The following is a 71,552-nucleotide window of genomic DNA, read 5'->3' as shown; positions in this document are numbered from 1 at the left end:
CTCTCTTTTAATTAATTCCTCCTTTTAAGAATTCCCAACTATCTCGCCAAATCTGCCTCCGATGACAATTCAGATGACAATGCAGTGTGAAGCTGGCCGCTGCTGCATAGAACAGTAGAAGCCTGAGTGGTTTCCAAGGCAGCTACCTAATTTGGCGGCAGCCCCAGAAGGGGCTCCAAGGAAAGTCCACCAGGAGAAAACAAAGGAAAACCTAGTCAACAGGGCAGTGACTCTGGCCACCTGTAGCTCTGGTCTATGCCTGTGGCTACAAAGTTACAGACAAACAGCTTTTTTGTGAATTCATACCCCAAAAGTTGGACACCATATGTAGCATGAATTCTAATTGGTTTTAATAATAAAAACCTGGAGTCAGCTTCAGAGACAAAAGCTGAAAGATCAGAGCAGCAGAGCAGCTAGTCACTAGTTCTGACCTCAACAAAATCCGCAGGTCAAAGGGGTGACCCTGTCCCTACGAAACCTCAGACCTCCTCTAAGCTCCTGTCTCCATCTGCCTTATATTTTTCTCTCTGCCCAGCCATATCACTCCTGTCTCCACCTCCCTAGTGCTGGGATTAAAGGTGTGTGATCCCAAGTGCTAGGATCACCTGTGTGAGCTCTGTTTCTCTTGTAGACAGAGTTGATGTCATGTAGCCCAGTGTGGTCTTGAGCTCACAGAGATCCGTCTGCCTCTGTCTCCTGAGTGCTGGGATTAAAGGTGTGTGCCACCACTATGGCTAACTAGTGACTTAGCTCTGCACTCTGATCTTCAGACAAGCTCTATTTGTTATAGCATAAACAAGATATCACTACACTAGAATTATCTGAAAATAAATATAAACATAACAAAATCTATGGACCACAATTAGGCAATCCTAAGGGAAAATTTGTAACAGTAAGTGCCTGCATCAAAATACTGATGAGATTGCATATTAATAACTTAATGATGTACAACCCTCACATGGTCTCCCTAAGGCACTTTTCTGCACACACAACTGCATGGCAGCATCCACACACACCTACTGCATTGACCTGGATGGGATGTGGCAGGTGATGCACCGCATTAACTTTTCCTGTGCTTGGCTGCTTCTCATTAACTACCTCACTACACAGAGATCGGGGGGATAGGGCTCTCTGAACAAACCAGGATGATTCTTTCAACCTGCTGCCGGGCAACATGGAATAGCACGTGTCCCTGAGACCTGTAAGCAGTAAAGTTTGCCCTAGGGTAACTGTGTAAACTAGGATATGCATCTGTCCTAGTCTGTGGCTTGGCATGTACGTGATGGAGAAGCTGTCAACGCTCATCTCAGTGAGGATAAGATCCTGTTGTCTAACATATTTATAGTCTCCAATAACATCTAGGGTGCTCATTGTGGTACTTGGGTAAATGATGCCACCACAGAATAATGGCATGACTGTGATTCTTGACATCAAACCCACTAACAGAACAAGGCCACCAAGACCACATGGGTGGTTTCCAACTGGAGTCCTTAGGACTGTGAAAACATGGCCGCTCCTTCTCCAAGTTTAAATACAGCTAACAGACTAGAGTGCAGCTCTGTAGCAAATAATCATGGTTTACCCTAAAACACCCATCACCAGGACTGACCCATATGCTATCTCCAGCTCTCTGATTGGGGTTCTGTTGAGCCTCTTGGTCCACACTGCTAATGCAGTTCCTGCCTCAGCAGTGTGTCTTCCTGGCCTCTGACTACGGTGTGTTCTATGTTGGCGATGCTTGGGAACAGAGGAAAGGCTTCTGCTCTACCTCTTGACTCCCACCCTCCTTCTCCCCTCGTGCCTCTACAGCTTCCAGACACTGAAGATCAGACAGATCACCACCAACCCCAGGAGCCCAAGATACTGCCTCATGTAACACACAGTGGAGCAGACCCAGTCCTCCTAGGAACACCAGGTGGTTGTCCATGTCAGACAGACTCTGACCAAGTACCTGTTCTTTAGCCACTCCAAAGAGAAGCCCTGGAGCCATAGGAGCAACTGCTGCCTAAAGATCAGAACCATAGCTAGGCGGGTGCTGCTCCAAGGATGGAAGGAGGGAGCTGTCACCTGGACCAGGTGCGCAGGCCCAAAGGTTCTCCCGCTACTGTGCATGTCTGTGTGACCTCCCATCCTCCAGGATCTGCGTCTGTATGTCCATCTGAATGTGTGTCACCGTGCACTCAAAGATGGAGGGGAAAGCACTAGTCGAGATTCTGGCCCTTAGAAGGCAGATTGTGATGAGACGTCTTCCAGACTCCTGGTAGTTAATCGTTCATTCTGGGCTGGAGCACTAATAATAAAAACTGAGAGACAGAAATTGGGGTTCAACCTGAAAACCAGAAAAGCAAAACAGTCAAGCCACTAGAGAAGTCTTACCTCTACCAAGGCTGGGAGGCCACAAACTAAACAGCCTAAGCCTCTCTCTTCTCCCATTTTATATTTCCTCTAGTGCTGGGGTTAAAGGTTTAGGCCATCACCACCTGCATTTGTTTCTGCATTGATATGCATAGCCCAGGCTGGCCTTGAACTCACAGAGATCTGTTTGCCTCTGTCTCCCAAATCCTGGGATTAAAGGAGTGTGTCACCATTCCCTGCTTTAGCTTTGCCTCTGGTCTTCAGGCAAGATTTATTTATTAAAATATAAATAATATACCACTATACTGGGCAGAGGCAACTTTCACATCCTTGACCCACAATATGTTTCCTGAAAGATGCTAGCTGGCAATCCCATTACCAGAGCCATTTGGCTTCTTCTCTTCCAAGAAGATACTCACTGGCATTGACAAATATTAGGAATTCAACAGCAAGGGCATCTCCAATCAAGACAATCCCAGGGATGCTTCCATATCCTTCTTTGACTGATCACTATGGCCAGGAAACACACAAAAGAAGAGCTGATGCTCCCAGCAGCCCATCAGCTCACCACGTGAGGAGCAGGCGTAACACACATCTTCCACTATTGTCAAGCGATGCTCATTCCTCTACGGACTCAATAATAAAGTGCTGGGGGTGGACAGTGAATAGGAAGTGAACTGAGTTAAATTCAGGTCTAAGACAGACAGGCTCTTTTTTAAAATATTTTTTATTATTATTATTAAAAATTTCCGCCTCCTCCCACCTCCCATTTCCCTCCCCCTCCCTCCACTTCCCTCCCCCTCCCTTTCCAGTCCAAGGAGCAGTCAGGGTTCCCTGCCCTGTGGGAAGTCCAAGGTCCTCCCCCCTCCATCCAGGTCCAGGAAGGTGCGCATCTAAACAGACTAGGCTCCCTCAAAGCCGGTACATGCAGTAGGATCAAAACCCAGTGCCATTGTTCTTGGCTTCTCAGTCAGCCCTCATTGTCCGACATGTTCAGAGAGTCCGGTTTGATCCCATGCTTTTTCAGTCCCATTCGAGCTGGCCTTGGTGAGCTCTCATTAGACCAGCCCCACCGTCTCAGTGGGTGGGCGCACTCCTCGCGGTCCTGACTTCCTTGCTCATGTTCTCCCTCCTTCAGCTCCTCATTTGGGAACTCAGTCCTGCGCTCCAATGTGGGTCTCTGGACAGACAGGCTCTTGCATTTGTATCAGACCCCTCCTCCCAAGGCTCAGGGCTCATTGTGGAGGAGAGGGCAGAAAAAGTGTAAGAACCCAAACAAGGAAACAGTGTCTTCTGAACACAGCAGGGCAGCCGCACACATGAACTCACAGTGATTGAGAGTGTGCACAAGCCCTGTGCAAGTACCAGGCAGAGCAAATTCCAGCATGGAGGGGACAGGCAAGCGTGAAATTCCACTCCTAGCTGAGGAACTGTTTGTTGGTAACTGATAGCCTCTGGGAGGGAAGGGTTTTTTAATACTAGTGTTGCCAGTCTCTTGCTGGTACCAACAGCTGTTTGATTGGACACAAGGTTCACTGTCAGGGAGAGGAATCATGCCTGGTACTGGATGCCTAGCCAGCTTCTCGGTACTAATGAGGACATGGTCCTTGGCAAAGAATTGTCCTCTTCACTCTGCCAGACTGGCATAGTCCCTGACTATAGTCATCATCTAAATCTCCTCCTATAATCTCAATCTTCTCCTTAACCCCAACAGATACAGCCACATCACAGCTCCTGCGTCTACAGCTCAGGGAATGGCACAGAAGAGGGAGCAGAAAGATTGTAAGACCCAAAATACCAGGAAGTCTGCTGCAAAAGAGTTTTTCCTAGAAGTGGGTGCATAAACAAGATCAGAACAATAGTAACATCAATGGATGTGTTAACTTGGAAGAGGGGAAATTTCTTGGATCCACCCCTAGACAAAGAACTACAGGCAACTAATGACTGCTGGGAGAAAGAAAATTAGCCTCTCTCAGGGATGCGTCCCTTATTGGTTGCCCAATTCAGAGTGGTCAGCCTTGAGACTATATTGTGTATCAAAATATATAAGTGTGTGTGTATGTGTACATATATAAAACAAAAATGGACCCAGAAGGTTTTATGTATGTATGTATATATATATATATGTGTGTGTGTGTGTGTGTGTGTGTGTGTGTGTGTGTGTGTGTGTATATGTTCATACACACATCTATGTAACAAATATAAAGGAAAGGAAAAAGCTATCAACTTGAGAGTGGGGGCAGCATGGGAGGTGCTCTAGGAAGGGTGACTGAGGGACTGGAGAGAGGAAAAAGAGGGAGAAGTGATGTAATTCCATTTAAATTAAAAGCATTGTCTAAAAAAGTATTGTCACTGGCAGGTTTGCCATGCTCCAGTGGAAGGCCATACGTCCAATAATATCTAAGCAGAACAACGTGGATTAGATGGGTCAGGGGAAAGAAGGGACAAAGTTGAATGGGTAGGGAATAGGTGTAGGTCTGGAAGTTGAGGGGAAGGATTGACATGACCAAAACTTATTGTAGAAAAAGAAATAAAGGCAAAAAAAGGCCAAAACTTAAAAGGGAAGCCTTGTTGAGGCTGGTATTAGCTGACTTTGAACAAGGACATAAGATGTGCACTTGGCAGAGAGACCTAAGTGGAAAAGCTTCTCAAGAGGGAGGAATCCAGATGGAAAACAGACTCTTCCGTGAGTAAGTACATGAGGGTGAGCTACATTACACAAACCACATCTACAAACACAGCAAATGGGAAGCATCCCGAGGTTCAGGCTCTGTGGTCCAGTTCCTCCTTCGTCTACTTGATGATCACCTACGCCTCCCTTTGCTTAATTCTTACTCTGAAAGATACTATTAGGTGACTTGCAAGCAAGCAAACAGCCTTGTCCCCATCTGGGAGGTGAATAACACACAACAGGCAGACCTCTGAGCACTCTCTTTATCCCTCTCAACAAGAGAGAGAGAGTGTGTTCTCCAGAATTCTCCCAAGGGTTCCATTTGGGGAGCCAAAGGTAATTAATTCCCAAAGACAGCAAGGACCCCACAGACTCCTTCCACCCTCTCATGGGCCCAGGACTTAAGTGAGACCTCTGGACCCCACCTATCCTTCAGCTGTGAAGAGTTGAGCTAGAGATAAAAAGAGATACTTGAGTAAAATTCTAAAGTCCAATGGAACCTTCTAGTATCAGTCATGGGGAAAAGACCTCTCCTTTGTTCAGAAATGACATACTGAGAGGCTTTCCTAGAGGGCCCAGAACCCTCCCGTTCAGGTTGAGATCTAGAGAAACCAGGACCAATGACAGTGGCAGCATCCAGCATGTGTGCTTGTGCTGAGATCACTTGGCAATTGTACACTGCAGGGCCCACCACACTGCAGTCCAACCACAGAGACAGAGGTGAGTAGAGAAGCAGCTACAGGGTCTGTGAACATCACCCTCAACTGCACCATGCATGCATGTACACACAATGTATATCTCTGAACATCACACTCAACTGCACCATGCATGCATACACAATGTATATCTCTGAACATCACACTCAACTGCACCATGCATGCACACACAATGTATATCTCTGAACATCACACTCAACTACACCATGCATGTATACACATTATGTATAGCTGGTAGCTTGAGGAAGGAGCTAGAAGGTGAAAACCCTGATTTCATTCCATCAGTCTGGAAAGGAGGAAGGCCAAACCTATATGACACATGAGTTCATATAGCCTTGGTAGAAAAGAGACCCCAACCTAAGTGCGCTGTTGTATGGCCAGAGAAGGCTGCCAGGGCAGGACTTTCTACACCCTTGCTTCAAGCCTAGACATAGTTCAGGCAGTTTCCAGTCCTCAAAATATCTGGTGTGCTGGGGTCCAGACAGGATCATTGGGGTTCACTTTAAAAAGAAGTGAGGCCAACAGCGTTGTCCTGAGCATGCTAGATTTACTGTCGCCTTATCCCTCTCCACAGTCTCAGGGATGTGTATGCTGCTGCTGTCGTTTCTGTTTAACCATTGAGATAATAGAGACCCTAAGAGTTTAAAACAGCCAGGATGACACAGGTTGCCCTTAGTGGTGTGAGTTTCCAGGACTTGAACCCGGGCAGTTGAACCCCAGAGCCTGAATTGGAGCTTATTCACTGACTTCCTAAACACATCCCCCTACAAGGTAATTTGTTGTATCAGAAAGGCAATTTATCTGTTAGTCCAGCCCCCTCTCTCACCAGGACAAGGTCACTTTGAAGCCCTAGATGACTAAGCCTTGGATTTCTGTGACTGCACCTGACTGAAGGATGTTCCCCCACTGAGATGACATCAAAAGTGGGGAAATTGGGGAGTTTATCTAAATCATGAAAACTGAGATTCATAGATGGGGGAAATAAGTGGGCACATACACAGGTGCCTAGATAACACTGGGAACCATGAGTGAGTGGGGACCCAGGGAGTCATGAGTGGGGACCCAGGGAGTCATGAGTGGGGACCCAGGGGCTCCAGGCTCAACTGGGGCTAGGCATGAAAGCTAAGTCAGCAGAGAAAGCAGACAAAGCTTAGAGACAAGCTACTCTGATGGCCTGTAGAGGGAAATACTTAGGTCTTCTACTCTGTCCTACTGAGTTCTGGAGCCATGGGGCTGACCTGAAGAAACCAGGCACAGGGTTAAGTGACTGACTTCTTGATGTTACAGGTTGCCATGACAATGCCCCAAGTGGACTTCTTAACGACAATGCCTGAGTGTTGTGGAACAGAATATTTGTTTAACTATATAGAGATGTGTTCCTGGTTTACCTTTCTGCCTAAGGCACCTGATTGGTCTAATAAAAAGCTGAATGGCCTATAGCTAGGCAGAGTAGGAATAGGCAGGGCTGGCAGGTACAGAGCAAAGGGGAGCCAACCAGCCAACCTGCCAGTGGGGTGGGAGGACCAGTCAGGCACCAAGGAAGCAGGAAATCAGGATAGACAATATGGAGATGAGGTAAACAGGCCTCTGGCCAGAACACAAATTAAAAGAAATGAGTTCATTTAAGTTAAAAGAAAAAGAGCTAGCTAGAAACAAGCCAAACAAAAAATGTGCATTCATAATTAATAATAAGTCTCCATGTCATGATTTTGGGGCTGATGGTCCAAGAAAGCCTGCTACATCTGAGTGTTCTAGGTCCTGGGTGTCTGTGGGCTAAAGGTTGTAAACCTTGCTGGAAAACATGAAGGAACTGGAACCATCCATGACACCAACTTTGCCCACGAACTCCATGTTCTTCACTGAGATGCTGTTGCCCAAAAGGGGGATCGCTGAATGTTCAGGCTAAAGAAAAAGCTCATTCAACACAAGGAACTCGATGTCCTCATCTTTGGTGGCCAGGATCACTTGAATGTCCATTTGCTATCAGGCCTCTGCCATAACGCCTTTACCTGAGAGCCCTGTCCTCTTGCCAAGGCCCTGAATGACTTTTAGCTTGAAACTACCAGATTCTCTCACTCCCGGACTGTGTCATCAGATATCTGGCCTTCAAGCATGAGGCCCCTGTAACAGAGTGTGCAACTGGCTTAGCTTGCAGAACTACATAGAAGGCCACTTACTGCCCCCTGCTGGGCTGAAGAACTCAGGAATTGAGGCAGCACAGATGCTCAGCACTGGAGAGCGGAGCTGCCCTTGTGCAAATGCAATTTTTACAGCGGCACAGAAGGATCGACTTAGAAACATGAGGCTGGAAAGTGAATAGTGCGGCCCTCAAGGAACCACTGCCCAAGAGCAAAGAACAGCCGCAACTCTTATCCCCATGCAAGCCCTAGAGGAAATCCCCAGGCCAATCACGGCGGCTTCTCCCATGCCCAGTCCCATCTGATGTCGTTGGTGGTCATGAGACACCAGCTTTGATACCCAACTGGAGTCCAGAGAAAGCTAAGAGGGACTGGTGTCTGCCCATCCTGGGGTCACAGACAAGACAGTCCAGACAGTCTGTGTGGCTCGAATTCTCCAAAGCAGTGAAGTCCAGACAGCATCCGCGGGTTCACTTTAAAGAGCTATGGGAGGAAACGGGTGATAGAGAGTGTGGGACAATGCCAGCCTTCCAGGAGCGCACTCTCTATCACCCATTTCCTCCCAGAGCCTTAGAAAATGGCATGTTGCTCCTATCATTCCCATCCCCCAGTTGAGATGAAGGAGGCCTAAAACTTTAAATAGCATGTTCAAGCTCACACAAGTAGGCCTTAGTGTTGTGATATACCAGGAAATGAACCTAGGCAGCTGAACCCTAAAAACTATACCTTGAACATACACCCTAAATTTTAAAATGCATGCTCCTACAAGGTAATTTACACTATAAAAATGATGGTGCATTTCAGACAGCCATCTGTCCCACCAGGACATAAGCCCCTCGCTGCCCTGGACGATCAAGCCTTGGGCTGCTGACTCATGGTAGTCCATACTAAGAAATCTCCCCAGCGAGATAACAAGAGAAGGGGGAGACATGAGAGTGATCTAGATAAGAAAGACTTTAAGAGATTTTCACATGAGGAAGGTGTGAAATAGGTGGCTGTACCCAAAGGCCTGGACAGCACTGTGAACAGTGGGTGAGGCCCCAGGGACTCTAGCGCTGGCTTCAGCTGGGTAAGAGAGACAGAGAGACAGGCCTTAGAGACAATGTGCTCCGAGTGCTGCCTTGGAGAGGGACCTACCTACATCCTTTTCTCTTTGGCTGAGTTCCAGAGCCATGAGGCTGGCACAAAGGAGTTTGGCACTGGACAGAGTAACCACCGTCTTCATCCTACAGATGGTCGTGGCAGAACACCCATCTGGACGTTAAATGTTTGCAGACCTGTAGTGAGGAGCTGTGGGCAGGCCTGCTTTTCATCCCAGCTGCCTGTCTAGCTTATGCCCCAAAATAACAACACAAATAGTATTCATTTAAACACTGCTTGGCCCATTAGCTTCAGCCTCTTACTGGCTAACTCTCACATTTTGATTAACCCATATTTAGTAATGTGTGTAGCGCTATGAGGGGTGGCTTACCAGGAAGATTCTAGCCTACGTCCATCTTGGGTCGGAGCTTCATTACATCTGACTCACTTCCCTTCTTCCCAGCATTCTGTTCTGTCTACTCCACCCACCTATGTTCTAACCTATCAGGCCAAGCAGTTTTCTTTATTAATTAACCAATGAAATCAAGAGATTGATAGAAGACCCTCCTCCATCACAGACCTGAGTGCCCAAGAGATAGAAGCCATTCATGGTTTCCTGATGGGCAGGCTGGAGCTGGAGCTGCAGCCATTCCTCACACAGATTTAGACAAGAACTCTGCGTTCCTCATTGAAGCCCTGCTGCCCAAGAAGGATGTGATGGAATTTCTGAAAAAAGGAAAATTGCATCCTGTGTGTGTGAGAAGCTCGTGTTGTCATTTTGTGTTTGTGTGTGTGTGTGTGTGTGTGTGTGTGTGTGTTCATGAGCACCCCAAAGGCATTGAGTTTGCTATGGGACCCTTGTCAAGACCCATCTACATAAGAGAACTGTCACCCAGGCCAGAGAATCATTAATCCTGGGCATCTAGACCCAAGTGCATAGCAGAGTATAGTCTCCTCTGCATCAATGAATCCACTGAAGCAAGGAAGCCACTGAGCCAGTGCAGGAGTTTTCCCTCTGCACTACTGGCGTCTCTACAGGGCTGTAATGGCCAGTGTCTGACTTTCATGGATGTGGTACACCAAGGTGTGGAGTCCAGATGTTGTCTTATGGTTTATGTTGCAGCACATTGTGGAAGGCACATTTTGCACCCTACTGGGCTGGAGATCCTCGTATATCATGGCAGCACAGATGCCCAACTCTGGAATGCGGAACATGCCTGGTATAATGGCAAGTTCTGTAGAGTCCAGAGGACCTGGCTCAGGAATATGAGGGTGGATGTGTGAATGTAGTCGTCCCAGCGAATCCACTGCCTATGAGCACGGAACAGCTACCAGACTTCTACAGGCACCATGTGTCCTTCAGTGAGGTTGACCCCACATTGGTCCATCCCGGTGGTACCCTATACAATCTATAAGGCAGCACTGTGCTCTATGGAGATGGGAGCTCATTCTTCTAGTTGCTACCCTCGTCTAGGATGCAGATCTTTAATGTGTGATTTGAGGATGAGCCTATCGTCTATGAGGTCAGCAAGCAAACAGCCCTTGCACTGCATGGAAAACATACGTACAGGCACAGAGACCAGATACATGGAGGTAAGCTGGGGACTAGGCCACATCAGGCACAAAGTAACTCCTGCCATTGACTGGGCCAACACAGTCACTGTCTTGGATGTTCCCCAATACTATGACAATGACAGACCTATACATTACCCAAGAACCCTTCGCCTCTTTGAGATGTCCACAGAGGCGCCTGTTAGACCCAAGTTTAACATCAACTTCACAGGCAGCTTCAGCTGCTCTGAGAGCTAAAGGGACCCAAGCTGGTGCTGAAGATGACTTCATCAGTCTAGGACTTTATCTTCTATCCTAAGGGCATGATGGAGACCAAGATACACTCCACCGGCTGCTTCCACACAACCTTCTACACCCCTGAAGGACAGTTCAGTGGCACTCCCCCGCTCACCCGCCTACATGGCATTATTTCCACCCAGCGATGGCATTACCAAACTGACCCGGATGTGGTAGGAAAGGCTTGAGATCAACCCTCACTGTCACCAAAATACATTCATTCATTCCACAAGAAATGGGGCTGGATAAAATCAGGAATATTTTTCAGCCTTCTTTCCCACCAAAACCACACTATGCTCATCAGGAAAATGACAGTAGTGAATTGTATCCTAGGGTGACACTGAATGCGAGGTGTGCACCTGCCATTGTTGGGGTTCAGTAGAATGATGCATAGGGTTGGGGATGGGGAAGTGCCATGGAGGGCAAGAAATATTCCTAACACTCCGGCGTGGGTTACAGAGCCATCTGTGGATGTTCTGTGTGCTTCTTGGCTACATGATGTCACCACAGAGGAAGGACATTGTTGATAACAAATCCAATAGCAGAACAAAACCATCCAGGACCAAATGGGTGGCTTCTACCCAATCAGTCCCACTTCCTTCACTGGACCAGAGTATAACGGCATGCAGAAACATGGTGAAAACCACAGTAAGCTGACTGCTTCAAAGTTCTGCAGCAAACAGCATAGGGGTCACCCTGAAACTGCCACTGTTGTTGTGACTGACCCATGAGCTGTCCTCGGATTCTGGGGTCTGCTTAGCCTTCTGCTGGTACCCAGGGCCTTCTCCCAGCACACCTCCTTTCCATCCAGCAACTGACTGTCAACTTGGTCAATGTTGAGGCTCCTGAGCACAGCAAGGAAGCTCTGTTCCAAAGATGGATTAACAAATTGACCCTTTTCTCCCCATGCTTACGGGCACCAGGAACAGTTTCTATACGCTGCAGACCAAACAGGAACGCATCACTAACCCTGGGAACACAAGACACCTTTGGGTCAAATCCACTGAGCAGATGCAGTACTTTCGGGAGTGTCAGGCCACCGTCCACTTTGGGCAGACTCAGCCTCAGTAGAGCCCAAAAAAGACCTCGAAGGTCACATACACAGCTACCGCCCACAGATCTGCCCAGGCTTAGAAGATGTTACCACCAGAATGAGATGGCTGTGCTCTCACCTGGGCCAAGTAAGGAGTCCCAGGGAATCTGAGGAGAAAGATCCAGGTCTCCCCTCAGTGACCAGCTGTGTCTGTCCATGCTTCCCACCTGGTTTCTCAACCTGTGGGCACTAAAGGAGGGAGTGGAAGGACTCACAGGGCTGCTGGACCTTGGCTAGTTATGGGCAGGCTTTCAGACTTGAGGAAACAACTTTCTTTTCTTTTTTTTTTTTTTGTCTGCCTGCAGGCTCTGCCTGGCAATGACCAAATATAGGGAGTCCAAGAAGCCCTTCCCCGAACTATACAACCAGAACTACCCAGGGAGTCCCGTGAGAGTTTCCTTGAGAACAACATTGAAGATGAGGTACTGACCCAGGCCCCCTTGCCCACCCCTGAACTTGTCACCAGCCTCTACTTGGACCTGGTCCTGCTTCTCAGAGTGTGGTTTGCCAGATGGTGGGCAAGTTCAGAGGTTGTGAAATATGGGCCTACCTCTTTAATGGGGCTGGGAATGTCTCAGGAAGTTCGTAGACACATCTAAAAATTCCCCAGCCAGAATATTCACAAGGGGTCAGCTTACCTACCCACTGAAGCCTGTGCCTCTCCCACACAGGATCACAGTGGCCTTCCTGCACAGTCCTGATTATGAAGACCCAACATGGCTACACCTGGAAACTCCATAGGCTCCTCCCTCCACCCTTCAACTTTTCCTACAGCATTCCAAGAAACCGGTGAACAATGACCACAAATGTCAGACAATGAACACCCGAAAGCCTCCTTTCAGTTATGATGGGGCCTGCAATCCTGTGTGAAGAGCCCAGCCTCAGACCCTGGCTAATAGCCCCAGAGCCCTGCAGAGTCAAACAAAATCCCTTCTAGTTTCCACCCTCATACACTGCTTCTTAGACGCTGGTAGAGGACATGGGCCACACAGATGGGTGGGCTTGGGCTTCATTCTTGTTTGTGTACAGAGCCCCCTGCCCTGAGAACACATGAACAAGGCAAAGGAAGTCCAAGGGATAGTAGACATCAGTAGGGTTTTCTGTGTCTGAGGCTTTCGGCTCCCTCTCATGGAGGCTACAGAAGAACTGTCCCACATGAATGGTGTGCATAATGAAGGAAGAGACCATGGGGGAAAAGCAAAAATACCAACACTGTTAGGCTTTGGCTAACAGTCCAGCACCTAACAGATGTCTCTAAGACCTCTCAAGCCGTAGGGAAGCTGTGTGTGTGCTGCTGCATTGCCTTGTTGTCTGGAACCTTCTTTCCTTCTATGGGGATAAGTGATTCACTGAGCTGGGACATGGCTTCTCTCAGTGCTGGGTGATGGGAAACTGAGTCAGGAAAGCCCAGAGGTGAATATTAAGTGGGAGGAGAAAAAATGACATGAATAGTAAGCTGACTTTAATGTAAGGATGAGGAAGGAATAAAAAGCCATCATTCCATGAAGGGGAGGTAAAGGGGCATTTAGGAACCCTGGAAAAGCAGAAGGAAACAGACTTTTCCATCATGGCTTCCTCTGAAACACAGCCCTGAAGAACCCCAGAGCTGGGACTAAGACAATGGCTCAGTCAGTAGTATGCTTGCCACACCATCAAGACCTGAGTTCAGATCCCAAACATCCTTGTGGTGCTTGTCTGTAACCCTTTCACTGAGGTGGGGTCAACAGAGAGAAGCAGATGCCTTGGTCTCACTGGCCAGTCTAGAAGAGTCAGTGAGTCAAAAAATGAGGTAGATAGTCAATATCTGTTTCCGACCTCCACAGGATGCACACATACATTTATGGGTACCCACTCCTGCATGCACGCATGCACGTGCGCGTGGGCATACACACACACACACACACACACACACACACACACATCCACCACACCCACAAAGCAAACAGAAATTCCAAACTGAAGAAGTGTTACCCCAAGGCATGTAGAGCAACCTAAAAAACTAAATGGGTGAATGCAGACATTCCTACCCTGGTGCTGTGGACAGAAGAAAACAGAAAGGCAAACAAATAAGGAAGCCTGCACTTCTCTCCAAAGCTATGCTTCTCAGATTATACAGCGCTCTCACCATGACAGCCCGCAAATCCAACACTAAGGAAGGTTTCCCAGGACTTACACCCAGACACCTCCATCCAGGAGACTAACTTGAGAAGTTTACACTAAACTTCAAAACACATCCCCCAAAGGGTAATTGCATCAAACTTTAGTTCTGAGAACCCTACAGGCTTCTTTCTCTCTGCATGTTGACCATGAGTCTCTGTCAGTTACACTAATGAGAATTGAGATGTGTTCTGATCTACGGGTGTAATACTGTCATGGGGAGTATAGCTGAGTGATGTCTTGGGTTGTTCTCTAGGGCCTATGACCTATTTAGCCACACATTCTTGACCCCTTTAACGGTAGCAGGTAAGGCTTCCATCACACTGGAGAAGGCCTTCAACCCAATGAGAGAATGCTTGGTAACTCCCATAACATCTGTGTCCCTAAGAGGGGTGCATGTGTTCAAAATATGCTTCATGAAATTTTCAGAGACCCAATTTGTAAAGCTTCAAGGTAGGGCTGCTTCCACCATTGCCCTCCGCCCTACCAAGCCCCAAACATCTGTTAGCCCTTGATGACCATCGGGCCGTTGTGAGTCATGAACACCTGGAGCTGAGGATGTTCCCCCACTTAGATAACTCAATAGAGGGGATGTGTAAGTTACCTAAATAGGAAGGATCTACGAGATTTTCAAGAAAAGGAGGAAATGACACACACAGGGTCCCAGATAGCTCTGGAAACCATGAATAAGAACCTGAGGCTACAGCTCTGGCTTCAGCTGGGGCTAGGAAGCTCAACTGGAAAGATGATGGGGAAAGATGAGCCCTTGGTCTTCTCTGCTGTGTTCCAGAGCTATGTGGATGCTGAGGAGCAGCTTGGCCCTGAGATGGGTGATTGCCACCTTGGTGTTTAGGGGACCCCAGTGAACTCTGAATGGTAGGCACAGATTTGAGTTGTCACGGGTTAGGATCTGTGAACACCTTCAGGATAAACCAAGATGACCAGGAGTTAGGGCGACCCAAGACATTTTCTTTGGGTAAGAACTTCGTGTACCTTGGGAGACACTGCTGCCTAGTAAAATTGCTGAATAATCTGTATAAAGAAAAAAACACATCTTATGCAGAAACTCTGTGCCATTGTCCTCTTTATTGACCAGCACTTAAACAGTGTGAGCAAGATCACACAGGTCACATGGTGTAGTCATGTCCCAGGGCTTGAACCCAGGTAGCTTGACTCAGGGCTCTGCACTTGAATGACTTAACTGAACTTCAAAATGCACCCCTCAGAAAGGTCATCTGGTACATCAAAGGGTGATTGCGCTGTTAGCGCCATCTTCCATCCCATCAGGACGTAAGTGTTACCACCTATAGGTCTTGATTGGGGACACGTTCTTTGTTAATTAAAGAATGAAAAGGTGTGACAGATTCCAGACACAGCAGGCAACAACAGATACAAACTGTTAAAAATGAAGAGACAGATAGGTAGAAAGGCAGAGAGATGAAGAGATACAGAGAGGCAGATAGAGAGAGACAGAGGGAGACCCAAAGACAGAGAGGGAGAGGCAGTGAGACAGAAGGTGACTGAAAAGCACTTTGGGAACTAAATTTATTTTTTTGCCTGAAAGAAGGGGCTTCTAAGTGGTTACGGTGGCCAGGAATGGGTCCCCTTCTCTTAATGTTGGATTGGTCAGTTTAAACAAAGAAAGGGTAGCTGCCAAACCTATAACTTCAGGTATATGAGTTCAGGACCAGCCTTGGGCTGGAGGGGCGACTGTTGGAGGAAGGAAAAGCCTTCAAGACCTTTGTCTGGGGTCAGAGGTGAGGATGAAGCCAGACGCTTGCCTTCATCATTACCTGTCTGTGGCCCCTTCCCTATCTGTCTGTCTGCCTGGGATATGTCTAGCTCCTAGCGCCTTGGGCCACGTTGCAGCCCTAGAGGACACAATCTTGGGCCTCTGTGAGTCATAGTGTGCCTGACAAGGAAATGGTCCCCTACTGAAACTCTCAGAAGTTTCCTCCAGATAAGAAGTAGCATAAGAGATTAGCAGGTGAGACAGGAACTAAGCAGAGGATCATGGGACCTGGGTGATTGAGAAGGATGATGTCACAGCCTCCAGTTCCAGCTTCAGTTGTAGCATCAGGAAGAAGCTTGGTGGATAGGAACAGGACGAAGCTTAGGGACAAGGGACTCTGAGGGAAATACCAAAGTCCTCTCCTCTTCCAGACCACGGAGGTAGCGCAACAAAGTCCTGGTACTGTGGTAGACTACCACCATCTTGGCGCCACAAACCACCACAGAAGAGGGCCCCTTTGGAAGTGGGCCTTAAATGACAAGGAACAGGAGTTCTTTGAACTCAGTGCCCATGAGCTGAATGTCCCACACACCTTCCTGATGAACAAGATGCAGCTGGAGCTGCAGCCATTCAGCACACTGACTTTGGCCAAGAACTCGGCGTTCCTCGATGAGATGCTGGCACACAAGAAGAATGACATCTTGGATTTTCTGAATAAGGGAACAAGACATCCTGCATGGGAGCCCATGTCCTTTTTGGGATCCAGAAACATGCCACCATCACTGAAATTACTGTGGGACTCTTGCCACAAACATTCTACATGCAAGAATCATCCCCTAGCATAGAGCACCATCCTGGGCATTCGGACTCATCTCCAAGGCAGAGTGTGGCCTCCTCTACAATACACTGAAAGAGGCCACCAAGCATTTAATCAGTTTTCTCTTAACATCAATGCTCCTCCCTCCAGGTCTTTAACAGCAAGAGCTTGGCTGTTACAAGCAGGCATGTGGGCCCAGCACGGCATCTAATCCAATCTGTGCAAGGTGGTTCATCATGCAGCAGCTGTTTCTGAAATGTCTCTGAAGTTTGAGGGTGGAGAAGTGGAAACAATGGTCTTGGTGGGCCAGCTGCCCGAGAACACAGAGCAGCCCCCACTCTTCTCTTACTACAAGTCCCAGGGGACTTTGTGTATGTGGCTGGCCCCCCATGGACCACTCCCACTGTCTAAACTAGGACCTAAAAGACAGCGAGTGTTTTGTGGAAAATGGGGCTTCCCCTTCCAGCTGTGTTCTTCCTCTGGCTGCATATCATTAATGTGCACTTTGGGATTTAGCATAAAGCCTAGAAGGGCATGTAACTATGACACCACCAAGAGGACACACCTGTACACATTCAGACAAGGTGGGTGGGTATGAGCTTAGGCCTTGGCAATGTCACTCATGAGTTAGGCCTTCACACTGACACAGCCACCTTCCTGAACGCCATTCACCACTATGACAATGACCACTCTGTCTGCTATCCATGAGCCCTGGAGATCCCTGAGATGCCAACGTCAGTGTCCCTTCCATGTTTCTTTAGCTCCAACTTTCAAGGGGTCTTCATCTTCCATGTGGAGATGGACTCTGTTCATGCTGATGTTGCAAGCAATCATGGCAGTCTACAGCTTCAATTAAATCTGGAATCTTATCTTCTACCCTAACAGGATGATAAAGGCCAAGATGCACAGCACGAGTTATGCCCATGCCACCTTCTATACCCCAGAATGACCTACCCACAGCACTCACCTGCACATACATGTCCTTGACAAAACCCGCACCTTCCTATACATTAGCATGTTGATTTGGACATGCTAGTTAGGACTCAGTAACATATCTTCCCAGTCGCTCAACTGTTTTCCAACATAGCTTCACTCCACAGGAGATGGAGCCAGGGATCTCTTGTATCAACTCAAGGCTACTCATTAGTACTTATTCCTTTAAAGGGTGGACAACAGGCGGCACCTCAAAAAAATGGTGGCCACGAATGGTATCCTAGAGTTTCTCAGAATATGCGGTGTCCAGCTGCTTTGGGAGGACAGAACTGAATGGTGCAGAGTGACACAGGAGAGGAAGTGCCATAGAGGAGGACAAACGCCACTGCACAGCACATCCAAGCATGTTCCATGTGCTTCTTGGATAAACGATGTCACCACCATGAAATGGCATGGCAGTGGCTCTTACCATCAAACCTACTAACAGAACAAGACTGTCAGGACCAAGTGGGTGGCTTCTACCCACTTATCCCCCACTTCCCCTCTAAGCCCACTGCACGAAGGCAGGCCTCAGATCTGCAAACATATGGACTCAAAAGTTAAAAACAGAGCTAGGCAGTAGTGGCTCACACCTTTAATCCCAGCACTTGGGAGGCTGAGGGGGAGGCGGGTGGTTCTTGGTGAGTTTGAGGCTAGCCTGGTGTGTATACAGTGTATTCAAGGACAGCCAGAAGTACAAAGAAACCCTATCTAGAAAAACCAAAAGTTAAAAGCAGTGGGGGAGGGGAATATCTTACAGCTCCCCAGAGAACAGTCTACAGTCACTGAAACTGCAACCGCTGCCATGACTGACCCATGCTAGTCTGTCCCTTAGCCTCTCTGATATTGGTCTGCTTGGCCTCCCTGCCCACACTGCTAGCCTGGTGTCTGCACCCAGCACTGCTTCTTCATGGTGAGCAATTGTGGATGTGGTCTACGTTTTAGATCCCATGAGAGAGGTTCAAACATTAGCACAGATTCTCACCATCCTCCTCCTCCTTCAAGCACAAAAACAACCTCCAGACTCTGATGACCAGCAGGAAAAAACCTTCACCCACCCTTGAGGAGACATAGACAGCACCTAGTCCAGCTCATAGTTGAGCAGACCCAACACTCCATGGAGGGCCAAGCCACCTCCTACCACAGAAAGACTCTTCTGAAGAACTTCATCTTTAGCCTTCCTCAAAATTACCTTTGGAGCCAAAGACACAGGTGTAGCCTCAGATCTACCTCAAGATCAAGCTGGTGCTGCCCCTTGCTTGTCAGGAACAGAGCGGTAGCGCTGGCGTAGCTGTTAGCTTTCCGATTGCTATGACAGAACACCAGGGCCAAAGCCATTTATATGAAGAAGCCTTTGTTTAGGTGTAGGGTTTCCCAGAGGGTGGAATCCACCTTGGCAAGGAAGCATGGCAGCAAGTGGCAAGCTTGGTTACAGGAGAGGAATCTTTAGCTATAAGCACCAAGTAGAAAGAGCAAACTGAAAGTAGGGTGAGCCTTGAGCTCTCAAAACCCACCCCCTGGAGATGTACTTCCTCCAGCAAGGCCACACCTCTTAAATGTCACCCAAATAACACCACCAACTGCACACTAAGTCTTCATATGACCAAGACTGTGGGAGATACTGCTCATTCAAGCCACCACACAAAGTAGGAAGATCCAGGGAGTACGGAGAGGAGGGTTAGCGACTTCCTAGGCGATCGCATGAGTCTGTCTATGCTCTGTCCTTGAGGCTCCATGTCTGTGTTTGCATTTGGTTATGCATCCTCTCATGGGACTCCTGGCCTGCAGATGGTAATAGAGTCTTACAGACTCCCAGGATGCAAGGCTCACTGTAGGGAAAGAAAGCAGCTTCCCCATTCTTGGGCCTGAGGGTGTTTCCTGGGAAGGGTTCAGAGTCAACTCCAGAGCCCTCCTGGATTCTTTTCAACCTGAAGGACCCTGATGGCCGTGATCAAGCACAAGGAGTCAGAGTGGTGTTGTGGCTGCTTCTGTAACCAGAGCAACCTCAGAATTCCCTTGTGGTATTTGAGGACTTCTTTCAAAACCATGAGAAAATCAAAAACAAGGTACGGGTCCAGTGCCCCCCATAACTCTCTGATCTTGTCACTGGCCTCTGCCTGGATCTTTTCCTGGTCCCAAGATTGGTGGTGGTGCTTAGATGTCATAACAGGTGGGCTATGTCTTTTAAAAGAGGCTGAGTTCCTCTCAGGAAGTTTAGGCACACGTGAAAATCCCCAAACCAGAGTGGCCTCAGGCAGCCTGTATTAGCATTTCCCGTGGTCCCTGAAGTCCATGTCTTCTGCCACAGGATGTGTTAGCCTAGGTCACAATGGGCTCCTGAATATCTCCCATTCTGAAGATATCCTAAACAAAGCCACATCTGGGAACTCTGTGAGCCTGTTGCTCTGACCCCGTAATTTCCATCATGGTACCTCACAGAAAACTATGACAACAGCCACAACCACTTAAGGATTCTCATCCTGAGGAGAGAGCCTGCTTAAGAGAGCCTCCTCCTTTCAGGTACAATGAGACGGATCTACCATCTTGTATGAAGAGTCTGGCCCAAGGCCCTGTCTAATACATAAATACACACATAAAGGCCCCATAAATACACACAGCAAAGCCTTCCATTTCCACCACTGTGTGCTGCTTTTTGGACCTGGAGAGTATGTGGACCACATACTCAGATCAGTGGCCATGGACTCCACCCATGTTTGTCCACCACACACCAAAGAGATATTCCTGACCAGAAAACCATAGTATGTCACAAGGGAAAGGTCTAAACATCTCTTCTCTACCCCTTCCTTCTAAGTAAATCTGAAAGAGATGTGGGGGGCGAGAGACTGTGCTGTAGGAGGCCAACTAGAAAGGACATGAACTAGAAATGCATGCTTAACTACTAAAGGATTATACTCGAGTCTTCTAAAAAGACGGTGAACGCTCAGTGGCTCAGTAGCAGCACAAGTCCAGGTGTCAGGAGTAACACAGAGACTGTTGACGATTTGGGGAGAGGTAAGAACACTCCCCCTCACTGCAGTGCATTTGCCTGTCATTCCATACTTTCCATAATCCCCAGGATGCTCGCCCAGCCTTCGCACTCATCACAGATTTAGGGGAGCAGTGAGGTAGCCCTGTCACATAACAGTTGACACACATGGCCCATGCTGACGGATGCTGACAGTGGTGGCGGCTCTGGATCCTCGGGAAGGATGACCTGGATTTTCCAGATAAAGAAAAAAGACATTCTTTCAAGAATCCTGTGTTGTCATCTTGGTAATCAGGATCAATGTCTCGAAGTTTGCTGTGGGTGTCCCGCTGCCACATCCTATCTGTGTGGGACAACTGCCCCCCTGTGCCAAGGAACGTCTCATCTGGGCACTCACCTTCTGTCCAAAACACAGTAAGCCATGGTAAACGTCAGGACAGGAAATGAGTCTTCTGTCCTGTTATCCTAGTTGGTCTGTTTGTTCGTGCGGTTTAAATCTTCCCCGCATTGAGACCAGGCTAAGCACTACTCTGAAGCTCTGCATTGTGGAAACAGCGGTTTTTCTGCATGGGTCTTGTCCTAAGAATTTCCACTTCACAAGAAACCTTGACTCCATTCTGAGGGAGAAGGATGATTGCAGCCCCTGAGTTGACCCAGAAACTTCGCCCTCTGTCAGGTTTGTCAATTACTCACTCTTGGGGGCAGAAAGAGAACCACCCAGTCAATTTGCTGGGGTGAACTGAGACATGAATACATGAGCAATGAAAACCATATCAGAGAAACTAGACCCAGACAAATCAAGGAAAGGGTCCAAAGCCCTCACTTGAACCCTCTTACAGTGATGGAATCCGAGACCTGTGATGGTGTGGCCCCACACCAATCCGTCACCTGACTCCTGGGTTGTGCCTCAAGGATCAACAAGAGGACTCTTCACTATCCTTGGAATTTGGATCCGCTTAGTCCCCTTCCGTTGACACACCTGCTCAACTGCCTATCTATTAACTCATCTGAAACTGGACCTGAACCTGAACCCAGCATTTCCTGCCCATGACCCACAGCTTGACCTTTCCCCTTGAGGTTAGCTCATCTTCTCTCAGAGCTTGACTCCAGCACCACCGGCAGCTGTCCCTCCCGGCACAAGTCTGGCTCCTCGTCTTATCGATCCAGACTCCTCGGCTCATGTCTTGAACTCTGTTTCAGTCTCTTTAACTTGTATTCATTTTGTAAGCCATATATATTAATACAGATATACATACTTATTTTTACTGTGTGATATGAGAGTTGATACTGGTAATTAAGACTGGGGCAAAAGAACTTGTGTTTGGCTTGGCTGGGTTTCCAAAGCAAGCAGGGTTATATGACAAACTGCTGTTATTGACAGTATGAATTTATTGTTCTTCCATAAATGCTGATACTATACAAAGACACAAACATGTTCCTCCTCAGATAGCTCCTTTTGGGAGGGGGTTACATCAACCTGGTATGGTGTAATTCCATTTAAGTGTGTCTGTGTCGCCGTGTAGTATAGTGTGATTTTCAGTAAGCTTATAAAATGTTTCCCTGTGGTTTTTTCAAACATTATTATCATTCCATTCCACCTATATTTCTCTCTTGTATTGCCACCCCCTTCCTGTATTATAAACATTTAACCTAAATTTCAGCATACAGCCCCCTAAACGATCATCTGTTGAATCAGGGAGGGAATTTTGCTATCACTACAGCCCTCTGGGCCACTAAATCACAGGCCATTAGTTGCCCTTGAGGACCAAGCCTTGGGCTTCTGTGACTCATGGTGCACCCTGCTGAAGAATGTTCCCCACTGTTATAACATCATAAAAGGGGGGGACAATGGGAGATGTCAAGATAAGAAAGAATATAAGAGATTTTCAGACGACGGAGGAAATAGTGGATGCACACAGGGGCCTGAACAGCACTGTGAACTGTGAGCCAGGACCCAGGGACTCCAACACTGTCTTCAGCTGGGTAAGGAGGAAGCACAGTTGGAGGGCGGGGCTTAGAGACAGTGAGCTCTGAGTGCTGGTAGAAAGAGAGAAATACCCACGTTCTCTCCTCTCTTCTGCTAAGTTCCTGAGCCATGGGGCTGGCACAAAGGAGCTTGCCACTGGGCTGCATGGCCATCATCTTGGTTCTAGAGATGGTCATGGCAGAGCACCCTACCTGGACTCTGAAAGACAAGGCCCAGGTGTTTGCAGAGCTGAGCGCCCAGGAGATAGAAGCTGTGCATGGCTTCCTGATGAGCAGGCCGGAGCTGGAGCTGCAGCCATCGGGCACACAGGCTTTAGACAAGAACTCTGTGTTCCTCATTGAAGCGCTGCTGCCCAAGAAGAAGGATGTCCTAGAGTTTCTGGATAAAGGAACAAAACTTCCAGTGCGGGAAGCCCGTGTCGTCATTTTCTTTAGCGCCCAAGAGCGCCCCAATGTTACCGAGTTTTCTGTGGGGCCCCTGCCACAGCCCATCTACTTGAGAGAGCTGTCTCCTAGGCCAGCAAAACATCGATCCTGGGCATCTAGACCCATGTCCAAAGTAGAGCAAAGCCTTCTCTACCGCAAAATCAAGAACGCCACCATACCCTTAGAGAAGTTTTTCCTGGACACCACCGGCTTCTCACTAGAGGACTGCAACGGACATTGCCTGACCTTCACCCATGTGGCCCCCCACAGTGTGGAGTCTAGACTTCGGGCCACCTGGTTTCTCTTGCAGCGCATTGTGAAAAACCAACTGCAGCCCACAGGGCTAGAGATTCTTGTGGATCACGGGAGCACAGATGTCCAGGACTGGAGAGTGGCACAGCTCTGGTATAATGACAAGCTCTACAGCAGCCCAGAAGAACTGGCTCAGAAATACGCTGATGGAGAAGTAGACACAGTGGTTCTCAAGGACCCACTGCCTGAGAACACACAGCAGCCACAGATCTTTAACAAGCCTAGGGGGGAATTCCCACTACCCCTTAACAAGTCTGGCCCTCATGTGGGCAAAGGCGATGGTCCCAGCTACAGCCTAGAGGGCAACACTGTGACCTACAAAGGCTGGAGCTTCTCTTTCCAGCTTCGACCCTCTTCTGGGCTGCAGCTACTGAATGTGCGCTTCAGGAATGAGCCGATAGCCTATGAGGTCAGCGTGCAGACAGCTATGGCTGTGCATAGAGAAAGCACACCTGCAGGAGATCTGACCAAGACCATGGATCTAGGCTGGAGCATGGGCAGTGCGACTCATGAATTAGTCCCTGGCATCAACTGCCCAGAGACAGCCACCTTCCTAGACGCCATCCACTATTATGACTCTGATGGACCTGTCCGTTATCCACGAGCCCTCTGCATCTTTGAGATCCCTACAGGGATGCCTGTTGGGCCCGTCTTTAACACTGACTTTCCAGGCAGAATCAACTTCTTTTCAGATGTAATGGGACACAAGCTGGTGCTACGGGCAACCTCAGCCTTCTACAATTTTGATTACATCTGGGACTTCATCTTCTATACTGACGGCATGATCTTAGCCAAGATGCATGCCACAGGCTATATCCACACCACCATATACACCCCTGAGGGGTTGGGCAAAGCTCATCTGCTAACTCACCACCTTGTCAACAGTCACACCCACCTTGTGCACTACCGTGTTGACCTGGATGTGGCAGGTAAGACTTGAAATCAGACCCTCCCTGTCACTCAGTTGCTTCTCATGATGAAATATTATGCATATTTGAGAAATAGTTGCTGTGAATGGTACTCTAGTATTATCCAGAATATTAGGTGTGCGTATGCCTTGCGTCTGAATTCAGAGGTGCAGAGCAGAGGGGAGGAAGAAGTGCAATGGGAGAGAGGAATGGAATGCTATTGCCTAGCCCTCAAAGATGGTCCATAGTGCCATCAGGGGGCGCTTTGTGTTTCCTGGGTATATAATGTCACCACAGAGGAGTGTCATGCCTGTGATGCTTGACATCAAAGCCAACAACAGAACAAGGCCACCAGGATCAGATGGGTATCTGTAATCCATGAATTCCACTTGTCCTTACGGCCCAGAATACATATATTGCCAGTTCTCAGGCCTTCATTAACACAGGCTATCCCTTCTCCAGGGTTAAGACCATGGCAAACAGGCTGTATCACAGCTCGCCTGAAAACAGTCTGAGGCACACTGAAAGTCTCACCACAGCTGCCGGGGCTGAGCCCTGAGCTGTCCTTCAGCTCCTCTGGTTTGGGGTTCACTTAGTTTCACGGCTCACACTGCTAGCCCAGCTTCTGCTCCAGAACTGTTTCTTGCTGGCCGCTGGCTGCGGATGTGGTCTATGTTGGAGATCCAGGGTGGAGGGAGGAAGTGTCCAAGCTAAGCTGGTTCTCAACCTCCTCCTCCCTTCTTGGTTTCAGGCACCAACAACAGCTTCCACACACTGCAGATCAGGCAGAGAAACACCACCAGCCAACACCACCTGATCCAAGGCACACCATTGAAGACACAGTACTCCCAGGAGCGCCAGGCCACCTTCCCCTTCGGACAGACTCTGCCTCCATTCCTGCTCTTTAGCAGCCCCGAAAAGGATATCTTGGGATACAGGCGCAGCTACCGCCTACAGATCTACTCCACATCTAAGCAGAAGCTGAGCCCTGAGTCCCAGGAGGACTTAGCCTTCACCTGGGCCAGGTAAGGAGTCCAGGGAAGGGGGGGCTCCTCCCTGACAGTGAATGTTTCTCTGTGCTTCCGTTCTTGAGGCTCTGAGCCACACGTGGGTCTGGGTGTGTGTCCTCACGAACGTGGGGTGGGAGGGGAGGTGCCCATGGCAATCTTGACCCTCAGGTGGCTTTGGGCACTCTTGCAAAGTCCTGGGAGATGACCGCACATTGTGAGGAAGCACTAACTTCCCTGTCTGAAGCTCTGAGGCTGTCCGGAGCCCTAGCTGAGTCTCAGAGGCAGCCCCAGTGCTCAGAGCCACCCGGCTTCTCAATCTTCAGGTACTCCCTGGCGGTGACCAAATATTGGGAGTCTGAACGATGCAGCACCAGCATCTACAATCAGAACCACCCCTGGGATCCCCCCGTGGTCTTTGAGGATTTCCTTCAGAATGATGAGCGTATTGAAGACCAGGTACTGGACTAGTCGTTCCCCTCCTCCTCTGGCCTTGTTACTACCCTCTAACTGGACCTGTTGCTGGTCCTAGGAGTATGGCTTGCAGGTGGAGGGCAAGCTCAGAGATCATGAAAGATGAGCCAGCCTCTTTTCTTTTCTTTCTTTTTTTTTTGTGAGCCAATGTCAGTTCCAAATTTATTTTTTTGTTTGTTTTTTATTGATATTTATTGAGCTCTACATTTTTCTCTGCTCCCCTCCCTGCATCTCCCCTCCCCACTTTAACCCTTCCCCAAGGTCCCCATGCTCCCAATTTACTCAGGAGATCCTGTCTTTTTCTACTTTCTACTTCCCATGTAGAGAGCCAGCTTCTTTTCAATGGGGCTGAGGCTATCTGGGGAAGTTTGTAGACACATTATAAAATGACCATGTCCTACTACAAAAAAACCATAGACTCAACTAAACTGGAATCATAGGGGCTGACAGATCAAACAGCCAATCAGAGAGCTTGCATGGGGCCTCTGCACACATGATACAGCTGTGTCTTTTTGTGGGGCTCTTAACAGTGGAGGCAGAAGTTGTCTCTAACTCTGTTACCTGTTTTGGGGACCCTTTCCTCCTACTGGGTTGCCTCATCCAGCCTCAATAGGAGAGGAGCTACCTAGTCTTACTGAAACTTGATATGCCCTGGCTGGCTGATATACATGGGAGGCCTGCCCTTTTCTGAATAGAAAGGAAGAGAGAGTGGATGGAGTGGGGAAAGAGGGGAGGTTGGAGGAAGGGACTGGGAGGGGAGGAGGGAGAAAGAAAGGGAGGGGAAACTGTCATCAGGCTGAAAATAATAAAAATAAAATTTAAAAAAAGGACCCTGTCCTTCCAGGGTTCACAGTACCTCCTTGCCCACTAAAGCCTTTTTCTTTCCCTCAGGACTTGGTGGCCTGGGTGACAGTGGGATTCTCTCATGAGCCCCATTCTGAAACTGTCCCCAGGATGGTCGCAGCTAGGAGCTTTGTAGGCTTCTCACTCCAGCCTTTCAACTTCCTCTATACCGCTGGAAGACTCCGAGCTACAACTGCCAACCGTATATCAAACACTAAGCCACTGGGGACAAGGTCTGCCTGATGCCTCCTCCTTCAGCCTCAATGGGACCTACAACCCTGTGTCAAGAGTCCAGCCTCAGATCCAGCTCAACAGTCCCAGAGCCCCACAAGGACGCTCAATAAACCTTTGGCATTTGACCCTTCTGTATTGTTTCTAGAACTGTAGAGGATGTGGCCATTTACTCAGATATGTGGGCATGAGCTCCATATATCTAACCTACTGCTGCCTAAAAGACCTCCAAGGCCAGGACAAAGATACTGGGTTTCTCTACCTGATGGGTTTTTCAGTATCTGAGACTTTCCTATCTCCCTTAGGGAAACTGTATGGGAATTGTCCCACCTCAAAGCTGGACATGCAGAAGAAAGCCGTTAAGGGGAAATCTACAAGATTACCAACATCTCATTCTGTTGTTGTTGTTTTAGCATCTAAAGTTTGCCCCCAAGATCCTTTCATCAATAAACAAACAAAAAATGTGAGTGTGCTGATTCGCAGTAGAACTGTGTGCATCAAGCAAAGTCTAGAGACAACGGACTCTGCACCTGCAGAACAGAACAGCTCAATCAACTAAAGCACAGCCCTGCTGCGGCGCCAAATGACAGGGAAAGTGTGTGAGCCAGGACTGTAGGGAAACACCTACAGGGTGAGCTTCATAGCAGAAGAAAATGGCAGACAATCATGCACACAGTGTGCCAGCTTCTGTGTATGAGTAGGAGGAAACTAAGAACCCTATACAGGGATTAAAGGTGAAAGGTATCTCTCTGCCTGCAAACAGTTGAAGGGGACAAGGAAACAGAATTTTTCCAGAGTGCCTCTGTCAGGAACACAGTCTGTAACAACCCCAGAGCTGGAGCTAGACTTATAGCTTAGTTCTTGCCCTGCAGGTATGAGAAGCTGCAATCAGATGTCCAACGTCCTCAGAAGAGGGAGAAGCATGGTGGCCCATGTCCTTTTCTGCAGCAACGGAGACAGGCAGATCCTCAGAGTTCACTGGCCAGCCAGTCTAGCAGAATCAGTGAGTTCCAGGTTCAGTGAGAGACCCAGCCTCAAAATGAAGAGGAGAAAGTCAGACAACAGACTTTATTCACGAGGAAGCCATACACAGGAACATGGGCACTCACACAGCATGGGCACACATAGGCATGTAAAGACACAAAAGAGAAGAGTCAGCTGTGGTGGTACATGCCTTCGATTTCAGCAGAGAAACAAAGGCAGGTCTCTGCAAATTCAAGGCCAGCCTGGTCTACATAGTAAGTTCTAGGCCAGCCAGTACTATACAGTGAAATCCTGTCTCAAACAGAAAGAGGGAGGGGGGGATAAGTGGGGATGGAATAAAAAACTCCTAAGACAGGAGCATGTTACTCAGGGCAGGGGAACATTGTTTAGAGCAACCTGGAGAACTGAAGAGGTAGATGTGGGCTGTTCTAACCTGTGGTTGTGAACAAAGGAAAACAAGAACAAACAGATAGAGAAGCCTACATTGTCCTCAACACTATGACTCCAGCGTTTTCCAGAGCTGCCACTCATAACATGTCTCAGAGCCTTCACAAAGGCGGTCCTTCCTGTTGTGATTTACCAGGATTTGAACCCAGGGCCGCTTGACCCTAGAGTCTGAAATCAAATGTCTATACCGATTTCAAAATGCATCCCTCTCAAAGGTAAATTGTGTCCTTGAAAGGTAGTTCTGCTTGCAGTACAGCCTTCTGGACTACCAGGAGAGAGCACTTTGTGGCGCTTGGGGACCAAGCCTTGGGCAGCTGTACTCAAGCTGTGCCCCTGGCCAAAGCATATTCCCTCACTAAGATAACACCAACCTAGGGAAAAGTGGGAGTTTATCTATAAAAGGGATGTGCAGGTGAAGGAAGAAATCGATAGAAATTGGCCAGCACTGTGAACTGTGAGAGGAGACCCAGAGGCTCCAGCTGAGGCTGCAGCTAGATGCAGAGGAGAAGCAGAGATGTGGGGGAGTGTTTAGGCCTAGCACCAAGGCTCTGGGAGGCGCTGGCTCAGAGATGGAAGTACCTGTGTCACCACGGGGGTGATGTGAAGGAGCTTGGCACTGAACTGGGTGTGTGAAGCCTTGGTGATACGCATGGCCATTCGGGTAGAGCTTGGATTTCAAACCACAGGTGTCCGGGGGCCTGAGCACTGAAGGGTGGAGGTTGGCGCACACCTCCTGGATGAATACGAAGGAGCTGGAGCTGCAGCCATCTGAGATAATAACTTCAACCCAGAACTCTGTGCTCCTCATTGAGATGATTCTGCCCCAGAAGAAAGATGTGCTGAATTTTCCCCACGAAGAAAACCATCTCCTGGGGTGGCAGCCCATATCATCATCACTGATGCCCTGGAGCACTCCAGGGTCACCAAGTTTGCCGTGGGGCCCTACCGTGTAATCTACACGGTAGATCTACTACAGCAATTTCCTCTGAGCCAGGGGGATAGCTGTGAGTGTTGAGTTTCAAGACCCATCTCTTAAGCAAAATATAGCCTTTTCTACAAAACCTGAGAGGGCCAACAAGCCCATGTTGGTTTGCTTTTCTTGATGCTCCCAGCTTCTTACTACAAAAACGTTATGGCCAGTGTGTGTCAATCACCAGCGTGTGTCATTCCGCCAGTGTGGCCCTCCCATGGTGTAGAGTTCACCAGAGCCATGGCAGGTTTATCATACAGCAATATGGGAAGATGTCATCATGCACCCCAACACGACCAGTCCCACTTCCCTCACTACAGCCTAGAGGGCAACAGTGTGTTGTATGGAGGCTGGAGTGCCTTCTTCCAGCTGAGGTCCTCTTCTGGGCAACAAGCATTTAAGATGAGCTTAGGGGTGAAGTGTGTCATTTACAAGGTCAGTATGCAAGAGGCTATGGTATTTATAGAAGACATCCACAGCTGTGTATATTCAGACACAATACATGAACATAGGCTGAGGCCTGGGCATGTTACTATGAGTTACTTCCTGCCGTTGACTGAACCATGGCCACATTCCTAGATGGTGTACACATCTGGATTTCTCTATCGTATGAGTTTTTCAATGTCTGAGGCTTCCAGCTCCCTCTCGTACAGGGGAATTGGCCCACCTCCATGATGAGCACAGAGAGAGAGGCTGAAATGGGAAGTCTAATAAAGTCACCAATGCCTTCACCTGGACATTGTTCCAGCATCTGAGGTTTACCCCAAAGATCTCTTTAAACACATCTTTAAAAATGTTTATGTATGCTGAATCACTGTGGTGCTGTCTGTAGCAATGAAAGTCTGGTAACATCTGTATCTGGGAACAGGTCAATACATTAGAGCACAGCTGCCCCCAGTCCCAGGTGATAGAAATAAAAAAAACTGCATCAATGATGACATTGTGAAACTCTGCAGGATATAGTTAGTGGGAGAAGAAGACAGCAGAGAACAACATGCATCGTATGCTAACTCAGGGAAAAGAATGGGAGGATACTGGAGATCCGGGTTATAGGAGTGGATATCGGGAGGTGTTGAGATGCTCTCAGAAAGCTGGAAGGCAAGGAAACTGATTATTCTCCCTGGAAACACAGCCTTGAAGAACTTTAGAGATGGAGGTGGGACAAAGGTCCAGTTGGAAAAGGCGTGAGGTCTTGAGTTCAGCTCCCAATTCAAGTAAAACTGAGCACAGAATGGCATCATTTGATACCTGACTCTAGGGCTGGTAAACAAAAACAGGGACGTCCACAGAGCTTTCTGGCAGGCCAGTCTCAAAGAATCAGTGAGCTCCATGTTCTGTGGGAAATCATGACCAAAAAAAAAAAAAATACAATGAAGAGTGAATAAGTCATGTGATCAGAAAACTAGAAACCGATGGAGGAAAAGTCAGAAGTGGCTGTCAGTCCTCAAAGTTACCCTTAGCATAGCAGGATAGCAACAGTCTCTGTCTGTCTGTCTGTCTCTCTCTCTCTCTCTCTCTCTCTCTCTCTCTCTCTCTCTCTCTCTCTCTCTCTCACACACACACACACACACACACACACACACACACACACAAGCAATTTCATGGCTTCCTTAGGCACAACATCACTGAAGTGGGACAATTCATGAATTCATGTACAGCCTCCATGAAAGGGACCTGAACACCTCAACAGTGAAAAAAATCATCTAACACAAAAATTCAGTCCCTTATTTGATGTCCTTTGCCTTGGACATGGGGGGTGGCTATTGCTATCTGTCTGGTTTGTTGACTCCTTCTTTGGTTGACCAAGAATTTCTGTCCCACCTGGTCCTTGTCCTGCCCAGTTCCCGCAGTCATTAAGTCCCAAAGAAATCACACAGAGGTCTACATTAGTTATAAACTGATAGGCCTAGTTGCTCAGACTTCTTATTAACTCATAATTTATATTAGCCCATTATTTCTTGTCTGTGTTAGCCACGTGGCTTGGTACCTTACTTGGTGAGGCAGTCACATCCTGCTTCTTCTGTGGCTGGGTCACAACTGCACACTAGGATTTTCTTCTTCCCAGAATTCTCCTTTTCATTGACTCACCTCTACTACCTGTCTGGTTGTCCCACCTGTACTTCCTGCCTGACTACTGGCCAATCAGCATTTATTTAAAATTAATTAACAGAATACAGACCATTGTCCCAGAGCAAGGCTTTCTATTATTGCAATGAAACACCATGACCAAAGCAACTTGGGGAGGGAAGGGTTTATTTGGCTTATGCTTCCACATCATAGTTTATCATAAATGGAAGTCAGGGCAGGAATTCAAGTAGAGCAGGAATCTAGGCAGGAGCTGATGCAGAAGCCATGGAGGAGTACTGTTTACTGGACAGTTCAGCCTGCTTTCTTATAGAACCCAGAACCACCACCACAGGGATGGCCCCACCCACAATGGGATGCCTCCCACATCAATCACTAAGAAAATGTCCTATGGGTGTGCCTACAGCCTGATCTTATGGAGGAATTTTCTCACCTGAGGGTCCCTCCTCTCAGATGACTCCAGCTTGTGTCAAGTTGACATAAAACTAGCCACCTCACTACCCCTGCTAATCTGGAGGTAGCTTGGGAACAAAATCCACCATTCACCTCTTCCTCATCTTTCACTAGCTTTCCAGTCATGATGTACATGCTTGGGGCTCGGTGGTACTTGTGAGTGGGGACAGTAATGTGACAGAGCAGAGCTCCCAGGGGCATCTGATGGCAGGAAAAGAGGGTCAGCAAGTGGAGCAGTCATAGTGTGAGGGGAGCAGAAATAAAGACACAGAGACCAGGAAGAGAAGGAAAAGAAAAGACCAGGAGGTGACAGATGGCCTCTCCAGGTCACTCTGGAGAGATGGAGAAGGTCCCTGGAAGAGGTGGGTTAAATGGAGTGGGCCTGCTTCCTGTCTGCAGCTGGGAGGGTCACTTACTGCCAAGTTCTGCCTTGGCCTCTATGCCTCCTCTGTCACTTGTTCCCCAGCTACCTCCTCATAACATCCTGCTCCTATTACCTCACATCTCTCTCCTGCATCTCCTTCCTTCCAGGGTGGGGAAAGGGTATTTGTGGATAAGAGGTTGCAAAGTAGGAGGACACTGGTCATGAGGGACATGAAGACACAAGAAATATATACTGCCCACTGCAGGATTATAGGTATGCCCTCTAGAAAGCCAAACTATCAGTACATGGCCCAGATACAACTTCAGAGAGGGAGGAACAGGGAAAGTTTGGAAGACTTGGGGGAGGTGGGAGCACTCTGGCATTTCCGTGGCAGGTGCCTGTCACACACCTTTGTCATCATCCTCTGGATGCACAGCAAACAGGAACCCTGGTGTCCAATATGGATTCTGGGTGGAAAGGGATGTTGTGGCACATGGACCAGTGGGTGGATGCTGGTAACTGGGGAGATGTAAATCCAGGAAGAGAACAGGCAGTGTTCTGTACTTCCTGTTCAATTTGGGTACAAATTGAAACGCCTCTTAAACCAAGACTGCAAATGAAGTCTAGGTCTGCGTGATACGAGGATGATCAGCACACTGGAGAGAAGAGGAGCTCACGTGGACCCTCCCATCCTAGAGGGTTTATATGGCTATAAAACACTTGTTGAAGGAAAGAGACCTTTTTTTTACGGGGGTGTTGCCTTGGGAAGATTGCTTATGTTCACATATACAGACCCTGAGCCATGCTTAAGCAAACATACACATGAAACTCATTGAGTCAGAAAGAGAGAGAGACATGAAAATAGTTGGTGTGCTGGTTGGGAAGAGGAAAGGGACTGGCAGGAGAGGAAAGGGGACAATATCAGGTGAACATGATCAAAACACATATATACCCATATGAAAATATGTTCTATTATGTATAATCATATACCAATAAAAATCATTTTTAATTTAGATGCAGGGTAGATGGTTCATTTATGTAAGTGCTGGTCTTGCAATAACCAGGAATTGTCCTCCATCCTCAGAATAAAAAAAAAAAAAACAAACCAGGGTTTGGTAGCATATACTTGTAATCCCAGAACTGAGAGGCAGGCGAATCTGTGGCACAGCCCGGCCAGCCCACTGGCCTACTGGTCTAGTTCTGGGACAATAAGAGACTCAAAGTCATAAAAGAAAAAATCCAGGTGTGGTGACCCACACCTGTAATTCTAGGAGTAGGAGGTATAAGCAGCAGGATTAGAAATTCAAGGCCATCATCAGCTACATAATCAGTTGGATTCCAGCCCAAATTAAATTAAGCCTATTTCAAGCAAAAGAAGAGGAGGAGGAGCAGGAGCAGGAGCAGGAGCAGGAGGAGGAGCAGGAGCAGGAGCAGGAGGAGGAATAGGAGAAGAACCGGAACGGTGGTGGCGCCTGAGGAAGACGCTGCAGTGGCACTTCATTCGTATTTCAATAAAAAAAAGTTTGTCTGCAGATCAGAAAAGAAAACAGCCACATTGGCCAGCCTTGCAGACCAGGCCATGGTAACACACACCTTTAATCCCAGTAGCCACACTAGTTTGCCATGGAAACCAAATGGTAGTGGTGCACGCCCTTAATCCGAGACCTAGAGACGATTATAAAACAGGAGGAGACAGCTCTCAGTCTCATTCTGAAATTCCAGGAGGCAAGATCGCCACTTCAGACTGAGGGAGAGGTAAGAGTCACTCTTTTTGCTTTTCAGACCTTCAGGTTGAATCCCAATTTCTTTCTCTGAGCTTTTATTATTCGTGCTTCGTTTCACACTTAGTTTTCTTCTGAAATTCACACCCAATGTGCATAGAAGCAACATGCCTTAGCAAATCAAATGCACACTAACACACACACACAAAATGAAGTTCACTTTGCTTATCTAAAATAAAGCAGACTTCTAAAGGATGACCCAGATGTGGATAGCATCTGTTGCTCTTACAGAGGAGCCAGGTTTGAAGCTTACAGCTGTCTATAACTCCAGTACCAGGGTATCCAATGCCCTCTTCAGATTTCCATGGTAAACTTAGATGCTATGTACATACATACCCTCAAGTATACACATGCACTAGCAAAATAAAGTATATCTTTTACATTGTTTTTCAAAATTAAATGCTAAAGTCAGAGCTGAGCTCATGCCTTGCTCCGTCTATGCTATACAGACTCACCCACTTCTGTCAGACTGGATGCTTAAACCATAATGAATTGTGGGTCACAGTCCTTGCCCCCCAACTCCAAAAGGGGAGAAGTTTCCAACCGAGGGAAGCTCCCAGGCTGGGACATTGACTTCACAAGTAGAAGGCCAGGACGGTGAAAGGACTTCTCAAAACATCCCATGACTATGAACACTGGGGCCAGCAGACAGGAGGATTGGACGCTGAGGCTCCCAGCAGCCCAGCAGCTCACAGGCGATGGGGCAGGTGCAGCACACACCTTTCGCAGTCAGGAGATCTCGTTCTCTGCAGACTAAATACCAAAGTGCCAAGGGGTGGTGAGTGGGACATGGACAGAGTCAGGTCCAGGACTGAGACAGAAAGTCCCTTGGCAGAGGAAGGTTCTAGCCAACTTTGACCTTAGCAGCAGGGATATGTAAACTTGGTGTAAAGAGCCAAATTTAAAAAAAGCTCCCTGTACAGAGGAAGCCAACAGGAAAATTGGACCTTTTTTGAGCACTGCGTTGTGTTCCCTATACTGTGAGCAGGGCGTGTGACATAGGAACACACACACATTTTCTAACAGGAGCCGTGGTGTCACCGATGCTCAGGCTCTGTGCACATCTCCCTCTCACATCCCTGATGGGTGCCTACACTTCCCTTTGCCTTCGTCCCGCTCTACAACTGGGTTTTAACTGAAGTGCACCCAAGTCCTCACCCTCACGGGAACTGCTGGATGCACCCTGGCTCCCTGGCATAGGCCCAGTAACACAGACCCCTGAAACTCCTCACTGAGCCTCTGTTGCCAGCTTTCTTTCCCAAAGGCTTAGGAGCTGGGTTGTAGACGTACCAGATGGGAATGGGCATACCAAGATCACATTTTCTCTGTATCTTGATCAGTTGCCGATGTCTGTAACAGATACCATCTGTTTCACCAGGAAGCTTCTTTGATGGGGGTGAGAGCTGTATTTATCCATGAGCAGGAGGGTAAGTATTTAGAATATAGTTAGAAATTATGTTCATTTAGGAAAATGACAGTAATAAGTTCTCCTTTAGGGTCCATGACCTCAAATCCATGGGTAGTTGGTGGGGTATACAATACCAAGCATGAATTCCCTTCTGTTGAGGGAAACTTAAGTCCAATTAGATAGTTATTGGTTACTCCAAGATAAAAATGCCACTATTGCACCATCAGGCATATCTTTAGAGGCTGCTCACTGTGGGTGATACATAGGCTCTACAGCTGGGTAGGACTTTAGATTGCTTTTCTCTGGTGGCAGCTGGAATCGCACCTTTTGGCACTGTGAGAACTCAGGAGTGGGTCCATTCCAGCTCGATTCCTCCAAGTCCTGTGTCCAAAGTATGAGTGTATTCATCACTGGGTTCTTACCTTCAGGTTATAGGAGGCAACCAGGAGCAATGGCAGACCATATATTATTTGGGGAGTCTCTTTAACCACCCTGACAACTTGAAGGATGCTATCCCATGTGTCTTAGTTTGGTTTCTATAGCTGTGATAAATGCCATAACCAAGACCAACTTGAGGAGGAAAGGGTTTATTTCACCTTACAATTTCCAGCTCCCCATGGAGGAAAGTCAGGGCAGGAACGTGGAGGCAGAAGCTGAAACAGAGCCATGGAACAATGCTGCTTCCTGGTTTGCTCAGACTACTCTCTTACACAACCGGGGCCATCTGTCTACAGCTTGCACCATCCCTGTAAGCTGAGCCCTGTAAGCTGAGCCCTCTGACATTACTCATTAATAAAGAAAATGCCCTATAGACTTGCCTACAGGAAATTTGATGGAGGCATTTTTCTCAATTGAGATTCCTCTTTCCACATAGCTCTAGCTTATGTCAAATTGACAAAAAAAAAAAAAAACAGCTAGCACACTGGGCCTATACTAGAATTTTTATTCATGTGATATTGTTACTGGGGAAGCAGTATCACCCCAGGTGACATAACCCCATTTATATACTATATAATATCTATATAAAATGTAACATAATATATAAAATGTAGTTTTCAATAACCATATAAAGTATCTCCCTTTTCAAACATCCTTATGTCTCCTTCATTCTTCTGTATCACTCTCCCTTCTTATACTTCAAACATTAGCCTGAATTTCAGCATGCCTCGCCATAAAAGGTAATTTGCTGCATTAGAAAGGAATTTTGCTGTCTCTAAAGTCCTGAGCCCCACTAGGACAGAATCAGTTGGGCTAGCCTTGGGTTACTATTACTCGTGGTACCCCTACATCATGAAAGTTTTCCAGTTGTTGGAAACTAAAAAGGGAGGAAGCAATGGGAGATGCCCAGATGAGAAAGAATATAAGAGATTTTCAGACAATGGAGGAAATAGTGGATGCACACAGGGGCCTGAACAGCACTGTGAACTGTGAGCCAGGACCCAGAGACCCCAACACTGTCTTCAGCTGGGAAAGGAGGAAGCACAGTTGGGGGCGGGGCTTAGAGACAGTGAGCTCTGAGTGCTGGCAGAGAGAGAGAGAGAGAGAGAGAGAGAGAGAGAGAGAGAGAGAGAGAGAGAGAGAGAGAGAGAGAGAGAGAAATACCCACGTTCTCTCCTCTCTTCTGCTAAGTTCCTGAGCCATGGGGCTGGCACAAAGGAGCTTGCCACTGGGCTGCATGGCCATCATCTTGGTTCTAGAGATGGCCATGGCAGAGCACCCTATCTGGATGCTGAATGAGAAGGTGTTTGCAGAGCTGAGCGCCCAGGAGATAGAAGCTGTGCATGGCTTCCTGATGAGCAGGCCGGAGCTGGAGCTGCAGCCATCAGGCACACAGGCTTTAGACAAGAACTCTGTGTTCCTCACTGAAGTGCTGCTGCCCAAGAGGAAGGATGTCCTAGAGTTTCTGGATAAAGGAACAAGATGTTCTGTCCATGCTGTCAGATTCACTGGTGCCCAGAGTGCCCTGATGTCATTGAGTTTGCTCTAGGTTCCCTGCCACAGTCCTTCTGCATAAAAGAACTGTCCCCCAGGCCAGTGAAGCAAGAATATTGGGCACACAGACCCATGTTCAAAGCAGAGCATAGTCTCTCCTAGCACGGAATCAAGGAGGTCACCACAGCCTTCTCACTAGAGGACTGCACTGGGCAGTGCCTGACCTTCACCCTGGTGGCCCCCCACAGTATGGAGTCTAGACATCGGACCACCTGCTTTCTCTTGCAGCACATTGTGAACTACCACCTACTGCAGTTCATGAGGCTCAAGAGCCTTATGGATCATGGGAGCACAGATGTCCAGGACTGGAGAGTGGAGCAGCTCTGGTATAATGACAAGCTCTACAGCAGCCCAGAGGAATCGGCACAGAAATATACATAAGGAGAAGTGGATATGGTGGTCCTTGAGGACCCATTCATTGTCCAAGAGCTCAGAGAAGCCGTGAATTTTTAACAAGCTTGGTAGAGAATTCCCAAGGCACCTCAACAAGTCTGGCCCCATGTGCAACAAGCCAATGGTCTCTGATACAGTCTAGTAGACAACACTGGGATCTACCAAGACTGGAGCTGCTCTCTTTGTGAATGAGCATATGGCCTCCAAGGTCAGTGTTCAAGAGACTATGGCTGTGCATAGTGAAGACACACCTGCAGGAGAGCTGAACAAGACCACAGACATGTGCAGGGGCCTGGGTAGTGTCACCTGTGAGTTAGCTTCCCTGCCACCGACTGTCCCAAGACAGCCACCTTCCTAGAGTCCACCCACTACTATGACACTGGTAGCCTTGTCCATTAGCCATAGTTCATCTCTGAGAAGGCCATAAGGGCACCTGCTAAGCCCATTTTTAACACCAACTTTACAGGCAAATTCAGCTCATATGAGGAACTGAGTGGACACGTTTCATACTGCAGACAACTTTGGTAGTCTCCAATTTTTATTACATCTGGGATTTCATTTTGTGCACTAATGTCATGATCAAAATACACACCTCCAGCTAAGTGCACACCACCCCATACACCAGCATCTATAACCAGAACCACCCCTAGGGTTCCCCTCATGGTCTTTGAGGATTTCCTTCAGAACGATGAGAGGATTGAAGATGGGGTGCCAGACCGGCCCCTCCCTTCTCTCCTCTGGACTCATCATTACCCTCTAACTTAACCTGTCCCTGGTCTTAAGAGTATGGCCTGTGTGTGGAGGGCAAGTTCATAGGTCATGAAAGATAAGCCAACCTCTTTTCAATGGGGCTGAGGTGTCACCTGGAGAAATTTGCAGATATAACTAACAATGTCTCAGCCAGAGTGTCCTCGGTAGTCAGAACTTCCTTGCCCGCTGAAGCCCTTGTCTCTCTCATAGGATTTGGATGCCTGAGTTACAGTGGGCTTCTCCCTACTGAGGTTGTTCCCAACATGGCCTCACTGGAAACTCCATAAGTGTCTTCTTGCTCCAGCCTTCAAAAATCTTCTCTATCACCCTTGGGTACAAGGTCTGCCTGATGCCTTCCCCTTTCAACCTCCATAAGACCTACAGCCCTGGGTCAAGTGTCCAGCCCCACCCACTGTCTAATAGGCTCAGAGCCCCACCAGGGCAGACAGTTAACCCTTCAGCTCCTACCACGTGTGCTATTTCCTAGAGCTGCGGAAGACATGGGCCATATACTAAAATGAGCGGTTGTGTGATGGATTCGTGGTTTTCTAGTGTACCCCCAAAGACCTCCAAGTCCAGGGCAAGGCAAGCCAAATGAGACACTGAATTTTTCACTGTCTGAGGTGTTGAGGTCCCTCTCATGGAGGCTGTAGGTAAATTTTCCCACCTTAATGATGGTATACCTAAAGAAGTTGTATGTGTGCAACTAGTTGTGTGTGCATGTATGCATGCATGCGTGTGTGTGTGTGTGTGTGTGTGTGTGTGTGTTGCCACTCCAGCTACATAATGGATAGCTTGACCAAAAGTCACCCCTGCCTTTATCCTGTCTTTTCCCAGCTGACCAGTGGTGCTGTGTGTGCAGTGGGGACTGGGTTATTCTTGCTGACTGGGGGCGGAGTCAGTCAGAGAATTGTTCACAGGCCCACAGAATAAGACACCAAGGGGGCTGAAAGAAAACCGGAAGAACAAAGGAACAAGAAGGTCACTCCTGGGCATTCTGAGGGCCCAGACAGCACTACCAGGAGGTGGGCTGCAGGGAGTGGACATGTCTCTGACCTGAAGCAGGGAAAGTCACTGCCTGCTAAGTTCTCCCTTACCCTACGGCTCCTTTGCCACCGTGTCCCTCCCCTTGCCACCCACTTACGTCAGAGGAGAGGGTTCTAAACTGATCGTCCTCATCTTCTTCCTCCCGGGCAAAGCAAAAGGACATTTGGAGATAAGAGATTGCAAAGGGGGAGGTCAGCCATGAAGGACATGGAGACACGGGGAAAACATGCTCCCTTCTATAGGAATCGTGCTATCTAGAATGGCTGTGACAATCAATGGTTGACAGAGGCGTGACTGCAGGAGGGGGAGGCAGCGAGAGCCTCAGTGAGAACACTCCCCAATGCTGTGATGGCAGGTACCTGTCATTATACATTTGCCAGGGTTCAGTAGTGTATGGCAAGATGAACCTTCGCATACATTTGGGTTTGGGGTGGCAATGGTGTGTCTCTATGGCTCAACAGCTGTCACACATGGACCATCCTGGTGGATGCTGATAGTGGGGAGGTTTGGGGAAAGGGTCAGAGACATGGAGTAGCTCTCTAATTCCTCCTCCTCAAACAGCTATGATGCTAAAACTCCATGAAAACTTACATGTACAGACCCATCAGCATGCTTGCAGGGAGGACGAGGGAGTCATAAGGCCCATTCTTCCATAGGGAAGTTCATGGTTGCTGGAGCTCTATCCTCAGAGATGGAGCCGTGAATAATTACCCTGTCAAGTAAATAACCATCAAATGTGCTTGTGCAAGCAACCTCATTAACCCAGTGAGCTGCAAGGAAAAGACACAAAAGTAAGAAAGGGATTTGTTGGAAGGAGAAAGCCACTTAGCTGGAGGTGGTGCCATAGGAGAGGTTAATGGGGAGATGGTTAAGTAGATTTTACAGAGATGGGAAATTGTGAACAAATAAAAAAAATTCTGAGTTGGGTATGGCACTGCATGCTTTTAATCCCAATATCTGAGAGGCAAAAGCAGGCATATTCCTGTGAGTTCTCGGCTAGCTAGAACAATAGAACAAGTTCCAAACTAGTTAGGGTTACATAGTGAGCTCTGTCTCAAACTAAGACATGAAGTCTTGGTCTTTATGAGATCTAGCCCATTGATACCCTGTCATGGAAGGAGGGAGGACCTCATTGGGACCCAACATCCCTGAGAATAAGAGAAAGAGAAATTTTCTTCAGTGGCATATCCTCCATCTCCCATGCAAGCAACCTTAACAAAACTCTCTGGGTCACTAAAACATAAAGATATAAAAGCAGAAAAGACCAGTTGTAGAGTAGAAAGGGATGTACAGGAGTTAGAGAGGAACATAAATTTAAATATTATGTATATTATTTTATATTAATTTGTATATAAATTATATTATGTATTTATATAATATATTTACCAAAAATACATGTTTATGCATATATAATGTTTTTAATCAAATCTACTTCCCTCCACGTCTTTACCCCATACCACTACTCTCTCTTCTTCGTGTGCCCTTTGTTTTTAACACATACTGGGCCCCTTAGTTCTCCTTGTGTGTGCCTGAGTGTGAGATCCTCTACTGGAGCATGGGTAGCCTCTCAGGGCCCACTTTCCTGAAGAAAACTGGCTCTCCCTTCCCCAGCAGGCATCAGTTACCAATAGTTCCTCCGGCAATTGTGGGATTTCCTGAGCCCTCCCCTATCCATGCTGGGATTTGGGCTGGCTTGATTTTGAGCATGTCTTGTGCATACACGAACAGCTGATGTGAGTCCATGGTCCCATCACGCCCAGAAAATACTGTTTCTCTGAAGACAGCTACTCCCTTAGCCCTTACAGTCTTTCTGTTCCCTCTTCCAAATGGCTCATCACTTATAGCAAGGAAGTGTAATATAGATGTTCATTTCATGGTCTCTTCATCTCTGCTTGTCGACAGGTGTGGGTCTGTATTATCACCATCAAGTGCAAAAAAGTTTCTCTGATGAGGCATGAGAGATGCACTAATCTATGATATAAAGATATGAACTTAGGGGAATATGTCTATTTAGGAGAACAGGTTTCTTACTAGGGCCTATGACCTAGCCAGCCATGGGGATCTGACCCAGTTAACAGTATCAGGCATAGGATCCACCCTGAACAGGATAGCAAATGTAAGACCAGTCAGGGTATGTGAGACAATGACTCAAAAAACAGAAAACAGAAAGGAAGAGAGAGAGAGAGACAGAGACAGAGAGAGAGAAGCAGAGAGAGAGGAGAGGAGAGAGAGAGGAGAGGAGAGGAGAACTTGGGAACCACACCTGAGCTTGTCCTCTGACCTCTGCAGACACACATAAAGTACAAATGCCCCAGTGCATATATGCACATATGTACACACAGAAAGAGAGAGAAAAACATAAAGAAATAAAATATAGTTTTAAATAAAAGAAAATCTTTCCAGAGATAGATAGTAGACTCACAGTGAAGCTCATGACCTCCCCTGGTTCTGAGTTCACCCAGAAGCCTCTTATCTCATCCACTCCTGTCAGACTGAGCCATCAAAGCATAAGGTAATAAGGGTTCCCTGAACTTTCCCACAAGAACCAGGGAAGTCCTCAGGGTGAACTATTTCCAAGAAGTCAAACAAGCATGGTATCCCACAGGTAGGAGGCTAGGAGGGTACAAAAGACTCTAGATCAGCCTTGACAGTGAGCACCAGAGCCAGCAGACACAGGAACAGAAAGAATGCTGAGGCTCCCAGCAGGCACAGGACAGAATATTGAGACTCCCAGCAGCCCAGCAGCTCACAGGCGATGGGACAGGTGCAGCACACACTTTTCACAGTCAGGAGATCTCGTTCTCTGCAGACTAAATACCTAAGTCTTGAGAGGCAGTGAGTGAGACATGGACAGAGTCAGGTCCAAGGTCAGCACAGGGAGTTCCTTGATAGGGCAGGGTTTTAACTAATTTTGAAATGGTATAGGGTGGGCCAGGTGGTGGTGATACACGCCTTTAATTCTAGCACTTAGAAAGCAGAGACAGGTGGATCTCTGTGAGTTTGAGGCCAGCCTGGTCTACAAGAGCTAGTTCCAGGCCAGCCAGGGCTGTAACACAGAGAAACCCTGCCAAGGAAGGAAGGAAGGAAGGAAGGAAGGAAGGAAGGAAGGAAGGAAGAAGGAGGAGGAGGAGGAGGGAAGGAAGGAGAGAGGGAGGGAGGGAGGGAGGGAGGGAGGGAGGGAGGGAGGGAGGGAGGGAGGAAGAGGATAGGGCATAAATTTGGCATAGAGAGTTAAATGAGAAAGCTTACCTGGAAGGAAGAACCCCCAAGACAACTGGGCATATAGGCTTTTCCTCATATGTATGAGAGGTTCATACAACACAAGACGTACTAAACAGAAAACACAAAGTGTCCATGATGCCCAGTTCCTGTGGTCCAGGTCCTCCCTCATGTTCCTGGTGAGTGCCCATACTTCCCTTTGCTGAATTACTGTCCTGCAAGACATTTTTAGGTGAAATCCATCCAGGTGGCCACCCCTATGCCCCATGTTGGTGGAGAACACACAGCAGCATGGAACTCTGAGCCTCTTTCTGTGCCTCTGTCTCAACAGGAGAGAGAGTTTTTTCCAGTAGCTGTCAATTGAAGACACTAAAGGCAGCTAACCTGCGACAGCAAGGAACTTCCAGAATCCTCCTATCTGCCATGAGGACCAAGCCATAGCTCAGGCCCCTGGGCTTCACAAGCCTGCAGGAGAGGGGATACAACCAGAGACCCAGAGGAACCACTGGGTAGGGTTGCATGGTCAGAAAGAGTCATGTGGAGTCAAGGACAGATGGAGGTCACTTCTGTGTAGATAGGTATACAGGAAAGAGCTTCCTGGGGACTCAGCAGCGTCCAAATCAGGTTAGGATCTGCAAAAACCAGGGCTGGTAACAGTAACGGCATGTACACAAGAGACAAAGGCTCCATGCGTTCTACATACAACATGACTGGACAGCCCACGTCAACCACAAGTACAAGGAACTGCATGACAGACAGCATGGCAAGACATCCTTCACTCTGCACATACATAGTAGATTCCCATTGTTTGGGGGACTTTGTTGAACAGTAAAAACTCTAACCATACCTTCCCTGATGGAAGGGGAGGAAGGCACACCCTGACTTAGTACCTGGGATGACCTAGGTCAAATAACCTCGACTACCATACCATGAGAACAGAGAAAGCTGAGCATGGCACAGCTGTCCTTGCTTCACAGCCTAAACTCAGCCAAGCCAGTCTGCAGGGCTCAGAACCTCCAGTCATGAGGTCCAGACTATCATCAGGGTTCCCTTTAAAGAGAAGCGTGGCCAACATGCCGTGTGTTCCAGAGGCCGCTGCTGCTCCACACACTCAGATTCACTATCTTCTTTCTCCCCACAGCATTGGGGACATGTGTGCTGCTGCTAGCATTTCCACTTCACAATTGAAGACAGTGGAAGCCCAGAGTATTTAACAAAATGGACAAGGTCACATGGTAGTTCTCAGTGTTGTGATTTCCTAGGACTTGATCCCAGGCAGCTAGAGCCCAGAACCTGCACTTTGAATAGTCACGCTGAATTTTAAAATGCATCCTGATTAAAAGGTGATTTGTTTTAAAAGGGCAGTTTTGCTGTCAGCACAATTGGAGACCCTTCCAGGACAGAAGTACTTTGTAGCCAGTGAGGACCAAGACTTTGCTGCTGTGGCTCACTGTGTCCCTGGCCGATAAAAGCAACCCACAGAGACAGGGCTGATAGGAGAGCATTATCTCGATAAGAGAGAGTATAAGAGACTTGAAAATGAGGGAGGAAAACAGCCATATGCACAGAGAGGCCTGGACCGCACTGAGAACAGCTCTGGCTTCATCCGGATAAAGGGAAGAAGTTCACTTAAGAACGAGGTGCTCTGAGGCCTTAGCTCTGTCTGTGTGGGCAATACCTAGGAGCTCTCTCCTCTGCTGTGTTTCAACCATGAACCTGCCAGGAAGGAGCTTGGCTCTGGCCTGGATGACTACCATCTTGGTGCAGATGTCCATGGCAAGGCAAACCAGGTGGGCACAGAATGCCAAGCCCCGGGTCTTATGGGACTTGAGTGCTCGGGAGCTGGAGTGCGTGCACAAATTCCTGATGAGCAGGAGGGAGTTGGAACTGCAGTCATCCAAGGTACCGACTCTGGCCAAGAACTCTGTGTTCCTCATTGAGATGCTGATGCCCAAAAAGTATGAGGTACTGGATTTCTTAGATAATGGAGCCATTCCTCCTTTACGGGAAGCCCATGTCCTCATCTACTTTGGCGCCCAGGAGTATCCCAATGTCACAGAGTATGCTGTGGGGCCAGTTGAACAGCCCATGTACATGCGAAAACTGAGCCGCAAGGGAGGCCAGGAGCTGTCGTGGGCATCTAGACCCATGTCCAAAGTAGAGTCTGCCCTCCTCCTCCAGACTCTGAAGATAGCCACCAAGCCCTTACAAGAGTTCTTCTTTGATATCACTGGCTTCACACTACATGACTGTGACAGCGGCTGTCTGACCTTCATCAATGTTGCCCCTCGTGCTATGACATTCAGAAAGCACCGTAGCTGGTTTCTCTTGCAACGCTTGGTGAATGGCTACTTACTGCAGCCCACAGGGCTAGAGATTCTTGTGGATCATGGGAGCACAGATGTCCAGGACTGGAGAGTGAAGCAGCTCTGGTATAATGGGAAGTTCTACAGCAGCCCAGAGGAACTGGCTCAGAAATACGCAGATGGAGAAGTAGACACAGTGGATCTTGAGGATCCATTGCCCAAGATTACACAACAGTCAGCACAGCACTTAACCTATAGGCCCAGTGCTGAGTTCCCCGTGCACACCAGCAAGGGTGGTCCTCGAGTGTTCCATTCCAGAGCTGAGTTCCCTGTGCCCACCAGCAAGGGTGGCCCTCAAGTGTTCCAGTCCAGAGCTGAGTTCCCCACCAGCAAGGGTGGCCCTCAAGTGTTCCAGTCCAGAGCTGAGTTCCCCGTGCCCATCAGCAAGGGTAGCCCTCAAATGTTCCAGTCCAGAGCTGAGTTCCCTGTGCCCACCAGCAAGGGTGGCCCTCAAGTGTTCCAGTCCAGAGCTGAGTTCCCTGTGCCCATCAGCAAGGGTGGCCCTCAAGTGTTCCAGTCCAGAGCTGAGTTCCCCGTGCCCACCAGCAAGAGTGGCCCTCAAGTGTTTCAGTCCAGAACTGAGTTCCCCGTGCCCATCAGCAAGGGTGGCCCTCGAGTGTTCCAGTCCAGAGCTGAGTTCCCCGTGCCCATCAGCAAGGGTGGCCCTCGAGTGTTCCAGTCCAGAGCTGAGTTCCCCGTGCCCATCAGCAAGGGTGGCCCTCAAATGTTCCAGTCCAGAGCTGAGTTCCCTGTGCCCACCAGCAAGGGTGGCCCTCGAGTGTTCCAGTCCAGAGCTGAGTTCCCTGTGCCCACCAGCAAGGGTGGCCCTCAAGTGTTCCAGTCCAGAGCTGAGTTCCCTGTGCCCATCAGCAAGGGTGGCCCTCGAGTGTTCCAGTCCAGAGCTGAGTTCCCCACCAGCAAGGGTGGCCCTCAAGTGTTCCAGTCCAGAGCTGAGTTCCCCGTGCCCATCAGCAAGGGTGGCCCTCAAGTGTTCCAGTCCAGAGCTGAGTTCCCCGTGCCCACCAGCAAGAGTGGCCCTCAAGTGTTTCAGTCCAGAACTGAGTTCCCCGTGCCCATCAGCAAGGGTGGCCCTCGAGTGTTCCAGTCCAGAGCTGAGTTCCCCGTGCCCACCAGCAAGGGTGGCCCTCAAGTGTTCCAGTCCAGAGCTGAGTTCCCCGTGCCCATCAGCAAGGGTGGCCCTCGAGTGTTCCAGCCCAGTGCTGAGTTCCCTGTGCCTACCAGCAAGGGTGGCCCTCGAGCGTTCCAGTCCAGTGTTCCCCGTTATAGCCTAAAACACAACACTGTGTTTTATGGAGACTGGAGGTTCTTCTTCAAGCTGCACTCCTCTTATGGGCTTCAACTCTTTAATGTGTACTTCGGGGGCAAGCGCATTGCCTATGAAATTGGCGTGCGAGAGGTTATGGCACTGTATAGAGGACAAACAGCTGAAGGCAGGGAGACCAAGTACATGGATGTGGGCTGGGGCCTCGGAGGCATCACTCGCCAGTTAACTCCAGGCATGGACTGCCCCGACACAGCCACCTTCCTGGACGCCTTCCACCACTATGACAGTGACGGCCCTGTCCTGTATCAACGAGCCCTCTGTATCTTTGAGATGCCCACGGGAGCTCCCCTTGGGCAGCGCTTTAACTCCAACTTTAGATATAGCTTCAGTTCCTCTGCCAGGCTGAATGGGCCTACGCTGGTTCTAAGGACAACATCGACAATCCACAGTCATGATTACATCTGGGACTTCATCTTCCACCCCAGTGGAGTAATGGAGGGCAAGATGCATGCCACTGGCTATGTTCATGCCGCTTTCCACACCCCAGAAGGGCTGGTCTACAGCAGTCACCTGCACACCCACCCACTTGGGAACATCCACTCCCACCTAGCGTATTACCACATTGACCTGGATGTGGCAGGTAGGACTTGAGGCCAAACCCACCCAGGTACTAAACTTCATATTTCCAATATCTTCATAACAAGAGATAGGGATACGGCTCCATAGTATAAAATAAGCCTACACACATAAAGAGACATTGCTGCACCCCTAAATTTGGGGTGTGGATTCCCCTTGTTGGGTCTGAGTGGAATGGTATACAGTGTTGGGGGAAGGCGTACCATGAAGGGTAAGAAAGGCTACCATCCCAGCACTAAGAGATGACTACAGTGCCACCTGGTTGTTCAGTGTGTCTCGGGTAGATGATGTCACCACAGAGGCATGGCATGGCTGTGATGCTTGGCATCAAATCCTATAACAGAACAATGTGTCCAAGATGGCTACCAGGACCAGATGGGTAGATGCCACCCTCTCAGGCTTACTTGGCCCTCCATCCCAGAGAACACCAACAGTCCTCAGGCCTCAGAAACATAGGCTACCATTGTCTACAAGGTTAAGACCACGGGAAGCAGACCGGAGCTCTAGAAAACAGGCTAAGGTCACCCTTCTGACACAGTGGCCATGATTGGCCCTGGAGCTGTTCCCTAGCTCATCTGTTATGAGAGGGCTTGACCTCCCTTCTTCTATAGTGTACCCCAGTGTCTGCCCCCAGCGCCCCTTCTTCCTATGGGCTGCCGTGGATGTGGATTAGCAGGGAGAGCATGTGAGAAAGAGGAGGCTTCTGTCCCGCCCTTGACTCTCACCCGCCTGTCACAATGCAGGCACCAAGAACAGCTTCCAGACCCTGAAGACGAGACTGGAAAACATCACCAATCCCTGGAGCCAGAGAAGCGAGCAGGTCAAACCCATCCTCAACAAGACCCAGTACTCCTGGGAGCGCCAGGCAGCCTTCCACTTCAGGCAGACTCTGCCCAAGTACCTGCTTTTTAGCAATGTGGGGAAAGGAGTGTTGGGTCACAGTTGCAGCTACCGCCTGCACATCCCCTCTGTGGCTGAGCAGCTGCTGCCCCCAGGCTGGCAGAACTCACCAGCTTTTGCCTGGCCCAGGTGAGGAAGGCCAGGAGCTCCCTCCCTGGCTGAGTGTATCATCAGCCTCATCCACAAGGCCATGTTTGTGTTGGCCCCTGGCTCTGCCCCCTAATGCCCTGAGGGAGGAGAGCTCACTGACAGGTAGAGATGGCCAGTCTCTCGGGTTCCTAGGAGATGGTCACTCGTTTCTCGACCCTTGGCTCTGAGGGCGTTTCTATGAAGCCAATCAGAGCAGACCCTATTTCTGGAGCTCCTTGGATTCTTCTCTGCCCGCAGGTACCAGCTGGCAGTGACCAAGTACCAGGAATCTGAGCGGTTCCACAGCAGCCTTTACAACCAGAACCACCCCTGGGCTTACCCTATGGTCTTTGAGGACTTCATTCACGACAATGAAAACAGTGAAGACAAGGTATGATCCAGGCACCTTCGCCAACCTCTGGTCTTGCCATTCATCAATGACTGGAGCTTTCCCTAGTCCCAGGATTGTGGCTGCTAGGTGGAGGGCAAGTTCAGAGGTCAGGACAGATGGCCCCACCTCTTTTTCAATGGGGCTGAGAAAATCTTGGGAAGTTTATAGACCAAGACTCCTTGGGCAGCCAGGATTCAGCACTGCCCTGCCCACTGAGGCCCATGTTTCTGCCATAGGACTTGGTGGCCTGGGTGACCGTAGCCACACAGCCTCCACTCCAATCTGAGGATGCCCTCCCTCAACATGGCTGTGCCAGGGAACTCTGCAGGATTCTTGCTCCAGCCATTTGATTTCTTCCATGGCTTCCAGCGATTTCCAGGTACAAAAGCCACAACAACATTAGGCACCAGATCCTTGGAAAGGCCCACTCTATGCCTCCACAGTGACAAAGGGACACAAAATCTTGTCCAGAGCCCCACAGAGACAGACAGCAAATCCTTTACTTTCTATCATTGTATGCTGCCTCTTAGACACAGGGGAAGGGTATGGGCCACGTGCTCAGATGGGTAGCTATAGGTCCCATTCATATGTCCCTACTGTACCCCAAAGGACCACCACGAGCAGGACAAAAGAAGCCCAGGGAGACCCTGGATCAGTGTCTGACGCTTTCTGATCCCTCTCAGGGAGGTTTTAGGACAGTGCTTCTCAACTGTCCTAACACTGTGACCCTTTAATATAGTCTCCATGTTGTGGTGTCCCCAACCATAAAATTATTTCCTTGCTACTTCATAGCTATAATTCTGTTACTGATATGAATTTTAATGTAAATACCTGATATGCAGGATATCTAATGTGTGACCCTCCCCAAAGGGGTCCTGGCCCACAGACTGAGAACCCCTGCTTTAGGGAACTTGTCACACCTCACTGATGGATATGCAGAAGGGAGCTGCTACTGGGAAATCTAAGAGAATCACCCACACCTCTGACTCTGCATCTTTCTTCTAGCATCTCTGACGCATCCCCAGTGTGTGTGCTGATTCACAGTGCCACCGTCTGCACGCTGGAGACTACTGACTTTCCATCTGTAGTGAAGAATAGTTCAATAAATTAGGGCATCGCCCCACTGTGATGTCAGATAATGACAAAAGTTCATGAGTCTTACAGTCTGTGGACTATAAGAGAACCCTACAGGACATACCAAGTAGCAACGGAAAACAGAGACTAATGTGTATAGTATGAAAGAGGTAGATGTAGATGTGTGTGTGTGTGTGTGTGTGTGTGTAAAATTATACATACGTATATATGCAAGGATGGAAGGAGACTAAGATTCACTTTTTCGGAACTGAAAGGTAGATGGCATACATACAAGTGCTCATGAAGAGTGGAAAGGGCAAGGAAACAGATGTTTCCCCGTGCCTCCTTTGGAAACACAGCCCTAAAGAGCTGCAGGGCTGGAGATGCGACAGAGGCTCAGTAGGTAATGTGCTCACACTCAAGCATGAGGACCAGAGTCCAGATGCCCAGCACACATAGAAAGGGAGGTGCATGGCCCATGTTTGTAACCCAGCACTGATTTTAGGTGAGTCGAGACAGGAGGGTCTCTGGAGCTTGCCGGCCAGCCACTCTAGCAGAATACAATGAACTTGAGTTCAGGGAGAAATCCTGCCTCAAAAAATAAAGTGGAGGGGCTGGAGAGATGGCTCAGAGGTTAAGAGCATTGCCTGCTCTTCCAAAGGTCCTGAGTTCAATTCCCAGCAACCACATGGTAGCTCACAACCATCTGTAATGAGGTCTGGTGCCCTCTTCTGGCCTACAGGCATAAACACAGACAGACTATTGTATACATAATAAATAAATATTTTTAAAAAATAAAATAAAGTGGAGAACAAGACACATAACATTGACTGCTGCTCTGAACCCCGATGCACATACATCAAAGAACACACTGCACACATGTAAGATACACAAACACACATATATAGCACACACAAACAAAAAGATAAAAGAAGTGAAAGCCCCTCATGCTTGTCCTGTCATTCCCTCACTATCTGCTTACACTGTGTGTACAACAGGATTCAGTGGTGCCTGTGGAATGGAGCAGAGGCAGACAGAGCAGAGCTCACTGTATATCCAAGGGGGCATTAAAAAGTCTGACAGGGAGGGAGTGGGAGGAAAGGGACCAGGTATGATGCAAGGGACAGGAGAAAAGAAGACACAGAGACCAAGAAAGCAAGAGCCCAGGCCAGTAGGGATAGAGGATGGCACTGCAAATAAGTGTGTTTGGGGGTAGGCATGCCTCCTGTCTACAGTAAGGAGGGTCTGCAGGGGTCCGTCCCTTTGCCATTGTGTTTTTTCCTGTGCCTGCCCACATTATTTTGGAAGATATTGTTCTCAACCTTTTCCTCACCCCCTTCCTTCTGGACAAAGAAGAAAGACATCTGGGGATAAGAGATTGAAAAGCAGGAAGCTAGCTATAAAGGACATGAAAGCATTGGAAATGCATGCTGCCCATGTAGGTACCAGCCCCCATTCTGGAAAGACAGCAAAAATCATTGGGAGGCAGAGACCAAACTGCAGGCAGGGAGGAGCGAGGAGAACTTGGAGGATTGAGGTTCCGTGAGCACACGCCCTGGCATTACAACAGTGGGTGCCTGTCACACACCTCTGTGTGTCAGATCCTCTGAGGGCACAGCCACAGTGGGTGCCTGTCACACACCTCTGTGTGTCTGATCCTCTGAGGGCACGGCAGGCAGGAACTCTGGACAATGCCGTGGACTCTGGGTAGGAACAGAGGTCTTTGTGGCTCAGCATTTGTGGCCCATGAACTACAGAACGGATGCTTAGAGTGGGAGCTGCATAAGGAGTGGGGAAGGGATGTGGGTGATGCTCTACACCTCCTCCTCAGTGTGACCACAAACCTAAAACAGCCACAGATGAAGTCTGGGTCTCTACAAGATTAGGCCCAGCAACACCTTGTCACGGACAGGGGTAACTCATTGGCCTCAGTGGTACAGCCCCTGGCAAGTCACCCATGTTCATGTGCACAGAGCCTCACCCATTGTCAAGGCCACACTAATGAAACCACTGGGTTAGCAAAAAGAAAAAAAAAAGAAGGAAAAAAAGAGAAAAAGAGGCATGAAAGTAGAAAGGGCCTAGCTGGGAAGAGGAAAGTGATTCAACTCCTTTAAAAGAGAGGATAAGGTGGAAGCCCAATTGTGTGCACGTATGAAGATAGTAGCACAAATTATATATAATTAATATTTTCTCATAAGAATATTTTACATGAAGTCTAGAGATAAGACAGTTGAATTAAGTGACATCCTTGCAAAATAAGGATATCACCCTAATAGCCAGAACCCAGAGGACAGCAGAGGGTGTGGTGGCTCAAACTTGTGATCCAACCTGGGGAGCCAGACACACACACACAGGTACCTGGAGCATCCTAGCCAAACCACCTAGTGGGCCTGTCAAGCTCTAGGCCAATAAGAGATCCTATTCCAAAATGGAAATAAAGGAAAGTACAGTGTGGTAATATTTATCTATAGTCCCAGAACTGGGGAAAGTAGGTGAAAAGCACACAGCTAAATTAGATTCCAACCTGGCCCACATGATACTGTCTACAAAAAAATAATAATAATATAAGAAAGTAAAGAAAAGGAACAAAAATAAGGCAGGGGAGTGGATGGCGCCTGAGGATCAACTCCTTTGTCTCCTGACTTTCACACATGCCTGTATAACAGTGAATGTACAGCAGTATACACACATACATATACACTTATACATGTATACATGCACACGCTGGTATACACAGAGAAAGAGAGAGAGAGAAGTGAAATCCAATTTTTCAAAGAGCAATCAGCATGACCAAATTTAACTATAGCTGATATTCCTCACGCTGTCCTCCTGACTTTGGATTTACCCAGGCCCCTTGTCTCACCTACTCCTGCCAAGATGAACCCTGATAGCATGGAGCCATGTGATTTTTTGATTGTAGAAAGGAGCAGCGGGCTGTGTCCCACCACCCGGCTAGCTTTACCCAAAATAATTACACGGAAACTGTATTCATTTAAATACTGCCTGGCCCCTGGCCCATTATCTGCAGCTTCTTATTGGTTGATTCTCATATCTTGCTTTAACCCATATTTAGTAATTTATATAGCACCACGAGGGGTAGCTTACCAGGAGATATCTTAACCTGCATCCATCTCAGAGAGGAGAAGCATGGTGACTGCATATGGCGACTGTCTGAAGTGTCTCCCCACTGCCTGCTACCCAGCATTCTGTTCTGTCTACTCCACCTACCTAATTTTCTGTTCTCTTAAAGGGCCGAGGCAGTTTCTTTATTAGCCAATGAAATTAACACATAGACACTCCCTCCATCATTTGATCAATAACAGAATAAGGCAAGGTGAGCAGAGCTGCAAGACTAAATACCTAAGTCCTGAGGGGTGGTCAGTGGGACATGGACAGAGTCAGGTCCAAGGTCAGCACAGGGAGTTCCTTGATGGGGTAGGGTTTTAGCTAATTTTGAAAAGAGACAGTGCAAAACTTGGCATAGAGAGTTAAGTGAGAAAGCTTATCTGGAAGGAAGAATCTTCCAGAAGATTTGGGCCTCTCGCATACATACAGCATGTGTTTCCAGACCCTTGGGAAAGGCATATGGCCAACGAGGAAACACATTTTCAAACAGAAAACACGAAGCATACACAACGCTTAGGTTCTGTGGCCCAGTTCCTTGCTGGTATGCCTGATTAGTTTCTCTTGCCTATGTCTTTCCCCGCCACTCATCTGAGGTGAAATCCACCCAGATTTCAGCCCCTATTCCCCTGTTAGTGGAGGGCACCCAGCACTGGACCCCTCTCTGTGCCTCTCTCTCAACAGGAGACAGTTTTCTAATCAGCTAAAAACAAAGGGAACGAATTACCCGAAACAGCAAAGTCCTGTGGGAGCTTCCACTCACTCACAGGCCCAAGTCAGAAGCCAAGACTGAGTCTCACTCCAACCTACTGGAGTGAGGGTCCTGGGGTCACAAAGAGGCTTCCATCTTGAGACAGGCGCAATGTACCTTTCTTGTAGAGAAACGCCACAGCTGTGGTCTTCCAGAGGGGCCTAACTGCATCAAGGCCGGGTTAAGATCTTCAGAATTCAGAGCTGGTGAGTGTAGCAGCTGCCTCCATCGGTGGGAGAGCCAAAATCCCATAAACAATGGACACAGGAGGGTCTGGCGGGCAGTCCCACATCGGGCACAAGGGAGGACAAAGCTACTGCACGTTGACAGCATCATAAGCAGCCTGGCCTGGATACATGCCCCTGTCTGATGCATGCCTTGATGATGGTGCTAGACTGTGAGGTCCTTCACTCTGGCTCACAGCCTAGCAAGATGTGACAGAGGTACTCCTATGATCAAGGAACCCCAGCTTGAGCCCCTACTGGGAAGGCAGAAAAAGCTGGCCAAGGCAGGATTTCCCCCATCCTTGATTCACCCCCAAGACTCAGCCCAGACAGTCTACTCTGCTTAGAACCTCCTGTGTGCTGGGGTCCAGGCAATCATCAGAGTTCACTTTAGAGAAACACACCGACAACGTGCCGCATGTTCCAGAAGGCCGACATCATTCCACACACTACTTTTACTGTCAGCTGCCTCCCCTCCATAGCCTTAGGGACAGGCACCCCGACGGTGTTGTTTCCATTCACAGCTGTAGAGAGTGCAAGCCCAGAGAGTTTAAATACAAAGTCACCCAAGTTGTCCTTAGCTCTGTGATTTCCCGGGATCTGATTCCAGGCAACTTGAGCCCAGAGACTGCTCCTTGAACATGCCCACATGGAGTTTCAAAATGCATGCCCCTAACAGGTCATTTATAGCATCAAGCATGTAGTTTTGTGGCCATGATAGTCCTCTGCTCCACCCGGACATGAGCAGATCTTTCTGGTGCTCTGGATGAGGAGTGCTCCCCCCCCCCCCCCCGAGATAACTCTGAGACAAAGGATGGAAACACGGGCTGCATCTAGGTATAAACACTATGAGAAATTTTCAAATGAAGGGGAAATAGTTAAAGTACACACAGAGGCCTGGAAAGCCCAGGGATCTGAGTGGAGACCCAGAGACTGTCTCTGGCTTTGGCAACGGTGAGCAGACGCTTGGCAGATAAGATGCTAACAAGGCTATCAGGGCACTCTGTGGTGCTCCTAGGAGAGAGAAATATCCGTTTTTTTTTTTTTTCTGCTCTGCTGTATTCCAGAGTCCTGGGGCTGGCCAGAGGGAGCTTGTCATTAGGTTGGGTATCTGCTGCCTGGTGCTACAGATGGCCATGGCAGTGCCCTGGATGTACCTATAGGAAAAGACCCAGGTGTCCTGGAACCTGAAAGCTCAACTTCCTGATGAGAAGAAGGAGTGGGAACTGAAGCCATCCTCTTTGGTGAAGATATCTGTATTCCCCATAAAGACACTGCCCAAGATGAACACGTTGGATTTTCTGGAGAGAGGAACAAGATTATGTGGAAAACCAGGGTTGTCATCGTCTCTGGCGCCTGGGAACTCCTTTGTGTTCCCATGTTTGCTATGAGGCCCCTGCCACAGCCCATCTACATTAGAGAACCAGTTGCCAGGCTGGGGCATCAGCTGTCCTAGACATCCAAACCCATCCAAAGCAGAGTCTGCACTCACCTCCTGCAGCCCTAAAGAAGGCCACCAAGGCTTTCCTAGAGTTTCGCTAGACACCGCTGGCTCCTCACTACAGGACTGTAACGGCGGCTGCCTGACCTTCACGTATGTGGTCCCTTGTGCTGTGGAGTCTAGCAGGCACCGTCCATGGTTTATCCCACAACCCTTTGTGAAAGGACACTTTCTCTGCCCCAAGTCCTAGTGGATCACGGGAGCGCAGATGTCCGGGACTGGGGAGGGGAGCAGCTCGGGCACAAGAGCAAGTTCTACAACAACTCACAGCAACTGGTTCAGGAATGCACAGAGGAGAGGTGGGCACAGTGGTCCCTGAGGATCCACTGTCCCATGCTGAATTTCCCATGTCTATCAGCAAGGTTGGCCCTCAAGGGGTCCAGCCCAATGCTCCCTGCTACAAGCTACAACAGAGAACAGGGCTCTACAGACACCAGAGCATCCCCTTCCATATACAGCCCTCCTCTGGGCTGCAGATCTTTAATGTGCTCTTTAGAGGTGAGGGCACCACCTATGAGAGCAGCATGCGAGCGTCTGTGGCCCTGTATGGAGGACACACACCTGCAGGTCTGCAGACCAAGTACGTAGATGTGAGCTGGGGCCTGAACAGTGTCGCTTGTCTGTTAGCCCCTGCACCAGCTGGCCAGACACAGCCACACTCTCAACGAGCCCTCTGTGTCCTTGAGATGCCCACAAGGGTGCCCCTTAAGGAACAATTTTACTCCAGCTTTACAGAAGACTTCAACACCTATGCCAAGCTGAAGGGACTCGTGGTGACACTGGGGACAACCTCAACAGTCTACAGTTTCAGGTATATCTGGAACTATATATTCTACCCTAGCGGAGTGGCAGAGGCCTAGAGGTACACCACCTCCAACAATCCTGAGGGGCTGGGCCATAGCACCCTCTTGTACACCCACTTACTCAGAAATATCTACTCTCACCTAGAGCGTTACTGGGGTGACCTGGATGTGGCAGGCAGGACTTGAGACCAGGCCCTCTCCCTCACCCAGCTGCTTGCCACTAATAATTTCACCCTCAGGAGACAAAATGAAGACTCTAACATAAAATCTGAAGCATTTATTCAGCCTTCTTCCATTTGAAACAAAACATGACACACATCTGAAAACTGGTGGCGGTGGTACCCTGGGGTGACTCTGAATGTGAGGTGGGTGTCCACTCTTGCTGGGGATGAGAGGAGCGGTGCAGAGTGTGGGAGAAAGGAAACACCATGGAGGTGAGAAATATTCGCTTCCTCCACATCCTGGATTCTCAGGATGTCTCCAACACGGCTACACTTGGGAACTCCACGGGCTTCCTGCTTCAGCCATTTGACATCCTCCATGGCTTCAAGAGACATCCAGATACACTGGCTACAACTACATCAGGCAATAGATCCCTGAAGACGGAGTCTGCCTCATGCTCCCTCCTTTCAACTCCAATGAGACCTACAGTCCTGTGGAAAGAGTTTGGCCCCAGATCCTACCTAACAACCCTAGACCCCAACAAAGGCAGACAATAAATCCTTCAGCTTCCACTATGCTGTTTCTTAGAGCCAGAGAATCTGTGAGCCACGTATTCAAGTGGAGTGTCCATGGGCTCCATCATGGTTTTCTAGTGTCCCTCAAAGACATCTCCATGACCAGGGCAAAGGAAACCCACTGAATTCTCCATCTGATGAGTTTTCACTATCTGGAACTTTCAGCTCCCTCTTGGGGAGCCTACAGGCGAATGTCCACCTCAATGATGGCCGAGTTGCTATGGTGAATCTATCAAAATTACCAACACTCTCATCAGTTGGCCTTTGTTCTGTCAGCTTCAGTTTACCTCTAAGAACTTTCCACAGAAACCGGAATATGCATGTGTGCTGCACAGCAGTACCGTCTGTAGCAACAAAAGTCTGCAGACAGGCAGCTTTCCACCTGCAGGGAAGAAGGGTTGGATAAATGAGGGCACAGCTGCACAGTGGTGCGGAGTGATGGAGTATGTTGTGTGAGCGAGGACAGTCTGTGGACTGTAGGGAAACCCTGAAGGGCCTACTAAAAAGAAGAAAATGACAGACAATAGCATGTATAGTGCTCTAACTCTTGTGTAAGAATAAGAAGAGAAGGAGCCGGAGAGATGGTTCAGGCATAAGAACACTAGGCTGCTCTAGCAAAGAACCTGAACCAGTGACCCACACTGGGCAGCTCATGACTGCCTGTAACTCCAGCTCCAAAGGATCCAGCACCTCTTCTGGCCTCTGAGCTCATTGCACTCACATACACATAAACACAGACACACACATACACAATATAAAAACAAAAATAAATCACTTTTTAGAAAAGAATAAAAAGAGATTAAAGATTATCTTTTCAGGAATTGAAGGGAGAGGGCCCATAGGTACCTTTCAAAAGCTCAAAAGGAAGCTGTTTCTCTCCTCATGCCTCCATTAGGAGCACAACCCTGAAGAACTACAGAGCTGGAGCTGGAACAAGGCTTCAGTTGTAAAGTCCTGGCTATGCAAGCAAAGGATCTGAGTTCAGATCCTCAGCAACCATGTAAGGTTCAACACTGTGGCCCATGTCTGTAACTCCAGCACTGGGCTCCAGAACAGGTGAACACAGGGAGGGGGAGGTCCCTGAATCCCAATGTCCAGCCAGTCCAGCAGAATGGATCAGTGAGTTCCAGATACAGTGAAAGACTCTGTCTCAAAAAATAGGGACAGTGAGTGAGAAAGGCGCACAGCATTGGCCTCTGCCCTCGCTATACATGTCCACACGCACATCTTCATTTGCACCAAAAAAGAACAAGGAAGATGTGGAGGCAGGAAGCGGGCTAGTTGTGGAGGGGAATGCATTGGAAGTAGAAATGCAGTAAGAAAATCTGTAGGTGAATCCACAGTGATCGAAAGGCATTATATGCATCTATGAAAACCCCATGTGAAACCCATTACTATGCATAATAAATATATATTGTGGGAGATTTGTTCGAGTTGCCGTTCCGAGACTGCCAATGAAGTCGGACCTTGGTTTGAAGGGCCGAGTCCACACTAAGCTGGCTGGGGTAGACTATAGAGTTTTCTGGCAGCCTAAGAGGAAGCTAGAGAGACACACAGAGGAGGAAGAAGGAAGGACCAATGAGAAGCAGTCTTTTCTCGAAGGCGGGGGGGGGGGGGGGGGGGGGCGGGGGGGAGGAGTTGAAGAAGAGAGCAGGTGATCTTTTTCCATCTTCCAGGATCTCTCAGTTTTATTTTCCTAATATTTAACTCCCGAGTTTCATTGTTTTTACAAAAGCAGGAAAGGAAGTCACAATACATATGTGCCAATATAAAAACACTTCTTTTGTTTGTTCTTTTAGAGACAGGGTCTCTCTGTGTATCTCTAGCTGTCCTGGAATTCACTCTGTAGACCAGGCTGGCTTCCAACTCACAGAGATCCTCCTGCCTCTGCCTCCCTGAGTGCTGGGATTAAAGGTGTGTCCCACCACTGCCCAGCTATAAAAACACTTCTAAAAATAAACTCTCGAGACAGACAGAGGTCAGCTGTGCACATACTGGTCTTGGAGACATGAGGATGGAAACTTGGTCCACAGAACGCACAGAGGAAACGAGCTGATCCTGCTCATCCCGGAGCTGGGAGGCAGAGACGAGGCTCCTAGCTTACTTGTCAAGTTCTGAACCAATATTAGAGCCTGTATCAGAATTTTAAAAAGGAAAAGTCCTGTGTGGCAGACAGATGTGCCCTTGGTAACCCAGCACTGTGGAGGCAGAGGCGGGGGAATCGGAACTTCAAGGCCATTGTCAATACCATAGCAAGTTTGAGTCCAGCATGGACTACTGAGGACCCTGATTCAAAGCAAAACTAAGGGTAGGAGGAGGTAGATGTCCCAGAGAAAGAATACCTTAGGTTACCATCTGATATCCACATACATTTGGATCCACACACTAACACAAATAAAATAAATACATAAATAAATATAAATAAATGAATGAATAAATAAATGAATGAATAAATAAATAGATAGATAGATAGATAAATAAATAAATAAATAATGAAAATTATATTTAAAAGAAAGAAGACTAGGCAAAATGAAATAGCAGAGCAGTATTCATCTCATGTCTCCTGCTGGCTCTAGGTTCACCCAGAGTCTTTGTGTCACCTTCTCCTGCCAGGCTGGACTGTGGGAGCACAAGGTCATGTGGGTCCCAAGCCCTGAGGGGCAAGACAGGACCAGCAGAGGAAAGTCCCCCAAGTGAGCCATTTCATGAAGTCAAAATAAGCTTGAGAGTCCATGTGGGAGCCTAGGAGGTGGAGACAGCATACCAGATCAGCCTTTGCTCAAGGACTTCTTTCTATTCTGGGCAACTAATCACCTATGAGACAGTAAGGTCCTCTGAGAGTCTTCCCACTCATTCGCAGTCCAAGCCATAAGTCAAGTCTCTGGACCTCACCCTCACCTAAAGGTGTAAGACGTGGAGCTGGACACCAGAGGGACTTCCTTGCACCTGTACAGAGACATAAATGTGAAAGGGCTTCCTGCTGAGGCCCTGTGTGTCAGCCAATCAGGCCTGGTGAGTGTGAAGCAGCCAGGACGTACCCAAGAGCCCAGGACATCAGGGAACTCATTGCACAGCAAAGCCTGGCAGGCACAAAGGAGGGTGGAGAGGTACCACCGAGATAGCCAGCATCCCTGCCCTGTGTAGACAGTAGTTTCCTGGTAGCTTGGGTCAGAATTAGGAGGCACATGCCCTGGCTCTGCTGTCTCCCAGATAGGAAGAGGGAGAGCATCTCCCTGACTCACTCGCTGGAGTGTTTCCATAGCCTTGGGGGTATGCAGACACTGACTTGAGCATCCCATGGCAGAGGCCAGATTAGAGGATAGGGATAGTGCTCTCTCCATCCTTACTCCATAACCTGGACTCAGTCCAGAGAGTCTGAAGTTCTCGGAACCTCCAGTTTGCTGGGATCCAGACTGTCATCAGGATTCGATTTTAAAGATACAGAGCTAACACTGTATGTTTCCAGAAGGCCGGCTTTGTCTTAGACAGCTTAAACTCACTCTCATGTCTGCATCTCTCAACAACTCCTGGGTTTGCAGTGTGGGGGGCATACTGCTGTTGTCTTTCCCACTTCACAGTCGAGACAATGAAGATATTAAGCAGCATGGTCAAGGTGACATTGCTGGTCCTCAGTTGTATCAGTTTCCAGGACTGTCACCCAGACAGCTTGACCCAGTAGTATGCACACTGACCCTCTATACTAAATTCCAAAATGCGACCCCCTGAAAGGTAGTTCCTTGCATCCAAAAGGTAGGTTTGCTATCAGCATGGCCCTCTGTTTCACCAGGACTTCATGGCAGCCCTTGAGAGCCAAGCCTTGGGTGACCATGTGACTCATGGTGGCCCTGACTGAGGAATGATCCCAACTGAGACAGCCCTAGTAAAAGACACTGTTGTAGGTGAGAGAAAATGTAAGAGGTTTGCAGAGAAGAGGAGCGATCGGTGAATGTACCTGCAGGCCCTTAAACAGTGTTAGGAACCTTGAGTGAGGACCCAAGCCAAGTTTTGACTTCAGTCAGTCTCAGGCAGAAGGAAAGTGGCCATCTCCTCTGAGAGGGCAGCTGGGAGAAAGAAACAGGTAAGTCCTCTCCTGTCCTCTGTCAACCTCTAGACCCATGAAGCTGGTGGCCCACAACCTGGCTTTGACCCGGCAGCTGCCATCTTGGTATTGCATATAGCTACAGCTTCAGCAGAGCAGGTGTGGGCCCTAAACAGCAATGCCAGGGTGTTCTGGGGCCTCGTTGCCCATGAACTGAAGACTGGGCACACTCTCCTGATGAGCAGGCGGGAGCTGGAGCTGCAGCCATCAAGCACACAGGTTTTAAACAAGAACTCCGTGCTCCTCTGAGATGCTGCTGCCCAAGAAGAAGCGTGTGCTGGATTTTCTGAATAAAAATAAAGAAGATTCTTTGCAGGAAGCCTATGCTGTTGTCTTCTTGGATGCCCTGAAGCATTTCAATGTCACCAAGTTTTCTGTGGGGCCCTGTCCCCCACACCAGGGCAGCATCCATCCTGGGAATCTAGACCCACGTATAAAGTCTACTCTATTCTATGACACTCTGAAGGAGGCCACTAAGCCCTGATTTTCTTTGACACCACCAACTTCTCAGCCTATGACTGTAAAAGTCAGTACCTCTCCCCATGTCCCCATCCTCAATAGTTACAGTGTGACCTAGCCAACACTATAGCTGACTTATCTTTTCATGCTATGTGGAAGGCCACTTTCCTTAACCCCACGGGGCTGGAGACCCTTGTGGATCACGGGAGCACAGATGTCCAGGACTGTAGAGTGGAGCAGCTCTGGTATAATGGGAAGTTCTACAGCAGCCCAGAGGAACTGGCTCAGAAATGTGTAGATGGAGAAGTGGACATGGTGGTCCTCCAGGACTCATTGCCCAAGAACACAATGGGGCCAACACTCTTCCCTTCTTACACAGCATCAGAGGCTTCCCCAGCCATTACTTTCTCCACATCCCATGTGGTCCAGGTCTTCTTTCTCCATACATCCTGGAAGGCAACACTGCCCTAAGGAGGCTGTAGCTTCCCCTTCCAGCTGTGAGCTATGAGCCTTTTCTGGGCTGCACATCTTGAACATGCACTCTGAGGATGAGAGCATGATATACAGTGTGCAAGAGGCAATGGCACCGTAGGGAGGACACACAAACACCCGAAGGCATGCACGTCATGAACATGGACATGGGCTGCAGCTTGAGCAGCATCCCTCATGAGTCAGCCCTTGGCATCAATTGTTCCCCCAGAACTACATTCCTGAATGCCATCCCCTGCTACAACAGTGATGACATCCTCCCGGGGTACCTTCCCTCTTTGAGGTACCCACAAGGGTGTCCCCCAATGGCACTTTAACTTCAATCTTAGCAACAGTTTCAGCTCCAACGTGGAGCTGAAGGGGGACACACACTGCTTCTGGGGACAACTTCGACAATTTCTGTTATATCTGGGACTTCATCTTCTGCAGTGACAAGGTGGCGGAGGCCAAGATGCACACCATGGCTCTGTTCAAACCACCTCTTACACCTCCAGGGGTCTGGGCCATGGCACTCACCTACACATTCATCTTAACTTGGCAGCATCCATACCCACCCAGCACAGCAGTGTGCTGACCTCCATGTGGTAGGTGGGGCTCAGCATCAGACCCTCCTAGTCACTCAACTGCACCCCACCAGAGACAGCAGAGACTCTGTGGCATAAAAGCAGTCTTCCTTGAGACTGGGATGATGGTATGTGTGAGTTGGAGGAAGGTAAGTGTCCAGAAAGCTAAGAATGGTCACTGCCTTTTGCTTCAACATCGAGGACAACGTCATGTGGGGATGTCCAGTGTGTTTCTTGGATAAATGTCTCCATACAAGAAATGCAAATTTAGAAACCCTGTAATGGAGTAAGACCGTTGGGACCAGATAGGCGGTTCACCCCTGCCAGCCTCACTTAACCCACTGTACCAGACGACACAGACTTCCCAAGTTGGCTGAAACATGACTGTCTATGCGCCAGGGATAAACCACAGCAAACAAGCACAGAGAGCTGCCTGGGTCACACTGAAACTGCCACCGTTGCCAGCACTGACCCATGAGCTGTCCTCTAGCTCTGGTTTTGGCCTCTCTTCTATCCACACTGTGAGCCGGTGTCTGTCCCTAGCTGTGCTTCTTGATGGCAGCTGGCTGCCGGTGTGGTCTGTAGCAGAGACCCCAGGGAACTCTCCTCCCCCTCTTCATGCCTCCAGGCCCCAATAACAGCTCCTAGATATTCCAAATGAGGTTGAAAAACCAACGGTCCCCAGAGCCCAAGACTAAGCCTGGTCAACCCCACCCTCAGGCAGATGGCAGTATTCCTTCTGCTTCAGACTCTGCCCAAAGACCTGCTCTTCAACAGCCCCAGAGAGAATTGCTGGGGCTGCAAGCACAGTTCAACCTCGGATGGACTCTGAGGCACTGCTACCCCCATGCTGACAGGAGGCTGTCGCCTCAGCCTGCTAAGGAGACCCAGGGCAGTTGGGGGGCAAGGGCAAAAACTCCCCTCAGTGACTGCCTGTGCCTGTGTATCCACCATCCAGGTTCTGTACCTGTGTGTGTGTGTGTGTGTGTGTGTGTGTGTGTGTTGTGCGCATCCTCATGCACTTAGGGAGGGAGGAGAGACACTAGCAGGCCAGGTCCTGGTCCTCTGATACTGAGAATCAGTCTTGCAGACTCCAAGGAAATACTCGTAACTCTGGGGACACCGTGACTTTGCCATCCTTGGTCCTAAGGCTGTTCCCTGGAAAGGACTGTGAGTCAACCCCGGTGACCAGAAATACCTGGCGTCTTCTCAGCATGCAGGTACTCCCTGGCAGTGACCGAGAAGTCTGGGCACCGTGGCAGCAGCATCTCCAAACATAACAATTTTTGGGATCCTCTCGTTCTCTCTGAGGAATTCATTTAGGGCCATACTGCCCCAAGCCAGAGTACTCTGAGAAAACTGGTTCCCCACACTGACCTGCCAGCTGCATCCTGTCTCTCCCATAGGACTTGATAGCCCGGATGACCATGGGAACATCCCTGAGGATCCCGGTGTGACCCCAGCTCCAGTCCTTTAACTTCCTTCCAGAGTACCTGACTATGGCCTCCAGAAACCAAAGTTACAGCCACGTCCGGCACTGGATGGCTGAGGACAGGGCCTACCTGATGCCTCCTTCTTTCAGCTACAATGGGACTTACAATCTTGAGTGAAGTACCCAGCTCCAAACCCCACTGAACTGCCCCAGAGATTCTCAGGGGTAAATAATGAAACCCCTCAGATTCCTGTACTGTCTGCTACTAACAGATCGTGAAGGGAGCACACCATGTATGTGGACGAGTGGGCCCCACTCGTGTTTATCTAATGAATCACAAAAAGACTTCAATGACCGGGAATTGTAGTCCTGTCTTCCCAGCGGAACTGTCACCTTCAGGGAAGTAACTGGGGCTACTTGCAGGAAACCCTTGAGATCAGGCATGTTACCTGTTGATAGTCCTGCTGAGGAGAAGGGAGTGGAGAAGGGAGTAGGCAGGGTCACTGGGCTCTCACCTGAGACGCCAGCCACTCCTGCCTGCACCCTCCAGCTAGTTATGTATTCTTCCTTATAATTACACCTGGCCCTAGGACCTAAGAAAGTGCCAGTGTATAGTGTGTTGGGAAGGTTAGCCGAAAGTAGGGACTCCATCTATAGAACTATGGGGAAGAAGCCACGCATGCTGGGGTGAGGCTGCTTTGCTGTTACTCATATCCTTGGAAGTATCCACTTAGCCATGCTCTGAAAGCCTATTAAACCCAGCAGTTCCCAGGGTTAGACTCCGGGAGAATCATACTTTTGCCTGGGTGCTGTGCTGTTTTCTGGGGAGATGTAAACAAACACCTGCAAAGAACCCACTGAAATGCTGGATTTCTCTACCAGGTGGGTTTTTTCAGTATCTAAGCATTTTCTCTCCCTCTCTCCCCCTCCCTCTCATTCTCTCTCTCTCTCCCTCTCTTCCTCTGTCCCTCCCTCTCATTTTTTCTCTCTCCCTCTCTCCCTCTCTCCCTCTCTCCCTCTCTCACCCTCTCATTTTCCATCTCTCCCTCTCTCTCTCTTCCCCTCCCTCCCTCTTTCCTCTTCTCTCCCTCTGTTTCTCCCCCCTCTCCCTCTTTCTCCCTCTCTCCCTCTATCTCCTCCCTATCTCTCTTTCCCTCTCCCTCTCCCCCCTCACTCTCTCTCTCCCTCTCTCCCTCTTTCTCCCTCCCTCTCCCCCTCCCTCTCTCCCTCCCTCTCCCCCTCCTTCTCACTCTCCCTTTCCCTCTCCCTCTCCCCCTCCCCCCACTCTCTCAGAAGCGGTAGGGGAATTGTCACTTCAGTAAAGGGCATGTCTAAGGAAGCTGCTACTGGGACACCTAATAAAATTACCACCATCTTCATCCTTCGGGTTTATTGTCTACGGTTTGCCTCCAGGAACTCTCCATTAACACAGGAAACATATTTGTGTGCTCCCTCATTGCAGCCTTGAGGACATCCACAGTCCCACAGGAAGAGAGGTCTGAAGGATGGTAGGGCAAAACCTGACGTGGGGGTGCTGTGGTGCCGAAGTGGGCGTCTTCACACTGCTTCTCCTGGAGGTTTGATTTGTTCAAATGAAAATGTGTAAATACGGCCTGACTGTAGAACTGCAAGCGTCCCACTTTGAGAGCTCATTTGGTTGTTTATTGTGAGACCCACACCCTTCTCAAATCCACAGCAAACCAAGTTCTTCTGGGGGCCACGAGCTCTTGGAAGGCAGCACTGATCCTGCTGTCAGCCCTTATCAGATGGATGAACTATTCCCAGCCAAGACCCCAACCTAAGAGTGGCACACCCCAGAAGTGAGAATCTTTAGGGGTTCTCCCCATCACCCATGCATCTGGTCTTCTCAATCTCACCCACCGTTCCCCTCCTCTGCTACCCCTGGTCTGATCAAAGAAGACTTTCTCAATACACCAGATGCCTCCAGCACTGTGGGATTTTATTCCTTATGAATATTGGGTTGTAGCTCAGTGACAGAGGGCTTGCCTATAGTGTGCAAGGCTGTGCATCTGACCACGCAGGGAGGGAAAGGAAGAGAGGACCTCCCGGGAGAAAAAGCATCAGACCACCTTAAACAGTCCCTCTGCCTCCAGCCACGCAATCCTCCCCACCCAATGCCAAGAGCACAAAGTTCTCCCTACTGCCTCTGGTCCTCACTAGTTGTCCCTCAGTGGTCTCCGGATGCCTCTTCTGTGTCATCCTCAGAAGGTGCTTGTTGCTCCTGTGTGCATGTTAGAATCACCTGCTGGGTCAGCAAGAAACCTGGCACTAGGGAATTTCCCAGGAATCTACAAGGATGACCCCAGCTAAGACCCTAAGCAATAGTGGAGAGGGGGCCTGAACTGGCCTAGCGCAGTAGTCAGGTAGGTGACTACCTTAACTGTCACCATAGAAACGTCATCCAGCAACTAATGGAAGCAGATGCAGAAATCCACAGCTAAGCACTGGGCCAAACTCCCAGAGTCCAGCTGAAGATAGGGAGGAGCGATAATCTGAGCAAAGGGGTCAAGACCATGATGGGGGTACCCACAGAAACACCTGACCTCAGCTAGTGGAGCTCACTGACTCTGGATTGACGGGGGGGGGGGCTGCATAGGCCCAAGCTAGGCCCTTTGGATGTGGGTGACCATTGTGTGGCTGAGGAAGTCTGTGTGGGGGCCACCGGCAGTGAGATCAGGATTTATCCCTAGTGTTTAAACTGCCTTTTTGGAGCCCATTCTCACTGAAGGGATATCATGATCATTCTAGATATGGCAAAGGGTGGGGGAAACGAGCCTTGGTCCTGCCTCAAAGCGATATGCCAGACTTTGCTCACTCGCCATGGGAAACCTTACTCTCTCTGAGGAGTGGATGGGGGGTGAGGTGGGTAAAAAGTGGGGGGAATGGGAGGAGGGGAAGGAAGGGGAACTGGGATTGGTATGTAAAATGAGAAAATATTGTTTTAAAAAATAAATATAAAAAAAGAAAAAAGAATCACCTGCTAATTATTGTTTGTAAAGACAGGCTTCCAGTGTCCAGCTGCCACAAAGGATCATGGCAGCAGACTGCCCGAGAGTGTGTCCTAATGTGTGTGTGAGAGTGAGCTCTTTAGGTCACTCTACCGAGAAAGGAGCCAGGCTTATAATGAGAGAGAAGCATTTAAATTATGAAAATATTATTCAAAAATATTCATTTCTCTGAGTCCAGAACAGTAGTGACCATAGGATATCAATACTTGGGTTTCAGAATGACCCTTAACAGTAAAATGACAGTAGGTGTAAGCTCCTGAAACAATCCACCCAACTTAGACTCTCGGTGCCTGACTAATGGTTGGTGTTTGTCCCTTCTCTGTATCACCATGTGAAGGCTTTCCTCTGGAGTAGGGGCTGCCCACACAGCATCTCAAGAGGCTTGCTACATGACTTCGTGTGCTGGTCCAGCAGATCCAGGCCTTAACCAGCACCCTGATGTTACCCGGGCCATCTCTAAGATGGAAAACTAACTAGAGGAAGGAGATATCAGGTGATGAGGAGTGCGGAGTGTGGGAGGGCAGAGAGACTCCCTGGGCTCCCTGGGCTCCTCCGCCCATAAATTCACACATGGTTTTCCCTGCAGGATTCAGAGTCACACAGCTCTCCACCTTCTTCCTCTCATAGCCATCTTGCCTGGTTCCTCTACATGACCCCTCTTATTTTGGGAAACGACTTATGCTGATCCTGTATATTTAGATCTTAACTCGTTCTGGACCCTACTTCCAGATAAGACCACATTCACTGGAAGAGGGGGTTAAGACTTAAACAGGTTTTGGAAGATCACAATCCAACTCACAGCACAAACCCTCCCTACACCTCTAACTTTCAGGACACAGGTGGGGGAGGATTGCACACAGGCTGCACACAGGCTGCACACAGGCTCCCAGACCTCTCAGCTCACAAACTGTGATGCATCAGACATTCCCTTAGCTTAAGCCCACTTCCCTTCTAATGTGGTTCTCTAGATAGCAGGGGCTGGAAAATGAAAGCTCTAACTTCCAAGATTCCTTTATAGCCAAAAATAATTTTTAATTCCATTTTTAAAGCCATCAGGATGAATAAGACATTTAGGAATAATTTAATAAGAAAAACATTTAGGAATAATTTAACAAGAAAAGAACACAATGTATATTCTGAAAATTCCATAACTTTGGTGGGGGAGATCAAAAGATTCTTAAATCAGAGGAAAGACGCCATGTTCATGAGTCAGAGACATTGTTGAGATGACAAGATATGCACTACTGATGAACAGATTCAGTGCCAGGCATGATGGCACACGTCTTGAATCCCAATGGAGGTAGAGGCAGGTGGATCTCTGTGAGTTCAAGACCAGCCTGATCTACATAATGAGTCCCAAAACATCTGTGACTACATAGTGAGACCCTGTCTCACAAACAAGAACAAATAATTAAAAATCAATATAACTTCTATCAAAAACATCAAGTATAAGCCCTTCACAATAATGTATGCCTAAAATCCTAGCCCTCAGGAGGCTGAGGCAAGAAGATCATGAGTTCAAGGCCAGCCTGGGATATACAGCAGGTTCTGATAATAGAATAAATAAAAGCCTCTGTTGGATTGTTGGTAGAAATTCATATGGAAACTCAAGGGATCCAGAGAGACCAAAGCAATTTTGACAAAGAGCAAAGCCGAAGGACCAGCACCTCCTGATACCAAAACTTGCTACAGAAGTGAGACAGCATGGCAGGGAGCCGACACGTGCAGAGCACGGTCCAGAAATAAAGCCTCACACTTCCAGCCAATTGATATTTACAGTGGTTCCAAAATAACTCAGTCGAGAACGGACAGCGTTTTCATCGAGCGGCACTGTGACAACCAGACATTCACATGTCAAAGGATGGAATTGGACTCCTGTCATATAAAAAATAACCTCAAAATGGATCAAAGACCTAATGGTAGCAGCTAAACTAAGAATTAAATGGAGGCTTAAGTCTTCATAGCCTAGGACTTGACAATGATTTCTGAGATAGAACATCCAAGCACAAAAAATAAAAAACAGATACATTGAATTCCATCAAAATGATTAAAACCTTTAAGGTTCAAGGGACATTTTCAAGAAAATGTTCCCAGCCTGGTGCTGTAGGCCTATAATCCACCTATAGAGAGGCAAAGGCAGGCCAATAACAAGTTCAAGGCCAGTCTGAGCCACAGGGTCCTTGAGAGCAGCCTGTGTGATTTAGGGAGAGCCTGGGTCAAAATAAAATAGGGAAAGAGGAATATATCTTGGTGGTAGAGAGACTGCTGAGCATGCGTGAGGCTCTGGGTTCAATTCCCATTTCAGAAACAGAGACAGAACCACAGGAAAAAAATACTTTCAATCACACATCTGATAAAAGTTTGCATCCAGAATATATAAAGAACTCTTACAACCTACCAATACAAAGGCCAATAGCTCAATTTACGATTCACAAATTTTCTGAATAAATATTTCTCCAAGAAAGGTATAAAAGTAGCCAACAGTACATGATTAGTTGTTTGGTGTCATTAATCATAAAGGAAATATAAATCACAACGAGATGTGACCTCATGCCCACCATGATGACCATAATTTTAAAAAATTGATAAAACGTTGTAATAATGGTAGGAAATTATGGATTATGTGCATGACTGATAGGGATATGGAATGTTAAGGTGGGGCTGGAGCAGTGGTTCAACAGTTAAATGCACAAACTGCTCTCCCAGGGGACCTGGGTTCAGTGCCTAGCACCCATGTATGCTCACAGCCATCTGTAATTCATCCCTGAAGATCTGGTGCCCTCCTCTGGCTGCCACAGGCACTGCATACACATGTGCACATATATGTAGGCGAAACACCCATAAAATAAAACAAACAACTCTTTAGAAAAATAATGAACATTTTTTTAAATGTTAAGGCCTATTTGGTGACCATTTCAGCAGTTCTTCAGAGGTTGAACACAACTATCCCACTATACAGGAATTCCACATTTAACCATGTACAAAAAACATAAAAACATACGTTCACACAGGAACTTTTACATGTAAATTCATAGGAGCAATATCCACAAGAGTCAAAAATGCTAACAACTAGGATATGAAGAATGACTGGGCTCAAGCAATGGATACAAGTTATAAAAGATATGAAGTGATCTGCCTTTCTATCTCTAACTCTGTCACAGACGTTTCATAACGGGGCAATGAATAAGTGCAACACAATATATGCAGTAGTGAAAGTGTAAAATCCAGTGTGAAGCTCCACAACTTTTGTTCCAAATGGCTACTCTAACTGTATAAAAGTTCGTTGAGTTGTATGGTCTTTGGGCTCAATGAATTTCATGTGTGATATCTTTTTATAATATTTTTATAATAAAGTTTAAAATGTTTTAAATGGGAACAAGCAAATAAGAACTGATGAGTGAACCATAAAAAGGATATTTTGTGAGTTTTAATATTTTATAATCATTTATTCAGATATTGCCTTTATACTCTTGAAAAGGCTTAATTATTGCAAGATAGCAACCCTAATACAGAAAAATAAAGTTAGTAGTGAAGAAATGCCAAAGGGACAGACTTAAGAGGTGTTCAAACCAATTACAAGTACAAACCTTATTAACATTAAGTGAAGAGAACCATATTTATGAGACGGTGGTAAAGCTTTACTAATAGACACTTGGTGTTCTTTCAGATCTTCATTGTTTGAGACACGACAGTGTTTGGTTACATTTTTGACGAATTCTCCATTTCTCATAAATAAATGCTAGTATTTATATAATTGTTAAAACATTTCCATTTATTTCAAATTAAGATGTAGAAGAGTTTCTAGAGTATAAATAGAATAGCATAGCTATGGGTTATCAAGCTGATGAGAGATTTGAGAGGCTCTCTTTTATTATAAATTGAGATAGGCATGATGTATCTTTATAAACAAAATGAGAGATCAAGATACAGCACATGTGTAATTAACAACATATTCTCAAGGATAAGAGCAAAAACTAAACCAACAGCGGTTGAATTTAGTATGGAACTCTCGGACACTGCCAGGCATTATAAAAACGTGAGCAAAGATGCAGGTTATCTGAATGGCATTTAATAAATGCGAACTGACATATTGAGCCTACATCCTTAGCAGATTAAGAAAGCACACATACAGAGTGTGTGTAGTCCAGTAAACTGACCAAATAATATTATAAAGGAAGTCTCAAATTCTAAAGTTTTGAGAACACACCGACCATGTTCTGTCAAAGTCATTGGCCATGAGAAGATGTAATGCGAAGGGAACCGTGTCTTCAGTGGCATTGTCTAGTACTTGCTGTAAAGGCATCCAGCCCCAGTCTAGTCCTTAGCTATAGTAGTTAATGGCTTTCATTGAGTTCATTCTAAGATGTACGAAGAGATCAAACAAACGCACACATGGTAAAATGGAATGTGTCCTATAGGATACTAAACTGTACAATAAAGCCATAGAATTTTCTAAAAACCATGGTGTTGGCTCGAACATGGAGCAACAGAACAATGGAAGCAAAGAGAGACATCAGACTCTAAACCATAACTATGAAAGAACAAGAAATGGAAAACTCGGCATCTGATGGAGCCTACTGAGAAATGCTTCCACAGTCCAGCAAAGAACAAAGCAATGGACTCCAGAGTGAAGGCCTTTTATGAAAAGTCAATCCAAAGATGGAGAAAAACATTTCCCTGATCTAACGATGGAAGTTTTCCTAAACAAGACCAGGTAAACAAAGGGAGGGGTTAGAACTTGTGTTCTCAAGAGACAGCTCAGTGGTTAAGGGTACTTGTTGCTCTTGCAGAAAACTGGGATTTGGATCACAGTGCCCACTTGGTGGCTCACAGCAGTCCTTAACTCTGGTCCCAGGAGATCCAACTACCTCTCCAGACTCCACAGACACTGCATGCCCATACGTGCATATAAGTAA

At 48.2% G+C, this 71,552-nt stretch overlaps 2 protein-coding genes and 1 pseudogene across 2 annotated transcripts; all 3 read left to right on the top strand.

Moving 5' to 3' along the window:
• The first annotated feature begins 22,660 nt into the window (after positions 1-22,660).
• Positions 22,661-26,764, top strand: LOC119807917 (amiloride-sensitive amine oxidase [copper-containing]-like). The gene is made up of 4 exons (XM_038320144.1): positions 22,661-24,218; positions 24,949-25,222; positions 25,531-25,663; positions 26,570-26,764. The coding sequence occupies exons 1-4, from the start codon at positions 22,661-22,663 to the stop codon at positions 26,762-26,764; spliced, it is 2,160 nt and encodes a 719-aa protein (XP_038176072.1).
• Positions 26,765-36,883: 10,119 nt separating this feature from the next.
• LOC119807352 lies at positions 36,884-38,231 on the top strand (annotated as a pseudogene).
• A 6,124-nt stretch (positions 38,232-44,355) lies between these two features.
• LOC119807867 (amiloride-sensitive amine oxidase [copper-containing]-like) lies at positions 44,356-48,702 on the top strand. Its single transcript, XM_038320055.1, has 5 exons — positions 44,356-45,221; positions 45,588-46,936; positions 47,676-47,961; positions 48,220-48,352; positions 48,589-48,702. The coding sequence occupies exons 1-5, from the start codon at positions 44,356-44,358 to the stop codon at positions 48,700-48,702; spliced, it is 2,748 nt and encodes a 915-aa protein (XP_038175983.1).
• The last annotated feature ends 22,850 nt before the right edge of the window (positions 48,703-71,552 follow it).

Source organism: Arvicola amphibius, chromosome 2, assembly GCF_903992535.2.
Source record: "Arvicola amphibius chromosome 2, mArvAmp1.2, whole genome shotgun sequence".
Classification (NCBI taxonomy): Eukaryota; Metazoa; Chordata; class Mammalia; order Rodentia; family Cricetidae; genus Arvicola; species Arvicola amphibius.
This window is presented reverse-complemented; position numbering and strand designations above follow the sequence as displayed.

What these genes read in the sequence shown, in the direction of transcription:
- LOC119807917 (XM_038320144.1), top strand. Translation starts at nt 22,661, where the DNA reads ATGGGGCTGGCACAAAGGAGCTTGCCACTGGGCTGCATGGCCATCATC. An exon ending in TGTTGACCTGGATGTGGCAG is followed by an intron (nt 24,219 to 24,948) that starts GTAAGACTTGAA and finishes TCTTGGTTTCAG; the next exon opens with GCACCAACAACAGCTTCCAC. An exon ending in ATGAGCGTATTGAAGACCAG is followed by an intron (nt 25,664 to 26,569) that starts GTACTGGACTAG and finishes TCTTTCCCTCAG; the next exon opens with GACTTGGTGGCCTGGGTGAC.
- LOC119807867 (XM_038320055.1), top strand. Translation starts at nt 44,356, where the DNA reads ATGAACCTGCCAGGAAGGAGCTTGGCTCTGGCCTGGATGACTACCATC. An exon ending in CCAGCTTTTGCCTGGCCCAG is followed by an intron (nt 47,962 to 48,219) that starts GTGAGGAAGGCC and finishes CTCTGCCCGCAG; the next exon opens with GTACCAGCTGGCAGTGACCA. An exon ending in ATGAAAACAGTGAAGACAAG is followed by an intron (nt 48,353 to 48,588) that starts GTATGATCCAGG and finishes TTTCTGCCATAG; the next exon opens with GACTTGGTGGCCTGGGTGAC.